The sequence below is a fragment of the Citrus sinensis genome, chromosome 1, assembly GCF_022201045.2.
Source record: "Citrus sinensis cultivar Valencia sweet orange chromosome 1, DVS_A1.0, whole genome shotgun sequence".
Lineage (NCBI taxonomy): Eukaryota > Viridiplantae > Streptophyta > Magnoliopsida > Sapindales > Rutaceae > Citrus > Citrus sinensis.
In genome coordinates this window covers 15347989-15420077 of record NC_068556.1, presented here as the reverse complement: position 1 = coordinate 15420077, position 72089 = coordinate 15347989, and the positions used below count along the sequence as shown (strand labels likewise).

The following is a 72089-nucleotide window of genomic DNA, read 5'->3' as shown; positions in this document are numbered from 1 at the left end:
ATAGTTTTCTAGCTATGGAAAAATTATTACTTTTTTAAGTGGCACGCTTAAAAAGGATGACCGTAAATAGGTTCCTGGTTATAACTAGCATGATTAAAAAGGATTCCTTTCCTTGGAATCTTGCTGTTGAATCAGCCTTTGATGAGCTATCCTAAGCTTCTACTCCAGTTCTAGCCTTACCTAACTTCTCCAAATTATTCCCTATAGAACGTGATGCTTCTGGTCAAGGAATCGAAGCACCTCATGCAAGAGTGACGTCCAATATAATGCAGGACATTATTTTAGGATTTTAGAATTTTTGTTATTTTAGAATTTTTTATTTTAATTAGAGTCAATTATGATGTTTGTCTTACTGTTTTATTTCTATTGTTATTATGATAATTAACTTAAGGAAGTAGATTTACTCTATTATTGATAAAGAAGTCTTATTATTTTTTTCATAACTTCAACTTCAATTATTCAATAGAAAACCTTCTTTTATAATTTCCTTTTGGATTATCTATTAAAATCTCTCTCATTGAGTTGCTTTTTAGGATTCTAGAATTTTTATTATTTTAGGATTTTTCATTTTAATTAGAGTCAATTATGGAATTTGTCTTAGTCTTTTATTTCTATTATAATTATGATTTGTTTTTTTTTTTTAAAGTTAACTGAGGAAAATAGTTTTATTCTATTATAAATAGAGAGAACTTGTTATTGTGTTCATAACTTCAACTTTAGTTATTCAATAAAAACCCCTCTTTTATAATTCATTTTAGGATTATCTATCAAATCTCTCTTGTAGAGTCGTTTGAATTAGAACATCATCTAATTTTAAAGCATTATGAAAATCTATTAAGTCATTTGAATTAGAACAAGATCTAATCATACTTCAATTAGAGCGTAACCTAATTGTATTGACTTAGTCCAGTGCTAGAACAATATTTAGTATTTATTTATTCGATCAATTTCACTTCTGTTACCCATCTTCGTCACAATAGCTTATTGGTAATCTTGCTGACATCGAGCTAGAGTACCAAGCTGACCCAGCTCTATCACTTATCATTGATCACCTTTAATCCTTACAATATGTTCCTAATTATTCCTATGACGGCTCCATTTTATAGTACATATTGTTGTTCGTTCTTCTTATACTTAATGCCAAAAATTTTATAATAGTTTCATACTTTTCCAACTAAGGCCCATTCTAGATTCTTGTAGACAATGATGTTATCAAAGAAAACTATGACAAATTTTTGAAGAAAAGGTAAAAAATTCTCATTCATCAAGTTTTGAAATGTTGCTAGCACATTAGAAAGACCAAAAGGCATTACAAGAAATCTATAATGGCCATCATGAATGCAAAAGGTTGTTTTCGAAATGTTTGATAAATGAACTCGAATCCGGTGATAGCTCGAATGAAGATGTAGTTTACTAAAAATTGATGCACCATGTAATTCATCTAAAATTTGCCCATAATTAGTGGGTTAATGATATTTTATGGTAAACTTGTTGTGAGCATGATATTCAATAACATGCGCCAAGAACCATCTTTGTTTTCAACTAGAAAAATTGAAGATAAGTAAGGATTAACACTATGCTAAATAAGCCCCGCATCTAACAGCTCAAGAACAAGGTAATCAAATTTTTTTTTTCTGGAAATGATAGTAATAATAGGGTCGAACATTGACATAAGACCTTTAAGAGAAACGGGGATTCGATGGTCAATAAAGCATGTAGGTGGAAGATCTGTCACTAGACACTACATGCGACTTTTCACACCTGTCACTTATTTATTAGTTATTATGTTCTGCTTCCTTCATGACATGCAGAGTTACTATTGCAGATTTCTTCTTTTTCCCATTCCACTAGCCTTTGCTCAAATAGTTGATCCTTATCTATCAGATTTGGTGGATGTGCTTCTTATTGAAGCTAGAGATCGTCAATAATCCATTCTTTTCCTTGTCCATTTTTCTACCACTCACTTTCCCATTGTGGTTGTGCTAGAGGCACCCATGGTGGTGTTATTCCTTCTGCTCTTCCCTATTCTCGGAGCCAATCATCATATTGTCCTGTCATTTCTAATTTATAATGGTTATCACCATGGATTTGACCATGTCAGATTTCTTCTCTGTAGAAGAGATCTGAAGTTGCTTGAACACTTGGAAAGAGAAAGCTATAAGTATTGTACATGGGTTCTGTTCTATAGACTTCTATTAGTGCTCTTCGAGCATGTAACCAACTGCCCCACATGACTTACGTGGGTTAGATGAAATCATGAGTGTGATCATGCTCTACTGTTTTGACCAATAGTGGTTTATCTTTTCTTCATATGTTCTTAAGTTGTACTATAACAATAGTATTGTGGGTTAGATGAAATCCATTGATCAGTTTGAGCATTAAGATATCTTCAAATATTGGAGCGACAATCCTGTCAAACCATCTTCCTATAGCGCATCTTTGACTTATGTGGATGAGATGAGGGTTCCAATAGTATGGCTACATGATATAAATTATTAACTACCAAAATGCATAATATGCTAGACAAGAAGCTTCTCATATCAAATAAAGTCCCCATCTGCTATCTTCATCTATGACATGGTAAAATGTGGTGCATACCCTAAATACTATTTCGTTCATATGATATTTTTCAAAGAATGGTTTCAGCAGTCATGGGCTTCCTTTTCCTGTGATGGTTGGCTTGAATTCTAGCTTTCGTGAGAGTAACCATAAGCACCAAGTCATATTGTCAGAACTTTCTAGATATTTATGGTAGTTAACAACCTTCTCAAAAATATGTTCCTTGATGTCTAAAGGAAGTGCTAAGATGAATGTCAAAAGATTGTAGATAAAAGGAAAGCTTTCCATGTACCATCCTATGGGCAAAGTTCTACTTGAAGCCATTGAGAATATTGTGATTGGTTTGGAGAGGAAATCCACAACAGTGTTGGATTCTCCTTTGATGTGCCAGACTTCAAATTTGAATCTTGAAAGAGATTCAACCCACCTTGTTATTTGTAGATCTTGAATTTCTCCTTCCATTCATCTTAGTAGCACTAGGGATATTTTGTAATATGTTTTAATTATAAATAGAGAGAGAAAGAATTGGAGCTGCTTAATACCTTTGATAATTGCAAGGACTTTTTTTCTTAAAAGATGGGTAGTGATGCTGAGCTTCATTAAATTGCCCTGATTTATAGCCACAAATTCTCCTGTTTCCTTCGAATTCTTTAATCAATATGACACCCTAATAATTATCACTGACATTTTTTTGGAGGATGAGTTGTCCTTTGTTAGAAATCTTTAAATGTGGGAGTGATTGACATTTCAGCTTCAATTCCTTTATGGCTTTTGTTGCTCCTACCGACTATTATAAGGATCCTTTTTTTTAAGTGCTTGGAAATTTGATTCGTTGGCCTTGTTAGATTCTGCATATGATCTACTATATAATTAATGATTCCTAAGAATTATTAGATTTGTTTTCTACTAGACAGCTCATCAGGGAACTGAGATATTTTCTCTATAACATATGACTGAGGAATAATATGTCTATATTTAATATGAAGTCCTAAAAAATTAATTTCCTCAAGTGAAATTTTCATCTTAGACTTAGATAATGTTAAGCCATGCTTGTATTTCAACTATTTGAATTTTAACAAATGTTCAACATGTTCTTCTTCATTGTTACTGAATAGGAAGACATCATCAATGTACACTAGACAAAATTCTGATATGAGCTTGTATACCTCATCCATCCTATGCTAAAATTTTGATGGAGCATTTTTTAGTCCAAATGGCATGACATTCCATTCTACTGTCTATGTGACACTACAAATGCTGTCTTATACCCATGTTCACCTTTTATGCCAATATGCCAAAATCCTAACTTCATATTGAACTTGGAATATACTTTTGCAGATGCTATTCATCTTAGGAGATGAGTCCTTCTCGATATAGGATACCTAATGTCTTGAAAACATTCGTTAAACTTTCTATAGTCAATGACCAATCTCTTTTTCCTCGAACTTGCTCTGAATGTTTGTTTACGTAGAATGCTAGGTTGGCCTAATGAGACTCAGATGGTCTAATGAGCTTGAGGTCCAAAAGTGATTGAATTTCATATTTGCACAATTTCTCATCATGAGGCATTCCTGAATAAGAGGTTGTCTAATGTGGCATAACCTATCCTTCCTTGTATGGAAGAGAAACAAAATAATTTTCTCTAGATTAGAATTTATTTAGTACATCTGCACAACATTGTAGAAGTTCTTTATTTTGGAATTTCAATTTCTGGACCATAGTAGATGGGATTTTATCTTTATCACCCCTCTAAAAAATAAACTGTTGTTCAACCTATGAGATCATAAAACGATAAGGGCTTTGATCAATTGGGTTGATAACTGACTAACCAAATTCTTCAGGATAGAAAGTAAATGGGGCAATGAGGTTAAGAAAATCTATTCCCAATAGTAAGTCTTCTCCTACTTAGTAGTAAGTAAAAAAACTATATCGTTTAACGAAAGATAAAACTTCAATTGGTTTGGTGTACTTACAACTGTAGAATTGATCTCTACTTACAGTTGCGAAGCTAACTTCTGTAGAGACATGGTAGTGCCTTGGCAGGCATTTTCCATGAAATATGGATGAATCTGCTCCAGTATCAATTAATACAATTAAGGCAATCTACTTATTATTTGCAATCTGAAGGATAACCTTTACATAAGGTCTGAATGCTAGTCCAGACTTCTCGTAAAATCAACATGTTGCTCTTTAATGAGAGTAAATACTGGCTCTTCTTCATCTAAATCACTTGATTCTATAGTTTCATCATCTTCCACAGGTTGAAATCTACTGCCAATAATGAGTTCTCAAGTTTGTCAGACTACGTATATAATCTTCATCATAAAAATCTTCATCATCAATCATCTGCAGAAAGCTTTGTAGGAATCTTCATTTTTTATTTGCGTTATTTTGCAAAATGTCCATTTCTTGCCACAAATAAAAAACCTTTCTAATTTATTTAGAAATCTTCGTTTTGTGATGAATCGATGCCTTTGGCGGCCTTTTTATGGTCTTCATAGTTTCTTCTTCTTATGGGTTTTCTTCTTACAAGAATATGATGTACCAAAATCATGACAACTAAATTTTTTAGGCATTTTATTGCAGTGTCTGGACAGTAATGGTTTTTTTTTATTTGCTTTATGTGCTTTTTAAGTTCCTGGTTTCTGCAATGGTTTTGGATTAATTCTCTTTTTATCTGGTATAATTATGTCAGACTGTAGTTTGATAATTTTGTGATTCGTTCAACTTTAACATTTGCTTCTAGCATTTTTGCTATTGGGCCAAGAATGTTGAAAATAAACGTCCTCTTGATTGTAAAGGTGTTCATGCACCATATAGCATTTCTGCTTGACATCACAACATTTGTTCTATAAATATTTTTTTTTCTATAATCACTCTTTTGTTGTCCTATGCCCATGAACTATATGACTAGCAATTTGGCTATGGTAAGACAAGAATCATTTTGACTCAATAAGTATTCCTTTTGTTCAGTAGTATATGCATCTGACCACTATCTTCTAAGTGACCCAAGAAATCCAGTGACAAGTCTAAGAGTAACTGCTCGTTTTCTTAAGTGAGGAGATCTTTGACATTCTCCTTAACATTAAGCCATAATTTGTTCAAAGCATGCAGCTTTGTCTTTTGGCTTGATGTCGTCAATATTCCAAAATGTTTTCGTGGTTGGAGCATGTAGAATCTGTACTGGTGTTTCCCATTCTTTAGTTTGACTAGCTTATTGATCTTGTTGGGCTCCAGTTGATGTATAAATTGTCTGAATCTCGCTGTAGTGTCTACATATGTTGGGGTAGATAGAATATATGGTTGGCCTTCCATCATGATTTGATTTGGTAAAGAAGATTAAGCTTTTATTGTTTTAATTAATCCAAAAGTGCTATTCAAATATTCTATTTCCCATCCAATAGCTTTTACAGTCCATGATTGTATAGTCAATACTTTATAACTTCTCCAAAATGCTTTAGAATTGTAACATGAAGAACTTTCTTCCTAGTGCTGGTTTGAAAGGTTTATCCTTTTTCCATGATTTTGTTGTTTGATGAACATAATTTATATACATATTTTACCCTTAATTATATAATTGCTAGTTATTTTTATTTGTTATTTTTAATTAATTGAATTGTTTTATTGAATAGGGAATTAATTGGAGATCAAGAATGAAAAGTGCATAAAGAATAACAAGTTTGGGAAAGCATCAATCAAAGCCGTGATACAATTAAGAGTTTATAGCATGTGAATCCAAGAGTAATTTGCACTCAAAAAGAATTTCAATTTTTCAAGTGACCTGGACGTGCATGGCATTGTAATGCATGGAAAACAACTTAAAGGGACCTACACTTGGCTTTCATAAGTGGAAAAAGGAATCCTAGTGCAAGCTTAATTGGTGAGTACGTGAGTGAGAGTAAAGAAAATTAAAAGGCCAAGCCTTTTGGCTTAAGAAATAACAAGGTCGGTGGGGCCCATTTTAAAGAGTAATATAAAAGCAAGCTTTTGGCTTTTGGAGAAGGTCAGCCGTCGGATAAAGAAAAGAAAAGTGCAAAAGGCGATTCGGCGGAGAGGAAAATGAAGAGCTACAACAGTTTACTTTTCCCATGGCTGATTTTATTTTTTGTGTTGCTCTCTATTCAAGTATGTCTAGTTAATTTTATTATACTGAGGTTAAAGATGAAACCCTATTTAATAAAATAATTATATTTTTATTTAATTAATTCCCTATATATATTCTTTGATGATTATGGTTTTTATTTCACATGATTAGTTGAATGTTATTAAAATCTTTTCATCAATTCTGTCATGCATTGTTGATTATTAGGATTAATATTCGATTAAATCTATGCTTGGATCTATAAAGTTTATACATGATTATTTTTGATTCTATGTCTTTCATTAAATTGTTTACATAGAGTGCTTAAGGAAACTTTGACTCTTTGTTATTCAAGATGTTTACATGGGATACTTAGATATCATACTATTAAGTAGAAAAAGAACCTACATTAGATTAATTTTAATTAGACTTAATTGTTATATTCATGAGATGACATAGATTGATTTCGAGTTGTCACTCTAAATTTGGGAATTAATTAATAATTAGATAATTACTAGTTGAATAGTGGTGAATTCTAAAATCTTGATAATTTTTGTCTTATTGAATTCTCCTTTATTTTAATTACTTTCTTAGTTTAATTAATTTAGTTTCTCTTAAAACTCAATTTGCACAACTAGGTTAGAATTAATTTTAATTTTAGATTTAAATTAAATTTTTTAATTAATAACAATTCTTGTGGGAATGACCTCGTTATCACTATTCTATTTCTAGATTCATGCGCTTGCGAGTATATTAAATTTGTTGTTGTATAGTACTCTTGGTGCCTTATGAGATATTCTTACTAGTCTCCTAATGTTCTCATTCTCATTTCATTAATGTCAACTCCAGTTCTTTTATGCATAATAATCCTTCTAGGGAGTTCATGCAAATCTGAAAATTGTTTTATTGTGAGCCCCTGAGATTTCTAAACTTTGTTGACATGCCTTTATAATTCCTGTTTTTTTCCTGCAATTTGGTGTTGTTGGGCTATAATTTCTTCTAATGCTTTGTTTTGCGCCAAAGCATTTATATTATTCAAATTAATATCCTTTTCGATTGGTCCAAAATCTATAAGATTTATTTTGTGAACTTTCCATTTGACAACAATAAAATCATCAGATACTCTTTTTAAAAATTCTTCATCAGTTGCTAGAGTATTGATCATCCTGATTGGTCCTATGAATCTTGTTGAATAAGATCTGCAGGGCATTTAAGGACTAGAATTTGGGTGTCGTCCTTCAAGTTGACAGCTTTTATATGGATATAAAGGCATTGTTTATCTAAGAAAGGAAACTGACACTCTTCCTTCTATTAATCTGTCCACTTGTAGAGGCTCATGGATTTGTAAAGGCTTATTATTATGCTCATATTCATTGATCCATCCTGGGGGGAAAATCAACTGGATTTGTTTTAAAGTTTTCGATTGAATGATTCTTCCTTCACCAATAGTAAATCTGGTCATAAGAAGATTTGTATGGCTCATGAAAAACATATGGGTTTAGACTTTATAGGTCATAGTATGGTGAACTACAAGGGCTGATTCATCTAGTTTCATGGTTAATCCACTTAACTGGAACAAGACTTTTGGTTTTTGGCATAGTTGGTTTATACAAATCTAAGGTGAAAATTGGCTCTACTTGGATAACTATATGCGTTTGGTTGAGTTCCACCTTTATTGTTGCAATCAAATCCTTTTCAAAAGTCTACCATGTTATATCAATCATTGCCAAGCAAAATGTGACAGTTTTGCCTCCAAAAAACAAAGGTTGTAGCTCAATTATAATGTCACCAAGATGTATTCCCTTACAACCTTCATTCCTATATCTTTTAATGTCTTATTGGGAAAGAAGAGGAAGATATATTTCTTTAGAACTAGCAGAAAAAAAACTGTACAAGAACCTTAGAGGATTTGTACACATGTTTGAGTTTAGGTTATTTGAAAGGAAAAACAGACTTTATAGAGCAGATAAGTGTATTTACACATGTTTGAGTTTAGGTTATTTGAAAGGAAAAATAGACTTTATAGAGCAGATAAGTGTATTTACATCACATAATTTGTACGAATTTAATGGATCTAATCAAGATGTTGGATGGCTTTTTGACTATTTTCTTCTTGGGTTTCAAAATGAAAGTTTATTATGGAAAAATGGTTATTTAAGAAAGAAGAAAGAGCTTCCGTACCAGAAGTATGCTTCAGACTAAGTTTTATCTTAGTTATCCATGGTCCTAAATCGCTCTAATCATGAATCTTAATATCCAGGAGGATTTACAACACAATTCTTTCCTGTCAGTAATAAGCTCAAAACATACAGCTCTCCTCGGCTTAATAACTAGGCGCCACACCTGTCAAAAGAATTTTTATTGGATATCTCTCAACCAAATAACCTGATCTAAAAAGACACTTCTTCTAATTTTCTATAATAAGTTGTATATGTCACAATATATGAGTTATATGATGTAACTAAAGTGGGGTTTAACTGTAATAACCAAGATATAACTCAGTTTAAAGTACATACTTCTAGCATGGAAACTCGTTTTTCTTCTTTAAATAGCCATTCTTCCATAATAAAATTTCAGTTTGAAACCCATGAAGAAAATAGTCAAAAAGCCATCTGACCTCTTAGATTAGATCTATTAAATCCCTACAAATTCTATGATGTAAATACATTTATCTCCTTCATACAGTCTGTTGTTCCTTTCAGACAACCTAAACTCAAATCTATGTATAAATCCTCTGAGGCTCGTGTATAGTCTATTTCTTCCCATTCAAAGAAGTTTATCTTCCTATTCTCTCCCCCACAAGACATTAAAAGATACAGGAATGAAGGTTATGAGGGGCTACATCTTGGTCCCATTGTAATTGGGCTACAAACTTATAATTTCGTCACTAAAAATGCATTTACAAATGAACTTATAATTTCATCGCTAAAAACACATATTTAGCGATAAAATTTAAATTTCTTTACTAAAAGTCTAAAATTTTGACAAAAAAACAACTGTTTAAATCTTTAAATGAAGATTTTAAGTGACAAAATTATAATTTCATTGTTTTTTCTATATTTGCAACGAGAGTTCACTTTCTAACGATGAAATATTTCATCGCTAAAGACATCTTTAGCAACAAGTGTTTTGTAGCTACACAGAAAGTTATTTCGCAAAAAAATTACTTATGGCAACAAAGAAAATCGTCATAATAGAACAATATTACATCGCAAATAGTTAATGTTTTGGCGAAATGAAAATTTGTTGCTGATTTGCATCTTAAGCAACAAAAACGTTGTCGCTAAATACTTGAAATAAACATTTATTTTTTTCTTATATATTTGGCGATGAAATGTTTTTTTGCCGATAAAACATACCTAAGGTGGCAAAAAAAATTGGTTGCTAAAATGTTTGTTGCTGAAGGCCTGAATTCTTATAGTGAAGACTATAAGAATTTGGGTAGGAAATTCTAATTCATATAGAATTCATATAGTTATTTTATCATATCACCATCTGTAAATTAATTAATAAGATTAATTTTAATTAGTGGAGTTAAGTATTGATAATTCATGGAAGATGAGAGATATTATTGCCCCGTGATAAAGAATAAGAAAGTCGGCAGCCACAATTGCTCTATTGCTTCATCTGTTAATAATTAATACAATTTTCTAGTATTCTTATACACTCAATAATTGGGTGAGTTTCTAATCAGGATCCCTTAACCATATTAAAATTCGGAATAAACTAAAAGACAAAAAACATAAATTTTAATAGACTACATGATAAAACACACTACATTAGTGTCTGTCTTTTTTTTTTTTTAATCTTTTAACTTATTTCTTACTTTAATATAGTCAAGAAGCACTGATTGGAACATTTAAACTCAATAATTATTCTAATAATGACACTTAATTACTCATTACACAAAGTCTAAGGATAACACTAAATTTTCCTATCATTAATAATGTTATATGTCATGTATTCTTTGTTATACTGAAACTCATAGAATTTATATATTAGGGCTTAATTGGATCTCAACTTGTAAGATTTGACATGAATATATATGTATATGTATATGTGTGTGTGTGTGTGTGTGTGGATTCCATTTTTTGTGTGTGTATATTTTATAAAATTTTGTGTATACACAATATTGTTAGTTTGTTATGGCTTTTTTGCTATGAGTCTCATTTATCCAATGGCTTCTATTATCACAAACAATATCTTTTAGTGTTGCATGTCTTCTTTAGGTACAAAAGATTGTTTAGTCCCTAAAATTTGAATCAATTAACTAGTTTTTGAATTTTTAAAAATTACCCAAAACTTATATGTTGGTACATAATTTTATTCATTGCATCTTTACATAGATTTAAATGGAACAAGATACAATACCTTAACAAGATTGATCAAATTTAGAATAAACCCATAATCAAAGACACAGAAGAATTAAGTGCTTCAGCACCTAATTATGGTGCCTATATTCATTGAGGAATCAAGCCTTGAACTTTCATTGTATCAAACATAAGAGTGATAGACAACTTAAACAGAATACAAAGAATCAACAATTAACTTCATCTCTGTTTGTAGCTTTAATTTTCACGATTGCTAGCCACTAGCTAGTTCATGCTAAAAGTAACAACCGTAGTCGTCATGAACACGTTATTTATAGGTGTATGTTTAAGTGACTTCAAAATAGCAGCAAAAAGACATCGTTGCAAAGTGTTTTATTTCTCTACAATATGTTTTCTACACTTGACCCACTTAATGGTTTTGAATGACATTTATGATGATGTCGGTTTGGCTTTAAGGCTTAGCATATGATTTGTTGCACGAACGTATAACCTTATAATGACACGGTTGTCTTTAGAGTTTGAGTTTATATTCAACAATCTCCATCTAGAACTCAAAACTCTAATTACTCTTTTAAGCTTCCTTCCTCAACATCTATAGCTTCTTAAAATCAACAAATTCCTGCTATGTTCATACGGAGACTGAACTTAGCAAATGGACAACCTTGGTCAATATATCACCTGGATTTTCCTTTGTATGAATCTTTAGCAACTTCACAGCACCTTTAATGCATCATAAAATACAACTTCAAATCAATATGTTTTGTCCTTTTGTGATGAGTCTAAATTTTGCTAAGATGTATTGTTTGATTGTTATAATACACTACAACAGACCCTTGTTTTGCTTCTAACTCAAACAATATCCTTCAACCAAATGGTTTCCTTGAAAGTTTATGCAACATTATATATTTAGCCTTTGTTGTGGATAAAGCAGCCGCAATCTATAATGCTACTTTCTAATTGACAGTATAGCTACCCAAGGTAAATTAATAACCTATTTGAGACCTTCTTTTGTCGAGATCCCCTACAAAATCAGAATCAATGTAGCCAATCAAGGTATATCCCTTTTCATTTAATCGACCATTTACTAAACTAAATTGCAAAGTGTCCCTCAGATACCTCATTATCCACTGAACTGCTTTCCGATAATCAATGCTAGGATTAGTCAAATTCTACTTACCATACTCACAACATGTGAGATACCTGGTCTGGTAAGTACCATAGCATACATAAAGCTCTCAATAATATTTGAGTAAGGAATTCAGGCATTTTCTATTGTTTTACATTACTTTGAGGACACTGTGTAGTAGACAACTTAAAATGGCTTGTCAATGGTTTTGAACAAGTTTGATATCATACATACCAAATATTAGTAAAACCTTCTTGATATAGTTTTGTTGAGTAAAAAACATGATCTTTTTTCTTCCTATCTTTGACCATACACTCTTTAAAATTGGTTAATTCTTTAAGGTCGTATGGAGGTTTTGGACAAGTTTAAGAATCTGGAAAAAAAAAAAAAGATAACCATCAATCTTGAAACGACAAATCAATTTTATAAGTATAACATATAGCTTTGATTCTGGAATATAATGGTGAATTGTTTACTAGAAACCGGTAAATTGATAAATTTTAGATAGCAAATGCTTTGTAACCGGTGAACTATTTATTAGCAAATGGTTAGTGGACATATTCTAGAGAGTAATTTAATTGAAAATGGTGAACTGTTTAGCACAAACAGGTAGCCGATAATTTCATACAGGTATTTGGAATTAAATGGCAAACCAACAACTCTAAATAGTAAGCTGACTATTCAAAATCTGCATAATGATAACTTGGAAAAAGTCAAAACGGTGATTTGATAGCATTTAACGGTGATCTGATTATGCCTAGAAAGTGAACAACGACTAGTTTTTTTCTCCGAGTATAAAAAGGCTCAATCAAATTCAAATGAGAACGAATTCTACAATCATCATTGAACTTGTTATTATACATTCAATCCTTGTGCTTAAAACTTGTTAGATCACACTTAGAGCTTTTATTCATAAACACTTACATTGTGTAAAGGAAGATTTATGTAATTTTTATTTTAACACCAAATTGAGAGTTTGAGAGTGCGGGAAACACTTGGATTAAGAGGTTTGAGATAACTTCTTATTGTAAGGTTGATTGATACCTATGAAGTCAATTGTAAAGATTTTTAAGCCTTAGGGTATAAGGCTTAGTTAGTGGAATCCTTAAGCCCGGTGAGCTTGGAGGCATGAACATAGGCGAGTTTATCGAGCCACGTAAAAATTTTATGTTTGGTTCTCTTTCCATTCTCTTTACATTTTGATTGTTATTATTTATTTGTTATTTGCTTAATTTTATCAAATATTTGCATTTGATTTTGATTTAATTACTTCATAATTTTTTAGAAACCTAATTCACCTCCCTCTTCGATTGCTTAGCTAGTATTTCATTTGGTATTAGAGTAAGGTTCTCTTGCTACGACTTAACCATCTAGAGCAAAAAATCCATGGTAACCCAAAACGATTCCACATTTAACGAAGTTCAATCCACTACTAGACCACCATTCTTTGATGGGAATTATTATTCATATTGAAAAATTAGAATAAAACTTTACTTACAACCTTTAGACTATGAAATACGGGAAATAGTTATTAATGGTCTATTCATGCCAACTACTAAAAATGAAAAAGAGATAGAAGTTCTAAAACCTTCATGTGAATGGAGTGAGGTGGAAAAGAAGAAGGCCTCTGTAAATTCTAAAGCCATGAATGTCCTATTTTGTGTTTTAGATAAAAAAGAATTTTATAGAGTTTCAGGATATTCTAATGCATATGAGATTTGAAAAAAAAACTTGAGGTGGTGTATGAAGGTACTAATCAAGTTAAAAAGTCTAAAATTAATAGATTATACTAGGCAATACGAATTCTTCCAAATGTAACAAAATAAGAGTGTGCATTCTATGTATACTATATTTACGAATATTGTAAACACTCTAGGAACTCTAGGAAAAAACTTTTCAAATAGCGAAAATGTGAAGAAAATCATTAGTTCTTTATCAAAAGAATGGAGACTTAAGATAACTACCATTGAGGAAGCCAAGGATTTAAATACTTTAACTATTGATGATTTAATTGGTTCACTTATTTCATATGAAGAAGATTTGGCAACTGAAGGAGGTGATGAAAATAAAAAGAAGAAGAGCATTGCCCTGAAAGTTTCAAGATCGGAAAGCAACGATGAAAGCGAATTCAAAAATGAAGATATGGCTATGATAGCCACAAAATGCAAGAAGTTTTTCAAGAAATCTAGTGAGAGATGAAAGTTCAAGAACTTCAAAAACCAAAAGGAAAATAAGAAAGCAATTATATGCTTTGAATGCAAGAAGTCTGGGCACTTAAAATCATAATGTCCTTTCTTTAACAAGGTGAAAAAGAAAGTTATGGTGGCTACATAGGATGATAGCGACGAGGAGACCTCAGATGAGGAGGAATCATATGAAGTGTCAAATCTGATGAATTGCCTGAAGCATTCACTAAATTGCATAATGATTTAAAGAAGATTGGAATAAAAAAATTATCTCTTAGAAAGAAAAACGTAGATCAAATGAAAACAAATCTTTAAATACAAAGGTTAAATGTCTAGAATTAGAGAATAAAAGATTGCATGACAAGATTATGTCTCATAAAGAAAGCATTACATTTGAGCATGAAAGATTACACATTGATGATTTAAAAAAAAAGAAAATGAAATGCCTAGGAAAAAGAGTAATGAGCTTAATGATATTGTCTTAAAATTTACAAATCGGCCAAACATTTTAAATAACTTCCTCGGCTCTCAAAAATATGTATTTAACAAAAGAGGTATTAGCTATAAGCCAAATTTGAAACAAAAATATTACAAGAGTTACTTTGTGAAGGCTATCTCCATTAATGATCAAATTGTATGCCATTATTGTAATAGAAATGATCATATAAATTATAGATGTCCAATTAAGAGAAATGCATATTATGGAATCAAATGTATTTGGTTCAAAGACTTGAGATTTATTCTATATGGTTCAAAGAAGAAGAAGAACAAATGGCACTTGAATAGCGGATGTTCGAGACATATGACAGACAATTACTCTTTGCTTTGAATGATGGTTTATGTAATGATGATTTGATCTTTAGATGATAGTTATGTTTACATGGTTGCCTTGTATGATAAATTTATACTTAATTCTTGTTCTTGTGGTAATTTTGCATTTTGTTTTTTATAATTTAAGAACTTGGGTGTAAACTTGCTAACAATTGTTTTTGAAAAGATGCTTGTTGATAGGGGAAAGTTCTACCGAAATTTCTACTTTGACAGCATGGTAACAATCTTTTTTATTTTTCCTTCTTTACTCCTATGTTTTCTTTTGTATGATGAAGGGGGGAGAAGAATACTTGATTTTTGAATTGGTAATTATTTAAACTTGAAACTTGATGTATAAAGGGGGAGCTTACATATATGGGGAGCAAATCTTGTAATTAATCTCTAATACATGTAAGGTTTTGTAATCATCAAAAGGGGAGAGAATGTTAACATAAATATTTTGATAATATTGATTTTGATGATAACAAATTAGATTAAGAATGTTAGAGTCTTTAAAATTGGTTAATTCTTTAAGGCCGTATGAAGCTTTTTGACAAGTTTAAGAATATGGACAAAAATGGATAATCGTTGATTTTGAAACAACAAACCGATTTTATAAGGATAACGTATGGTTTTAATTCTAGAAGACAACGGTGGACCATTTACTAGAAAATGATAAATCGATAATTTCCAAGGAGTAAATACTTTAGAACCGATGAACCGTTTATTAATAAACAATTAGTTGACAAATTCCAGAGAGCAATTTAATTAAAAATGGTGAACCGTTTAGCACAAACAGGTAGCCGATAATTTCTTGTAGGTCTCTATAATTAAAAGGCAAATCGACAACTCCAAACAGTGAACCGACTATTCAAAATCTGCATAACGGTAATTTGGACAAATTCAAAACGGTGATCTGACAGCAGTTAACGGTGATCCATTATGCCCAAAAAGTCAACAATGATTAGTTTTCTTCTCTAGCTATAAAAAGGATCAATCAAATTTCAAATGAGAACAGACTCTATGATTATCATTGAGCTTGTTATTGTGCATTCAATCCTTGGGTTTAAAACTTGATAGATCACACTTTAAGCTTTTATTTGTAAACACTTACATTGTGTGAAGGAAGATTTATGTAATTTTTATTTTAACACAAAATTGAGAGTTTAAGAGTGTTGGAAACACTTAGGTTAAGAGGTTTGAGATGACCTCTTGTTGTAGAGGTTGATCGACATCTTGGAAGTCAATTGTAAAGATTTTGGAGCCTTAGAGTGTAAGGCGTTGCTGTCGTCGAACACCAGCTACCCTACCTCGCCTTGCTCAGTGCATTTCGCTGTCATCGAACGCCGGCAACCCGCTGCATCAATGGCTGGCGAAGCACACCACACACGGCTGCCTTGTATATTCTTTCTGTCTTTGGCTGCAGTTTCCAGAAGGGAATACTCATCCAATCTCAGAGAAGGTTGGTTCGTGGCACCAAATCTCAACATCGAAGGACAAAGTAGACCGACCAATACAAAAGGTGGGCACTCGAATTTCCAGCAAATCAATTTCAGATTTTCAGTGAGCAAGGCGAGGCATTTTTGGTGTCGTTTTGTGCTTCCATGGATTGCGTTTACATAACCATTTAATCAAATCATTTGGTCTTATTATCTATCATCATCTTCTATTATTATTATTATTATTTTAGCTTTTAAATTAATTGTTGTCACTATGCATAAATGTAGTTTGTCGTCTTCCTTAACTTTATGAATTACTTTAATTTCAGATTTGCTTCAATTATTTTGATTTGGTTTTTGGTTTAATTACTTAAATTAAATGCATTAATTTTATTTGTGAATTTTAATGGTGGTGTAATTGAATTTATGTTATTTTTTTATATTTGATTTATGTTGTGATATTTTTTTTTGTAGATTTATGATGTTGTTATGTTATTCATGTTAAATTGCTAATTGTTGGATTATAATTGAATTTTATTTAATATTATTATTTAAATTTTTAATTTTAATTTTTGCGGATTCGGATATAAAAATTCAAATGCGGATCCAGATCCGAATTTTACCATCCATATCCTCAACATTACACACTTAAGATTGTTTCATACTCTTTTCCATCAAGCAAATTGAACAACTATAAATCGGGGCAATTTAAAGCTGATGGAGTTCGATTCATATTATTGGATTCTTTGTCTCAATTTTTTTCTTCATCGTAACGCTCACAATTATCTAACTACAAATCAATTGATTTGTAAATCTCATTCTTAATTAGAAAATTGTCCTTATACCCCCTAGTGGAGACAGAAAAAGAGATGGAGAGGGCTGTATCTCACTTTATTTATCATAAGTAGAAACATATAACATCGCTCTAAAATTCGAGACTAATGTCATCTTCAAATTCTTCTTGTACGATTAGATTCGAGAAAATTACCTTATAGTCCAAAGTAAAAACACACACACACACACATATATATATATAATCCGTCCCTTCATATTCAAGACTTTATAATGTTGCAAAAGACTTTTATGGCATTATAAACCCAGAATCTGCTATATTATTATTATTATTATTATTATTATTATGTATAACTTATGGGCGCTTACAGCGGAGACACAGACACAAACACAAACATACATATCATCTTTTGCCCTATGCATTAATTAAGTCCATCTAATGAAATGCATTGATTTAGTGTTGCATTATTTGTGTTTTCTTTAGATACTGAAGGAAATGTGAGATGTTTTCATAAGACAAAGACTGAGCATCCATTTTCCTAATTAACCCCACTAGCTACTTTGAACAATCCATCCAATGGATTTTTGGTCAATGACTCCTGTAAGTTTGGTGTTGAGGTTCTCGTTTTAGGAAATAGAACCAAAGGAGAGTATCTAACTTTGCTCAAGCCACCCGATGATGATTGGCAATGTACTTGTACCATCTCTAATTTTTCAACTCTAGGGAAGAATAGTTATCACTTGGACGAGTTTTACGGTGGAGGCCGGAAATGGTACGTATGCACAATTTGAACCTAATGCTGAATTGAGGTGTGCTAAGTTTTTTTTATCTAATATTCCACTACATAATAACTATTGATCACAAACAATATTATAAAAAGTTACCACAAAGTTCGTTTCAACACTGAATTTGAATCTTGTATCCATTAATTGAAGCTGAAATTATCAAATTGCTACACTCAAAGCTTACAATCTACGGTAAATGACCTTTATTTTGCTTCTTTTTTTTTTTTTTAAGAAGCTGGAGATTCATCCTAGAGGGTACCTAACATACATGGAAAATTACCTATCTTTCCTCATTGGTTTTGCTGATTACGTGATTGATAAACGAAACAATTCAAATTCATTTTTTTTTTCAGAATTTATGCAATGGGTCGGGATGCTCAAGAGTCAAGGAATACATGTCGCAGTGCTTACGAAGAAAATTGAAAGTAGACGTGAAATATATGTAGAAACAAAGTTCCGAGTAGTGGACCAATTACACGACAATGACATCGACAAAAGAAGGTAAATTACACGAGACTTGCTTGCCACCAGAAATCTTTGATAAAAAATGATAAACGGACGACATGGTGATAAGATGGCGATGAAATAAAGTATAACCCTAATAAAATTTATTTTGGTATAAATTTGGCTGAATACTTATTTTTTCGTCATTTCCTCAAAATGTTATCGCTCATCCGTATTTTATTAATTGGCTAATTATTTAAAAAATAATAATTGTATTATTTTTTATTTAACATTACTTATTATTTTCATTTTTTTAATTCACGAATGGTTCAACGAGTCTACATATCGATGGGGCTTTATGCTTTTTATGTCGTTGAGTGTCACTGCACGATCCATCTAAGGACTACTTGCTGGACGAAACTTTGATTGTTCAAGTAAATATTAATGTAATCTATGTAGTAAAGGAGTTTTCTTAAGACAAAAATAAAATATTTATTTATTTAATTAATTTTTTTAGATAATTAGACTTCGTTTGGTATAACTTTTCTAATAAAACTTATTTAAGTAGAACTTTTGTTAATATAGCTTTTATCTAAAATATTTTAATTGTTTGGTTGTCAATGAGAACTTTTATAAAAAATTATAAAGTTACATTAATTTTTTTAAAATTATATTATAAAAAGAATGAAAAAATTCGTCAAATAAGTAAAAGACATTTTAGATATTTTAACATTTAAAAAAAAATTCAATCTCTACTCCAAAAAACACAAAATTTAAGGCCCCGTTTGGTACCGTTTTGCAAGCCATGTTTTCGTTTTCATTTTTATAATACACACATAAAACATGTTTGGTGGTTTTGTTTCACAAAACAAATTACAAAACACAAAATCCAGATTTATTATTATAACTATACAACTGAAAATAAGTTAAACATGTTCTCTAAATTTTACAAACTAAACCTAAAAATGAATTAAAAAACAACAAAAAAATCGTGACCCTCTGCAGCCCTCCTCAAAATCCACTTCACTGCAGCTCCCTCTTTCTCCTCAATTTTCTCAATCCAGTTGCAGCAAATCTCTCTCTTGGTCGCTCTTGGTGTGCTAGCCACTGCCGCTGCTCTTTCTCCGCCGTAACCGTTGCTGCTCCGACTCCGTCCAGCTGCTGCTACTTCGTCTTTGCTCTCTCGGATCTGCACTTGCTCTCTCGGATCTTTGCTCTCTCGCTACTTCGTTGTTGCTCACTCGGATCTGCACTTGCCCAACCATTTCGAGACAGTTTTGACGCATATAAAGATGATGCAGGACACGAATTGGGTGGTCCGATAAGTCCATCTCTGCTTCAGTTGAAAGATTTGAAATACTTAGACTTAAGCATGAATAATTTTAAAGGCTTCAAAGTTCCAGAATTCATTGGATCACTAAAGGAATTGAGATACCTCAATCTGTCAGGCTCATTTTTCAGTGGGACTATTCCACAAAGTCTTGGAAACCTCACGAATTTGCTTTATCTTGATCTCAATAATTTTCTTGATCAATCCAATCAAATAGGCCTTGGATGGCTTTCTGGTCTTCCTTCCTTGAAATATCTTAACTTGGGAGGGGCAGATCTTAGCAAGGATGGAGCATATTGGCTTGAAAGTATTCGTATGCTTCGTTCTCTTGTTGAGTTGCGCTTGCCCAATTGTAATTGAGCGATGCTTTGGTGTTTTAAAAGCGCGATTTTTAATTTTGAGGGACATGCATAATTATAGTTTACGTAAGCAACGTCTAATTTCAATTATATATTACGCTTTGTATAATTTTATTCGACGAGAAAATGCAAGTGATAGGTTATTTGGGGACTTTGATGTGCAAGATTTGGTTACCAACGATGAATGAGACACTAGTAGGCCACTTACTAATATTGATTTATCTCCAGCAAGTGTCGCAAAGATGAATGCTACAAGAGATGGAATTGCAGCTTTTATGTGGCATGATTACATACGTAACGCATAATGTGTATCATGTAATTTTTTTATAATTATTTTGTTTAAATCATGTGTTGTAATATATATCTTAATTATATGGTGTAAAAACAATGACAATGTCAAATTTTTTTAATTAATGTTAATTCTTAAACTTTATTATCATGTAATTTTTTTTATATTAAATTTGGTTAAATTATTTTGTTGTATTTGTGTGTATTAGCTAAATAATTATTTTTTGACTATAAATATAATGTAAATGATTAGTAAAAACTGTTTTTGAAAAAAATATTACCAAATGCATATTCTCTGTTTTTATCATTTTCAACTGTGTTTACCAAACGCATATTACTGTTTTTAATTTTAAAATATAGAATACAGAAAATGATACCAGATGCATATTTAAATTCAAAATACAACAACTGCAAAACACCATTTTTATTTTTGTTTTTATTCTCTGAAAATACAGATTCAAAAACAATACCAAACAGGCCCTAAACTTTTGCTGGTGGAGATAAAAATCGATAAAATAACTTATATAATCTCTGAAAACTCTACTAAATAATAACAAAATTTTTGATAAAAAGATTATGAAATTAAATAAGCACTTAAAGCTCTCTTTACATACACCTGTAGTCTAAAGACAAAGTAATGCACTCAGTCTCATCGTTGAAGGATTTAGAGGAGGATCTAGGGCGTTGGCCTGAAGCCCATAAAGAGATAAAGTCAAACGCCGAGCCATTTAGTCAAATAAAGTTATTTGAAAGCCACTACTAAATTAACAAAGCTATTATATTAACACATACCGAATTTTTATAAGTTGAATCACCAATAATCTCTACAAGCACAAATTCCAGTCTCAAAAGAGAATGTCAGAATGGAACCAACATGAATGTCTCACGATTATTTTTCTGTTAAACATTTTTGATAAAATTTGGTTGTATAAACCCAAATTTATTTTGTTCTCTCTAATGTAATATTAAAAAAAAAAAACGATTACATATACTTTTAATTGAGATATCTTACCGACCATTATCTTGTTGATGGCATAAAGTTAAGAAATTAACCCATTATTCATATATCTAATTATCACAAAATTGATCCGGTTTAATAAAACACGCTTGTAATAACTAAAAACTTTATATCTTCCATATATCTACATGTATTAATGGCTCATTTGTTTGAAATTGATTCAGTTGTTTGAACAACTTACTATGCTTTTCTCTGGTGTTTAAAAAAGATAGATAAGATTTTTTTTTAAATTCAATTCATAAATCAAAATAATAGAAAGAAATTAAGGGCCAGTTTGGTAATGCTGTAACTATTAAAATAATTGTTGTTACATGTGCTATAGAAATAATCAGATTAGCTAATAGTTGTGAAAAGAATCAGTTAAATGTTTCGTAAAATTTATTTTTAAAAAATGTTTTGAGTTTTAAAAGTAATTATACGTATTTGGTAAATCTTATTGTTAAACTATTGTAAGAATGTAAATGACTGAATTAGATATAGTGTTGAATAAATTTATTTACCATTTATAAACATGAATCAAAAATATTTTTTATTGTTTATATATGATAATTGATAATTAAAATAAATACTTTATATTAGTAATTTTATATTTTTATTTTGTTATCTCAATCTAATTGGTAATAATAATAGTCACTTTAAAGTTTAATGATCTTATTTCCCAATTAATAGAGATAATTTTGAATTTTTATAATATATATTTGGATATACATAGAATTATATTAAATATAAAATTGATTCTCAAGATTAGATTTTAAAAAACTTCTCCTTCCATGCTTTTCAAATTTTACTATATGATAGGATAATTTTGTTAAAAATAATTTCTTAAAAAATTTACTAAATACTAAAACTAACTTTTAACTTTTTAAAATCATTTTTCTCCTCACAAAAACAATAGCAAACGGGCACTAACACTGTTTGAAAAATATTGAAAGGGTCTAGATGCTCATTCTCCAAAATTATGAGGTCTTGTTGTCATTTGACCAAATTAAAGAGGGTTGTATTGTCAAATATTAAGGAATACAAAGTACTGTACACGTATATAAAAGTTAAAACTGGGGTTAATTATTTAGCCTTTGTAAGTGTTTCAACCAGCACCAGGCAACAGCTTCAGCTTCTCTCAGCGTCTGCAGGTGGTGTTGGGCTGTTGGCAAAAGCTTGGCCGCTAAAACCTCCCAAAACCCCTCTACCACTCAGACTCACTCCAATCACTCCAATTGCGTCAGCTTAACCCTCACTGACACAAAAAAACAAACACCTGGCATACAATATACAAAGCTCAATGCCCTTCTCGTTCATTTTCATTCGAAGTGGCACAACCATGACCATGGCTCTTAGACCTACTTCTCTTAACTTCTACAGGGCCCCCAAAGCTCTACTAAAACCCTCGCCATTATCGCTTCTCGTTGTTAAAAATCAAGCTGTAGCTTTTAGGTTGCTGCATCATTATCATTATCATTTGCCTTTTCACTTGAGTAGGCGAAGGCACGCGGTGGTCACGTGCTCGGGGGCTGTTACTAGGACTCGTCGGCTTGATTGGAAGGCCGTTTCGTACCCTCTTTTGGAGCAGCAGACGTCTAATTACGGCCGGTATGCTTACCAGGACGAGTCCAGCGATGACTCTGACCGTGAATTTGGGTCAACACAGCAGCAAATGGTTAGTTTTGATGGATACCCTTTTTGTTGAATTAGATTATTTCATTTGATATTTTGAGTTTGACATTGTTTCATTATTGATTTGAGGTGTTTTTATTACTTTTGGAACTGACAGTTGTGTTGTTTTAAGGTGACAAATAAAATGAACTGTAGAAACGTTAAATTTGCACGTGTTAATTTGTGAGAGCTCACTGAATTTTAGTGAAAGTTTTCATCTTTTCTGAGTTTTAAATTTTAATTCCTAAACAGCTCAAATTATTTCCCTGTTCCTCTTTTTGTTTTTCCTAGCTCTATTTGGCAGTTAAGCAGGTGATTTATTTCTTTATTTTTTGGCCTTAAAATTGATTCTGTACGATACAATGAACTTTTAGCGTCAACGTGACCACTCTCTTAGTTCATGCTTTGTTGCTTGTTGCTCAATAAAAAGAACCTTCGCAGAAAAATAATTTTTTTGGGATGGGCTACCCTTAGTAAACTGGGGTTTTAACAATGGAAACAAGAGCTTTAGAGAAAATTACGAATTATGATGAATAACAGCTCATGAGAGTAATTAGAAATTGTCATGAATAAATGTATTGGCTTCTAATGTCCATGCAATTGTGTTAAGGATCCCAAAAATATAGTTCGTCATGATTGAAGGAATGAAGTTTGGGTTGAGCTAAACTAGGAATATGGAACCAGGTTTAGCAATTCTTACAAGCAAGCTAGAATTTCCACCAGAGAGAGCAAGAAGAATTATTTTACAAAGAGATTGGTTATCTTGATTTTAGCTTTGAGCTGTTGAGGTGATAAACATATACTGGAAGCTAATAATTAACTCTAATAAATGCATAATATGGGAACATGATAACCTCATATTGCTTTTCTATAGTTTCTAATAAACGCTTTACAATCACTTCATATGAGAGATGATCATGATTGGGAGTTTTTTTTTTTTTAAAGATGATGCATGTCTTCTAAGTTACATGTAAAATCTTGGCATGTTCTCCACAATGTAAAAGCTTGATGTAGCGGAAGTTTAATGTTCTAATATTTTGCTGATTCTTGAGAATACTAAAATAAAGGAACAATCTAATTTCATGTCGCTTCGAAAGAATATCATGAACATAGAGGGTTAAGACTCGTTGATTCTACAGAATATTGAAAATTAACTATATTCAAAAACACACGCAGAGCTTTGAAAACTAAAAATGTTGTTGAATTCAAATATGCCTTCAAAGGCTACAAGAGAGTGTTTTTTATACTATTAGTAATTATCCTAAACCATGAAGAAAAAGGAAAACAAACTCCTAAACTATTTAAGAAAAAGAAACATAAACTTTAGATAATAAAGGGACTAATTTAAATAGGATAAAGATTCTTAATTTGCATCAAAGCTCCTTCGAATCAGCTCATTTGGAAACTGAAAATGTCAGTGCAATGCTCTTGAGAATATTTGGAAGATTAAAGAACATGAGATAACATTTAAGTAGCAAGAGTAGATAGCTCACGCTAATGAACTCTATGTCTCGAGAGGTTTTGGAGCTTAGGATTTGTAGGCCAAGGATGGAAGTTGCTCTTGAAGTCCATGAGTGATTATTCATAACTTTCTTTTTGTAACTCACTTGTGTATCATCAACTGATTGATCTTTAACATCAATGACCTTTATACTTTTTCTTCCATGGACCATAGTTCAGTTGTAAATATATAACTTCAATCTTTATCAATTTAAACATCTGTACTACCCACTAGTTTCCAAGCAACAGTTATGATAATTGGTTAATAATAATTGCCAATGGTTCTGAAATATTCCCTCTCTTTGTCATGTTACATCTTCATGCCTTTCCCATCATGTGTGTTAATCTTATTTTCTGTACACTTCCTCAAAGACACGTCTTTCAGAATTATTTAAAATTGTCCAACAAATTTATCAGTCTCTAGTTTACTCTCAAAGTGTCTGATCTGATTTGCAGTTTGTCAGATTTAACTGCTTGAAGTCCTGATTTCCAGTTAGTCATTAGTCAGATCATTATCTGGGCTTTCAGTCTATTGCTTGGAGCATTGTTGGTTTGTTCTTTTGTAATTTCTGGAGGCATAAGTGCTGTTTTTTTATAAGAAAGATTTGATTCCGGCACATATAACTCTGTTGCATTCTTGTTGTTTGATGATTATCAGTGTGGTTCAACCCTTGATAATATTGATGAGTGGAGATGGAAGTTAACCATGCTGCTTCGCAACAAGGATGAGCAAGAAGTGGTGTCAAGGGCGAAAAAGGACCGACGTGACTTCGAACAACTTTCAGCATTGGCAACCAGAATGGGTTTACATAGGTATGCGAAGTGCATAAAGTCATTTTTTTCCCTTATTTGTTATATCTTTTGAATGTTTTCTAATATCTGAGAATTTGTTTGCAGTCGTCAATATGCAAAAGTAGTCGTTTTTAGTAAAGCCCCTCTACCGAATTACAGATCTGATCTAGACGAAAAGCGTCCGCAAAGAGAGGTTTATTCTGCCTTCTTCACTCTGTATGTCCTTTTATATGGTGTAGTTAGTTTATTTATGAAAAATTGAATGCCTGAATGATAAGTAAGAAAAATACACATCCCCTGCTACTTTGTGCAAGGTTTTCAGTTACTTTTCAATACAAAATTAAAAATTGTGGACAATCCTCAAGGGCATAAAATTGTTATGTTTCTTTGTGCGTCCGACATAATTTGCTGAGGTGCTTGAACTTTTGTAGGTGATCTTACCATTTGGATTATTAAGAGAAGTAGATGCTCATCTCAAAGCTTATCTTTCGCAAAAGTATATCAATGCCTCCATGTCGAGTTTAAGCAATGTTGGCAGTACTACTAATGATGAAGGACTCTATGAGCAGCAGGAACAGCTGGTGCAGAATAGTGTTGTGAGGGAAAGAATTCTCCGGCAGAGAAGTTTGCAGATGCATGAAAAGCAGCAAGCTTGGCAGGTTCATGTCTCCCTGATAAGATTTATGAAGTAATTTGATTTTGTTGTAGTTCACACTGCTGGCAGTTCGGTCTTTCGTTCTTTATTTTGATTTCGCTCTCTATTAGCATGATTTTGGTCATTTTATTATTTTGGCGAAGAAGAATAAATATGCTAGCAACCAAGAAACGGAACAAATGAGGAAAACTGCAAGTATACTTCAAGATCACGTTCTAAAATTTAGATTCAATAAATTCCTAAAATGTTTTATTTAAAAGAAAAATGATTTGACCCAGTGCCTGTGAGTAAAATATCACTTGAAGTTCCATCTCTTACCCAGTGAATGCCTTATCACTAAGCTGTGACCTAAGTATTCGGCATCAAACGAGATGGATCCGTATCCCAGCAATTTTGGTGCTTCTTCTGACACTAGATCTCCCTCTCTTTTCCCCCCTTTCCCAACAATCATGTTGAAGAAAAAAAGCTTTTATTTCTTACTTATATTTTTTACACTGTTTATATGTATATGTATAGAGATCATTCTAACTACTAACAGTGAACTATTAATTACCAAATGTTAATTACTCTAGCCATTATCTACTAATACTCAACTACTAACAGTGTAAAATATTACTCTAACGATTATCTAAACATTTCTTACTTATTATCTTTACACTGTTTATATGTGCATGTGTATATATATAGATCAATCTAACTACTAACAGCCAACTGTTAATTACCAACTATTAATTACTCTAAATGTTATCTACTAATACTTTACTACTAGTTACATCTAATTAACAGCTGATCTTCTACAATTTCCATCACGTGGTTGCAGAGTTGAGCAAGATATGATCCAATCCATCCCAGAAACAAATGGAAATAATGATAAAAATCTTTTTAGCCGCTAAATCTTTCATATAAAATACCTACTAATATTTTTCTTTTTATGTATATTGTTATTTGTAGTCAACTGTTACTCTTGCTGTCGTATATTTGATAGTAAAACAACAAATAATGGGGGCAATGACTCTCTGATTTCTACAATATAATTGGTGCCTTTTCATTCAAGTTTTCCCATTTTTAATCTTATGGTTGCTATGACTGATTCCCTTTTCCCTTATTATGAATGTCTGAAAATGTATTGAAAAACCTGGACTTTTGTAGGAATCTCCTGAAGGGCAGAAGATGCTTGAATTTCGAAGAAGTCTACCTTCATACAAAGAGAGGGATGCATTATTAAAAGCCATTTCAGAGAATCAGGTTAATTATATTTGTTAGTTATTATGATTGTTTGTCATGGCTTAATTCCTAGTTCGCATCTCTCTATATACCATGTCGATTTGATGTCTAGTAAGAAAAACTTTGTGGCTGAGCCTCATTGGGGATTTTGAGTTAATGTCTGCTGCCATCCATGTAATTTTGAATTATTATTATCTTTCTTCTGCAGAGTGAGTTGTTACCTTAAACAATTAGGCATTTCTTTATTTGTTTAGAACAGAGGGCTGTTACCCATTTTTGGTCTTGGCACAGTAGGGTACTTGAAGTGGTTTTTATCCTAATGCTGTATTTATTTTTCATGAGGTTTAATTTGTGCACTTTTTTTTTTTTTTTGAGAATTTAATTTGTGCACTTGAAGTTGAAAAAGTGAGACTTTGACCCAATCAGGTGATACCGGCCTTTCTTTTATGTTACTTTAATAGGGAAAATCCCTCCTTTATTCTTGGGGTGGGAGAGCAATACTGTGAGAGTTAAAGTGTTCACGTCTAAATGGCATAATGCATTAGCTGATTCTGTCTGGTGCTGTTCTATGCAAGAATCTAGTACTGCTCTGTAACAAGACTGAGTGGCTTGTTCTGTCTTAATGATGTATCATAGGCTTTGTGTCAACCATTTATGTGATTGATGTATGATTTCTACTTTGTTAGTGATGACTAAAAGGGGCATTCTAACTGTATTGATTTTTGTAGGTGGTGGTTGTCTCGGGTGAAACTGGTTGCGGTAAAACCACACAGCTTCCACAGTATATATTAGAATCGGAGACTGAAGCTGCTCGTGGAGCAGCTTGCAGTATCATATGTACACAGCCTAGAAGAATTTCTGCTATGGCTGTTTCTGAAAGAGTTGCTGCAGAACGAGGGGAGAAACTGGGAGAATCTGTTAGTTTCTGTTTTTTATTTCTTTGTCTCTGCTCAATCATTTAGATTATTGTCATCATGCAGATTAAGATTTTGTCCTCTTTATTTAGTCGTTTTTCCTGCTCTTAAAGGTTGGTTATAAAGTTCGGCTAGAGGGAATGAAAGGAAGGGACACACGTCTTATGTTTTGCACCACTGGCATATTATTGAGGAGATTACTTGTTGACAGAAGTTTGAGAGGTGTAACTCATGTTATTGTTGATGAGATTCATGAACGTGGGATGAATGAAGGTAACTTTGCAATCCATTAAGGTCTATGTTGATGTTTCAGATGTGATTTTAACCGTAGTTTGTCTATATTTCAGATTTTCTTCTTATTGTCCTGAAAGAGCTCCTTCCACGCCGACCGGAATTGAGGTTGATTCTCATGAGTGCAACCTTAAATGCAGAACTATTCTCTTCATATTTTGGTGGTGCTCCGATGCTCCATATTCCGGTAATTTAATGGATGCAAAGTACTATAGTGTACCTAGTTATAGGAATCAATCCCACATTCTTCTCGATATATATGTATCCTCTTGTTATTATTTCATATGGATTTCTCTTGTTTTCTGGATGTAGTTTTCATGATCTTACTATATCATTAACTCTTTATGTGATATTGCTAGTGACTGATATCATAACTCTTATCCCAGTTCAAAAATTTCTCTAAACATTGGGAAACTGTTGGTAACATCATTCATTAGTTGCCTATGATAATTTCTATAATTGGCAGTTGAACTCAGGACCTTTTTTGTACTTCAAAATTTCTATGAATCAGTTTTGGAAAATGAAATGAAGAGTTATCATGGAAAAGATATTGCATGAAAGAATTGCCCATGTGCCTGTGTTTTATGATCAATCACCTCATTCTGAATTTTTAGTTATATTGCAACTTTTTTCTTCTTAATCTTTTTAAATTGACAATAATAGTCTACTTGTCTGTATCATTTTTGTTCCTTCTCGCTGACAAACTTTAAGAGTTAACATGATGTGATCTCTAACAAATTTTGATATTAAAAAGGGCTTTGTTTGACTGCTTGGTGCCGTGGACTCACCTGCCATTTACTTCGTTTTTAGTCTTTTCTATCTTTTTCTTTTTCCTGCCTGGGAGGTTGGCACAATCATTGTTGTACATCTTATTTCAGGGTTTTACATACCCTGTTCGAGCATATTTTCTGGAAAATATTCTGGAGATGACTAGATATCGTTTGAACACATATAATCAAATTGATGATTATGGTCAAGAGAAGTCATGGAAAATGCAAAAACAAGCTCTGGCTCTGAGAAAGAGAAAGAGCTCCATTGCTTCTGCTGTTGAGGTATGTGAATCTTGGGAAGCTAGATAAGTAGATGTGCAGGGAGTCGGATTAGCATCCTTTGTTGCTTTTGTATATCTATTAATACGTTTTCCCCCTGAAACTTTTGATCAGGATGCACTTGAAGCTGCTGATTTTAGGGAATATAGTGTACAGACTCAGCAGTCTTTATCCTGTTGGAATCCGGACTCAATTGGATTTAACCTCATTGAGCACGTGCTTTGCCACATAGTGAAGAAAGAGCGACCTGGTGCTGTTTTGGTTTTTATGACCGGTTGGGATGACATAAACTCTTTGAAAGATCAGCTCCAAGCTCATCCTCTCTTGGGTGATCCAAGCAGAGTGTTGTTACTTGCATGCCATGGTTCTATGGCAAGCTCCGAACAGGTGCATTCATCATTCACTCTTGTGACCCATTCTCTCTGCAAGTAGTATTACTGTGGCATGTTCTTGTAAACGGGAAAGAACTCCTTTACAATATTTTGTTTTAATCTGATGAGTAATTTCATGCAAATACATGTGCTAACCAGGATTTGGAAGGTTGTTGAGGTTCATAAGGCATGGCTGATGCTTGAGACTTTAAATCTTGAGACTTTACCTGCATAGAACCAAATTTTAAAGCTCTCCTGAAAGGCTAATGTGGCATACATTTCTATATTTTCTCATAGAGTTTTTATTACAGCATGGGAAGTCCAAAAGTATCATTTTTTTTTTTTAAGAGTTTTCTTCTCTGATGATATGTATAATAGGCATATACGTATACATATATGGGGAGTTTCTTCATCTCCTATTATATAAAATGTTCTGCAACATATGACGGCATGGGGTGGCTGGGGTGGATCACTGTTCCGAGTCGGTGTGGGAGTCTGGGTTAATTCCCCCCACACCCTCACCCCAAAAAAACAAAAATATATTGAGGAATTTATGCTACTGCTAGATGAATTAGGCTAATTTCAAGTTAATTTGATTCCATTTTTTGACTTCTATGTTCTGTTACCTGATTTTGCTCATCATTTAAAGAAATTCAATACCTCGTAATGCAAATGCTTTAAATTGGACCTTACTTCTGGGCGCAAGGTGTTTGAAAATCATTTTAAGCTGTAAAGTCCCCTTGTTTTCCTGACTTTTTCAGTGGGGACTCTGACATTATTTTCTACTGTAATGGACAGAAATCCTGCACTTTTCTTTTGTCCATCTTGCCCCCACATTCTTTCTTGTGATTCATTATGTAATTCCTTTTGGGATGCACTAGTTTCTCGAGCCAGAAGTAAAGTTTTTGAGAACTGAGCAGAAAATGATTCAGATAGCTTTAGAGATTGACCGGAAACCATTTGTTGTCTCTGTAATATTTGTGCCAAACTAAACATTCTACCTTAGCGAACCATGAGCAATGTTTTGATGTTTTTTTGTAAATTTTTCCCACATTTTTGCCAGGAAACTTCAATTCTGGTTTTCATTTTTTTTTTTAATTAGCCATGTTTTACATTCACCTTAGCTCTCTTACCCAGTTGTAGATTTAAAGTGATACTATTTTATCTATTGCTTGTTAACTTTACAGTTTATGTTGTCATTTCTTGATTTGCTCCGTTTTTTATTATTTTGGATGCAGAGGTTGATATTTGATAAGCCAGAAGATGGAGTGAGGAAAATTGTTCTAGCTACTAACATGGCTGAGACTAGTATAACCATCAATGATGTGGTTTTTGTTATTGATTGTGGGAAGGCAAAAGAGACATCTTATGATGCTCTAAATAACACTCCTTGTTTGCTTCCTTCCTGGATCTCAAAGGCCGCCGCCCGACAAGTAAGAATATGATCAACATACGAACATTCTACCTCATTTACTGAATCATGGCTGATGTAGACTCACTATTTAATTACTTTTGAGTTCATATTTTCTCCGAAGTGAAATGATATCTGATTGCAGATTTTGTGGGTAATTGTGAATTGTATGGCTATCAACTGGCACTTTGCTCAACTAAGCCTAAATCTGAAACTAGTTGATATCAACTTCTTAAAATCCTTTTGCTCCATAGTTCTGGTCCAGGTTCATATGAGGAAATTTATAATGCACCTTTTACCCTTATCAGATCTGCTATTACTATCAACACTAGTTCTCAACTCAATGGGTCCCAAACGTGTTAAAGGTCTCACTCTTTAAATTAAACACTAGGACAAGGGGTTCTATTTATTTGAACTTTCTCCATTGATCCTGGGAATTAATTGAAGGAGAGAGTCAAGACTTGACTTTCCCGACATTGCAAATTCGCAAGTGGAATAGGTGGCTAGTGGCTGTATGTTTTTGCTGCAAAAAAATGTTACTGCATTGGAATATTAGCAAATTGCCAAAAGAAGCTTCTTTGCTACAACTTACAAGCACCTAACTTATTTTAGGAAAGAATAAAAGCAAAATATTATGTTTGAGTTTGGTTGGTATTTTCCAGTTTCCAGTACTAGGGTTTATCAAGTCTAGAACGACAGTTCTTTTGAAGTTATATTGTAACTCTGTAGTTGTGACATGGTAATCATGTAATTGAAATCTTCACTTCAATCTCTCTTAAACTTGCGCTGAACAAATGTCAAATAACATTACATGGCTAGAAATTTTATTGCATTATCAGACTGAATCCTATCCACCTTCTGACTAATTTAGCGTTGGTGAAAACAGTTTTTATTTTTTAAATCATGTATCACTTCAATGTAATCTTTAATTCTTCCTTTGCTTTATCATAGTTTCGCTGAAATTTTCATGCCCTTGGATTTATTTCAAATAATTTATTTGTAGAGTATTAGATTTTGACATATCTTGTGACATAATGATTAGCTCAAATTTATGTTTGATTATCTGCTGCTTGAATGAATTTCGTGTAATTTAATGTAGTACCCATTCATTATGCAAAACTTTGTTGTTGCAGATCTTTAGTGATAACCTTATTCGAAATCAAGGTTCTTAACATGAATTGGTTTCACTAGTTTTCGATTTGTGTCCTGTAGAGAAGAGGAAGAGCTGGCCGTGTACAGCCTGGCGAGTGTTACCATCTCTATCCCAGATATGTCTATGATGCTTTTGCTGATTATCAGTTGCCAGAACTTTTAAGGACTCCACTGCAGTCTCTATGTTTGCAAATCAAAAGTTTACAACTTGGAAGTATCTCCGAATTCCTATCTAGAGCCCTGCAACCACCTGAGCCATTATCGGTAATTTTCCAACTGAATTATTCCTGGGGCCTACATTGCTGTAAAAGTTGCAGTGATAGGAAATGATAATAATAATAATAAGATTGCATTGGTTTTCTTGCTTACTTGAACTTTCAATTCTTTCAATTATTAATATCTTCATCAGTGGAACTAGGATTTTGGTTCAATGCAGGCCATAATGAAACAACAGCATACTCGAGGAGGCCATAAAATACAAATGTAAACTGAGGGAGCCAAAACGTAAAATTTACATTGAAATACGTTAAACTTCACTTAAGAACCTTAGCTTTCCTGGAAATTTTTGGTGTTTCCAAGCCTCGACATAGTTCCGCCCCTGAATGTCTTCGTTTTAGGAATCTAAATTCTTCAATCCGTATTATCGTTTTGCAATTTTACATCTCAGTTTCTTTTATTCATATTTGTTTTGTAGGTCAAAAATGCTATTGAATATCTGCAGATCATTGGGGCTTTAGATGAGAATGAGAATCTGACAGTGCTAGGTGCAGATTTTTTATTTTTTATTTCATTTATTTTTTTATTTGGTCATATTGAAATATTCTAAAATAAAGAAAATTTACTTGTATTTTGCAGGACGCAATTTGTCAATGCTTCCAGTTGAGCCTAAACTTGGAAAAATGCTCATATTAGGGGCTATTTTCAACTGTCTAGATCCAGTAATGACCGTTGTTGCTGGTCTTAGTGTCAGAGACCCATTCTTGATGCCATTTGACAAGAAGGACGTAAGTTTGTTAACGGTTTCCACCAGCGATAAGTGTTTCACTTCTCTTAGTAGTATCTTCTTTTCCAGCATTCTGCTTCTAGTGAAGAGTAAATTATTTTATTTGTTCTTTCTTTTGACCCATTGTTAGATATTATTCACTAGCTCTTTTGTTTTGAAGTATCAGGAATTTGGATCCATGGTTAAATCATAGAGATAGAGGAGATTTTGCACTTTAATGCTCTATTATTTGCTCTTTGTAGTAGCTTGAACCATCCTAGCTAACTTTTTCCAGTTATGGACCCTGTTGGCATTGGAAATTGTAGAAAATAGTACTGTGGCACTTCAATGCTAACTTATTCTATTCCTGCACACTGTTGACTTTGAAAATCTTAGAAAATTGTACTATATGGCAGTTATCTTTGCCATGTTCTGCTGCTTGAAAAAGGTGTGCAAAAATTCTCATAATCTTTTTTCGTGAACGAAAATGTGATTCTACATGAAATTATTATTTTGTTATATTCAATGGCACCTTTACTAAAAAAAATGGGCTCACAAATTGGAATTAGATAAATGTCTGGTGATTGTTCCTTCATTGCAGCTTCCTAGAATAAATATTAACCATAGAACAGAAATCTACAATTTATATTATCTGCCACTCATTTCAAGAAAAAAATGCAGCGCCACCACAGTAGTGTCAATTTATTAACCAAGAAAACACTATATATATACGTATAGTTTTGTTGTCAATGTTTTAGGATTTGTAAGTTTTCAAGCATGTGTTTTGCTTTACACATAAATGAATTACTCGTCATGTTTCGGAATGTCTCATGGTGTATGTTGTTCGTTAAAGATTATTCTAGAATTGACTTTTTCTTTTCAAAAACAATTATTCTTACTTGTCACTTCTTTAGTGCCCGTACCCGTGACAACTTCTGTTGCAATTACCAAACTTCCAGTCTGCGCATTCTGAGAGATAATTCTTGGTTGTGGTGGTCGAGACTCTTATATACAATGTTGTGACGAATTACCCCTTGCTTTTTGTAGCTTGCAGAGTCAGCGAAAGCTCAATTCTCTGCCCGTGACTACAGCGACCATCTTGCACTTGTACGTGCTTATGATGGTTGGAAAGATGCTGAAAGACATCAATCTGGTTATGAGTATTGTTGGAAAAATTTTCTTTCTGCACAAACTCTGAAAGCCATTGATTCTTTACGAAAACAGTTCCTTTTTTTGCTCAAGGATGCTGGTCTGGTTGATCGCAATACAGAAAACTGCAATAAATGGAGCCATGATGAGCATCTTATCCGAGCAGTCATCTGTGCCGGCTTGTTTCCTGGACTATGCTCTGTTGTGGTGAGTAATGCTGCATTTGTCTTTGGAGGTTTAAGAAAATGCTTTCTTCTTCTGTAGTTTTATTCTTCATGTAACTTGAAATTCTGCCCAGTAGAAATTGCATTTAAAGGAATCTTTGTGAATTTTAATTTACTCGTTTGGAGTAGTTTCCGAGTAGATTTGGTTGGCCAATTTCTTTTCTAAAGTTTAACCATATGCTAGGGAGATGAGTTGCATTTTCTTGGAACATGGTAGATAATTTTTACTGATACAATTGTACTTCGCAGAATAAAGAAAAGTCCATAGCATTGAAAACAATGGAGGATGGTCAGGTGCTTCTATACTCAGTAAGTTTCTCGTCTTCGTGCCATTTCATTGTCCCCTTAGGAAATTGATTTTCTTCACCTTCTCATTTACTATAAAGAACTCAGATGTATCTGAATAGTAATTTTCCACTATCTATGATAGTTATTTACTTATTTTATGTTGGGTTATGGACTGTCTTCAACAGAATTCTGTGAATGCTGGAGTACCTAAAATTCCATACCCATGGCTAGTTTTCAATGAAAAGATCAAAGTGAATTCAGTTTTTCTCCGGGATTCAACTGGTGTATCTGATTCTGTGCTTCTCTTGTTTGGAGGTAACATTTCTAGAGGTGGACTGGTAAGTTGTTTAATTCCTTAGCTGTCTTTTTCATTAGAACTATTTTTGTCTTGATGGAAGACATGGATAATCATCCTTTTTTGTCCCCTACTACGGCATGATTTGTGCTTAAATTTACTGGGTTTTGATAGGATGGACACCTCAAAATGTTGGGAGGATACTTGGAATTTTTCATGAAACCCGAATTAGCTGATACCTATTTAAGCTTAAAGAGAGAGATTGAGGAACTTACTCAGCAAAAAGTAAGTACTAATTGAAATTCCTGAGCTAGTATTTCTCTGTTCTAATTATGATGTTATTTTTTCTTTTTTCTTTTTTTAAATTTAAAAACCTCTCTTATTCAAACCATTGCTGGACCCGGAGTGTAATCTTGTATTCTCTGTGCACAGCTTCTTAATCCTAAGTTGGGTATTGAAGTCCAGAATGAACTCCTACTAGCGGTCAGATTATTGGTGTCAGAGGATCGATGTGAGGGCAGATTTGTCTTTGGCCGCCAGATACCAGCACCCTCAAAGAAGTCGGCAAAAGTGGCACTCCCAGAAATGGTCTCAAAAGGTGGAATGGTCTCAAAAGGTGGGGGTGATAATCCAAAAACTGATCTGCAAACAGTGCTTGCCAGAGCAGGACATGGTGCTCCTGCCTACAAGACAAAGCAACTAAAAAACAACCAGTTTCGTTCCACTGTGATCTTTAATGGATTGAACTTTGTGGGGCAGCCTTGTGGCAATAAAAAACTTGCTGAAAAAGATGCAGCTGCAGAGGCATTGCTGTGGTTGAGGGGCGATCGCCATTCATCTGCCAGAGATCTTGACCATGTGTCAATGCTCTTAAAGAGGAAAAATAGAAGTAAGAAAAGAACTTGAATTCTCTGGTGCAAAGAGGAGTTACAATAACAACAAACACTGTGATACTATTTCATTTAACTATAAGGAAGAACGGTGCTCCTGGTTAAAGTTGGAACTTTTGATGGAGTTGTGGGGTATCATTTTTCCTGCTATGGAATTACAGCTGAGAGAGGAGCTGCAGTTGCTGACCCTTCTGAACCCTGTTTTATGAAAAGGGTTAAGAATAACAATCCTTGTTTGTAAAATTTAAAGAGACAGTAAGGATTGAGTGCTCCCTGACTGGCTTCTGAAGTCTTCTTGACCTAAGTTCGGTGCAGCATCTGGTGGCCACTCTCACATTTGCATCTTATTGTTACCAAGAGACTAGAAAATCACCTTTATAATTCTTTGAAGAGGATGAAGTTGGCATGATAGCAAAAGAAAATTTTGTATCTTTAAATTGAAAAGCATATATTATTAGGCCATTCAAGTGTACTAGCTTATGTTGTCATGGAATAGTAGTAAGATAGATTTATCATCAGTTCGATGCTTGTATATATAATAAAATTCTGGCATTCCTTGTGTGAACTTCGATTTCATTATTGAAATCTTTATCAAGACTGAGTATGTAACCATTCATTACTTGTCTATTTTGTTTTGCCACGTACAGTGTACTGTCTATTGATGCAAAAGCTCAAGTGCTTTTAACAATGTACTTCGAAACCTATTCAAATCAACTTTTACATTTTGTTGGACCATGTAAACAGACCTAAATGCATTCCATCCCTGTTTTCCAATTGAGGAAGGATCCCTTATAACTTGATGGTCAAGAGGGTATTGTTGTATCAAAGTGCTTTCATCAAGTTTTATCTTATACTCCAAATACCTCAACTTCATAGCTTTTGCAGGCTCTTCATAATCCGTTCTCGCCAACCATGCAAATCCTCCAAATGGAACAACTTGGATAAAAACTGCATTTGCCGGAAGGAAAATCATGTTCGTCATTGCAGCTCCATGAACTGCCAGAAACACATCGCAATAATTCACTGTTTCCGCGAATCTGGACAAATTCCCATTTGCCTCGGCAACAACGACGTTGAATCCTAACCTTCTACCCATTTGAGCTATTTCCTCTGCATTGGTGAAAGCTCGTGTTCGCTTCCTTGATACGATCAGAAGTCGAGGCTTTTTCTTTTCACCGTCCCTCAATCTGATCGCGGCAGGTTTCTGCAAAGAGTATGAACTTCTTATGAACTGTCTGAAGTCTTTTATAGAATACGGAGACTCTGAAGAATTGATATTGAGCTCTCTGTCATGACGTTTGAGGCCAATTATCCCTCTTGGGAAGCAGTGAATATCATCTTGATTATCGATGTCAATAATATCATATCTCGACAACTTTTTCAATATATTTTGGTACTTGTTGATCCACCAAGACTGCTTATTGGTGATAACAAACTGTACTTGACCATTGAACTGCCTAGAATTAATGTAAAGCGGAATAATTATATCGCTGAAATCATGAAAAATGTTTCCCGCATACCCTCCATTGGAGAAAAGAATTGCTGGAACGCTGTGATTTTGATTGCATTGCAGGAGGCTTGCCGCTGACTTTACAGACCATTCATTAACGCGTTTCATAGCAACATGGTCATATTTTCGAGCATAAGGTCTGATAATCCATTCTGTTTGATCAGCTAACGATGAAGCAATGAAAACAGTGGCACTACTTCCATCAATCCTTATATCATTGTTGATTTCGCAGAAATCTGATCCCTTTGTTACACTGCATACTGCAGCTGGCTCTATTTTCTTGGTTACTGAAGTATCGCAATTTCAATAAAAATTTATATGAGTACTTAATAATTTCATATTTGAAGATGATCAAGACTTACCCTTCACTGACTGAGACTCTAATAGCGGAGAGCTAATTGTATTGTTAGCAACATGTTGGGGCCTGGAGTTGCTAATTATATGCTCAAATATATGTTGCTGGGCGCCAACATCCACTGACAGATGCAAATTTACTGCAAATAACATATAAAGGGTAACTGACTTATAGGAGAAGTTTTTCAAATTCTTGCTAATTTTGCAAGCAATAGAATTACATTTCAAGATTCAAATTAATGAATAGATGTTCATTAATTAAGCACAATTTGTAAAGCAAACTTACATGCCGCCGGTAGAGGACCCAAATAAGGCTTAAACATAGCGCATAAGCTCAATGCAATTAGAGAGAAACAAAGTAATGCCATCCATTTGAATTTAAGCTGCTTTTGCTCTCTCTTTTTAAAACTTCTAGCAAATATATAATTGTACATCTCTTTTATTTCTCGGCTAATTTATTATTCTTTGGATGCAGATTAAAACCTCTATATCTCTTCAAATAACAGTATATATAGAAACAAAGGCTCTAATCTTCAGAAACTAGATATATAGAGAGTAAGATTGAATTAAGTTTCAATATTGGAGGCAGCTATATTTTTTGTGACAATTTGAGGGTGCAATATCAAACATTTTTGCGCTAGTCTTTGCTAGGCTCCCTTGTATTAAAAAAAAAAATGAACATTTTTGCATGTCAAGTGACATTGCTCCCACGTATTGAAAGGGACTTTTTAGTTGACTGCCGTGGATTGGGAATTCGTTAATTAATTAGTAAAGCATCTCTCTCTTTCAATGATTACATTTGGTGATTTTGATTCAATCTTTGACATCCTCAAAATGAAATGCGGATGCACGTTGATAAAGAATTAAATGTGAACTATGATTATTATTAATTATGATTTTTGTAACTCTAACCAGAATGGGCATCAAGTGTTAGGAAATAAGAATGCTGATGTCGGCCCCACTCAAAAGTAAGATTTTTGGAATTGGGTTTTGAATTTCTCTCTGCCTTTGGGATGATGTAAATTTCCGTTTAATCTTTATATTTTTGACTTGAATATTCATTTAATCTGTATATTTTAAAAAAATCTCAAAACACTCCTATAGTTAAATATATTATATATTTATCCTTTCTTTTTCTATTTTTTTCGATAATACTTTTACAATAATACTCTTTACATTAATTTTACATTAATTAATTTATCTATAAATAATTAATTAATAAATTAACCAATAATTATATATACAAATTAACCAAATAAATATCATTATGAAGAAACTAATTTTTTTTGTACTTGCGCAACAATCTTTCTAATAATTTTTTTGTAAATAAATTAATATCAACCACCTTAAAGCAACATTTAATATCTTTACAACAATTTTACTAATAACTATTTTATAAAAAGTAAAATAACAATATAAAAGTTTGTCTAAATTTTTATGTTACTTTTAAAAATAATTTGATAAATTATAATTTTTCTTTTCATTAATATCCTCAAAAATACTGTTATTGGAGTATTATCATAAAAAGAAAGAAAAAGTTAAGGTAGAAGTATAACATATTTAACAACAAGTGTTTTTTTAACGTATTTTTTAAAATATACAGGTTAAACATTCACCCATCATATTACTCACAATAAACTTTTTGCGCCTATGAAAAATTGAAAATTCATATTTTTGGAATAAGTTTTGAACAATTAAAAATAAAAAAAATTTACTTAATTAATCTTTTAAATTTAAAGCTAATATAGTTAAAAATATTAATAGAAATTATTTATTCATTTATCTTGTCAATAAAAAATACATAGTTCTAAGTAACAGTATATTTGTAACTTGTTAACAATTCATTTTGAGTACAAGACAAAGTTATAAATATATAAATGAGAATAATATTAATTTCAATTACAATTCTTGTAGTTCAAGTGAATAATTTATTCCGATAACAACCCAATTGATTGCAGCCCAATCCGATTCGAAGTCATCCAACCATAAGTAAATGCACCATTGTAAGGGGTGCTTAACTCCCTAGCATAAGTACTTGTCTCATTAACATAAGCACTTGGGTTGGTACTTTTCTGAAAATAGCATCCGAACTGATTAACAATGTAGCACCTAAAATTTTAACTATTTTTTTGAGTTTTCGAAAATACTCTAAAATAATTATGTAAGAGATTATATAGATTATCGGACGTTAAACATATTTTCGGACACCAATTTTTTAATGATTTGAAAAACGATCTTAGGAATGGAACTACTTTAGGGCATGTTTGACCCATCTAATTTTCGTGGTATTAGAATCCTACATTGTATTTAAGTCTGCCAAATGCACCCTTAAAATCCTAAATGAGTAGAAACCCGTGGCGGCACAAACTGGACCAATATTATTTAGCGTGGGTATAAATATACCACAATATATATTGCTAGTATTTTGACCACAATCGAGTTGACTCTAAATTGAGAGTTGAGGTATCCAAATCGCAAGTTTGGTACAAGAGCGAGACATTTCAACATTCTTTAATTAATTTTAATTTTAATTTTGTGGGAGGCATGACAGGTATTGAGTACTCATAATTTTTAAATTAAGTTTTGCCTATTGGTGCGTGCCTTAAGTAACGGATTCTTTGTATCTATTTTATTGCAAGAATCTATTTCTTAACATTTTTTTAATAGAAGTTAGGATATCTGCTGTCATCATCCAACAGAATAATGATTCCTTCAGTCTCCATCTCTTTGTTGAGAAATGAACATACATACATCTTTACTTAATAATTGCCTCATATTATTAGCTATTAATCACCATGTAAATTTTATTTATAAATCCAGATTATGAGAAAATTCCGATCTTAGAAATGAAATCCTCTAAATCAATATATCAAATTATTAAGATATTCATAGCGAATAAGTAATGTATCTCTTGACATCATATTTGTTACACAAATTTTATTTTAGATGGTGGAATCAATAATATAATGTTATTGTTGAACTTGGGTAGATTAAATATGACTTGTGAAGGCAATTTGAACTTGGGTAAGTATTTATGTGAAACAATGTGCCTCTACATCCTAAATCTATATTTGCATAGAACTTATTGAAATACAAGTGTGCAACCCAAGAGGGGGGGTGAATTGGGTTTCTAAAAATTATTTGATTCTAAAACAAATTATCATGCAAATCTAAAATGAATTTAATGGAATAACAATTAAATCAATTTCAATATAAAAGTTAAGGGAAGAGAGATTGAAACACGAAGATTTTTACGTGGTTCGGCCATCCTCGCCTACGTCCACGTCTCCAAGTTTTCCGGGCTTGAGGATTTCACTAAGCCAGTCTCCAAGGCTTTAAATGCTTACACTTGACTTCCAATGTGTCAATGAACCTTTACAACAAGAGATTATCCACAATCTCTTAACCCAAGTGTATCTCAACACTTACAATCACTCAAAGTAAAAGATTAAAAATTATTTTTCTCTCACACAATATTTAAGATTACAAATCAATGCCCAATGTGTGAATAGATGAAGCAAGAATGTGTTTTAAAGCTCTATGAAGATTGTATTCTCGAATATAAGCTCAATGGTCGTGTTGTAATCAATCTTGTTTGAATTTGAATGAGCTTATTTATAGTTATAGCTGAAAACTAGCCGTTATTGACTTTCTGCTCACTGTCAGATTGCCGTTAACTAGATGTTGGATCTCCGTTTGACTGGTCAATATGACCGTTGGGCTGAATTTTCAAATTGTCGGATCGCCGTTATCTATATGTCGGATCGTCGTTAATGTCTAGAGACTAATCTTCAATTCTGTTCGATGTTGGTGAGCCGTTATCAAGATGTTGGATCGCTGTTTTCTATGGTAACTGCTACAGTGAACTATTTTTGTAAAATTATAGTTTGATCCTGAAACTTTATAAAATTATATTATGGCCCAAAATTTTATAAAACTTGTCAATTAGGTCCTATTTTCAGGATTTTAAGCAATACTTGTTATTATCAAAAATCTCAAAGCTTTTTCAATTGAAACCTTTAACATGAGAATAACCAAAAACATTTTCATAGAATATAAAGCCTTTATAAAGTGAGTATATGAAAACTATTTTGAACTTTTAAAAGATTAATCAAGTTTGTTATCATCAAAATCAATAATAAATAAATATTTATGTTAACACTGATTAGAGGAAACTACTATTTTAAAACATGACCCCTCATTTATCTATCCTTAAACCAGTCCCTTTGCTAGAGAGAGCTCCATGAATAAGTGCAAAGATCTCTCTATAGAACTAGATCGAAGGAAGAAGTATAAGCAAGTTGTTTTAATATTGTTTATTACTCATATTGTAAAGAATAATATCTCGTAATATTTTATTTTACATAGTGAATGGATTGGCGATATAAATTTAATGTTGAACCAAGTAAATCTTGTATATCATTTAGATTTATTTCTACCATGACAAGATTGTGATTATCTCTATGAGACCCCCCTTAGTTAGCTTCCTATGAGCTTCTTTTTAGCTTCATGAACTCTCTACTAAGAGTTGTCGATTAACTTCTTTCCACTTTATGTAGGCTTCCAAAAGCGTTAAGAGCTCCTTTCGGCTCCATCAGCTATTTTCAACTCCCCTGGGCTCTCTAAATTATTCTCTCTTAAACTTGAGCTCTCTAAATGTAACACGCCAAAACTAATACGTGTGGAGCACGCGACGAAGGAGATTACTAACAAATCATAATCCTTACCCATAAATTTAAAACTAAAATGCCTCAAACTTTTATTCAAATAAATCCATAAATCCATACATTTAATACTAAATAATCTCTCCCGAAGACATAAAAATAACAAAAAGTCTCAAAACTCCAAATTACAAGTTCATAACAGAAATAAACTTAAAAGAAACATGAGTTTATTCCTCCTGTTATTCAACTAGTAAAGGAAACAAATCTCTAACTCCAATGATAAGCACACTCTCAATAAGGAACTTAATATACAAAAAGTAATGACGAGGGGTGAGCCGTCAACTCGGTAAGTAAAACAATTCCCAACACACTAGGCCTATTGATACAAAAATATTGCAAGCCTTTTTTTTGGTAAAACATATATCATAATTCATAAATTTCATAAAACAACATATCACGATAAAATAACATAAATTCATAGTAATTTAGAATATCAATAGCATGGTTACTTATGAAAGCAAATCATATAACACATACACAGGAAATAAAAATGTTAGCTCATGTCATATAGTTTCACCTATAGTCCTGGTGACCCGACCAGAAACAGAATCAGAATCAGAATATCGTGTACATACTCAGAACAGAAATCCAGTACTAGTCCAAAACATATATGTATCGTATTATATGATCAGAATCAAAATCAGAATAGCTATGGACAATGAGCCAAAACATTCAAATTAGTTTTTCATATGTAATGACTTGTATGTGGTACTTTGCACTATATATGGCACTTTGCGGTTCTCTGGCCCTCAAGAGGTGCCTCCTATATAGGCCCCCATACAATCATAAATAATTTAAACTGTACATGGGCACAAAACATTTGTATCTGATTCATAAACATCCATAACAATAATTTAGGCTTGCAATATATTTTATAGACAAAATCATAAAATGCAACCATAATATTTTACAAAACTAATTTTGTTATGAAAAAACAATTGATTTTCAAAAAATTATAAAAACACATGTACTTATAGTAGTATCAAAATAATCATACTTATCTAGTACATTAAGAATGAAGTTACTTACCTCAATAAAAGAATTGATTTAACACACCTCAAAGTCTCTAAGAGCCTCCAACACCTCCAAAACCTTAAACAAATACAAGATTTAATTATTAAGAACTTATTCTAAGAATATGATTTTCTAATTCATACCCGTATAAGCTTGATTTTCATAATTTTAACTCTTAATCTAAAAATGACATAATATTCTACAAAACTATTCTGGACATCCATGGGTATCTCATATAAAATTTTCAAGAGGATCCAATGCCAAAAACATTTTCAAAACTATTTATTTCTTTACAAATTCGAAACTGTTTTACAGTACCTTAACTGAACAGAACAAGTTCTGAGATTTTTATAAAATCAGATATTAATCATAAAATTATGAATTAAAACTGGAAATACTAGACACATATATTAAGTGCTAACTAAAATTTCAGAGGTGACGGTGATGCCCACAAGGCAATCTATTGTGAGCATTATATTTGGTTTCTTGTTATCAAAGACTGCATGAAATAGTGCAAAACTTGAATCTAAAGAATATAAATAGGAAGCAACTGAACCCATAAGAGGCCAAGCTCTAGTTGTGATGTTAATGGTACGATGAGTCGCTTAGTTAATTTCTTTCCTTTTTTTAAATAAAAATTTTGTCATCTCTCTAATTGATTGATAATTTTACAAGAAATAAGGAATTGAGATTAATATAACAGCAAGTGCAAAACTTGAAGTAAACTTTACCGTTGGTTAATCACTTGGACGCGAGTGTGATTTATGTGTAGTACGAGAAAGATATAACTAATAATAAGGTAAATAGGAGACTAAAAATTCATAATGGGATAACTAAGAAGTGGGGGCCGATGAGATAAATTGAGAAGTTCAAATATCACCACCTCTGAAACTTATCGTGCAAAGGCCTGATAGATTATTGTGTTTTTCGACTCAGATCCACAATAAACTTAGAAATATATTTGGGTAGCGTTTACTTCTCTAATTGAATGAAAATCTTGAGAAGTGTGAATTCTAAGATTGAGGGTGTGGAATGAGAGTAGAAGTAATTTGTTTACTTACATTTAAATTGAATGTCAAATAAGAATCAAAATTCCATTTATATGTTTACTTTGTCCTAGATTGAGACTGAATTGTTTCAAATTACAGTTTTACACTTATTTAAAGAATAATAGTTTTTAATTACAAAACAAATAAAAATATATATTTTTAAAATAAACTATTTTTATTATTAATTTTTATTGTATAAATTAATAATAATAATTATTATTCTTAATTATGTAAATCATAATTTTTTAATTTTAATTTTATTTTGTAAATTAAAACTTATTGATAAGAACAACACAAATGAAACATTATTATTAATAATATAATACAAAATTATTATTTTCTTAGAATAAATTATTTATTATTATTAATTATTAATATTAAATAAATATAATACTATTAAAATTAAATAAATATAATAATATTATATTTTCAAACAAAGTTAGTATAGTAATATTATTAATTCTTTACGAATATAATAATATATTTTTAAATAATTTTAATATTATTATCCTTAATAAATATAATATTATTAAATAATATGGTACAATTATTTTTAATAATATGATAATATTATTTAAATAAATATGATATTATTTTTAAATAAATGTAAAATTATTTTATTTTAATAAAAATAATTATAATATATTTAATAACAGAATAGTAAAAAAGTAAGAGGTGGGAGTAGGTTCTTATGAGAGTAGAAATTCCACTCCTTACTTTAAAAATGAGTGAGACCTATAGATGGGATTCCCACTCCCTTAAACGAAAGAGTAAACGTTATAGTAAAGATTCACACTCCCCACTCTGATTCCAATAAATAAGCAAAACATTGGTGTAAACTTAGACCCCTAAACTAAATTAAGATACTCAAAAGTCTTGTAAATGAATTAAATTCTGTTGGGTAGCAAGAAAACAAAAATAATAATATTAAATTGGTTTCCTATAAAAAAAATTACACATATAACAATATTTACTGATGCAAAAGCTCAAGGGCTTTCAACAAAGTGCCTCCGAACCTGTTCAAATCAAGCTGCACGTTTTGTTTATCCAAGTACAAAGACTTGAAAGCACTCCATCCCATTTTTAAAATTGAAGAAGGATCTCTTACAACTTGATGATCAATTGGGTATTGTTGTATCAAAGTGCTTTCTTCTGCCTTTATCTTATACTCCAAGTACCTCAACTTCATAGCCTTTGAAGGCTCTTCGAAATAATCTCTCGCCAACCATTCAACCGCAATAGGAACGACTTGAATAAACACAGCATTTTCAGGAAGGAACACAATGTTGGCCAAGCCAGCTCCGTGAACTCCCAACAACACATCACAAGAATTCACAATTCTCGCGAATCTTGATAATCTCATATCCGCCTCTGCCACCACCACTTTGAAGCCTAATCTTCTAGCCATTCGAGCTATCTTACTGGCATTGGTAAAAGTTCTTGTTCTCTTCCGCGAGATTATCAGAAGCCGCGGCATTTTCTTTTTGCTTTCCTTCTTGTTGATTGTGATGGCAGTGGACTTTTGTAACGAATAACAACTTCTTAAGAATTGCTTAAAGTCTGTCATTGTATAAGATGACTTCGAAGGATCAATGATCAGCTCTTTCTGATCATGAGCTTTAAGCCCAATGATCCCTCCTGGGAAGCAATGAACCTTGCCAATATCATTTTCTTGATCAACGTCGATGATGTCATGATTTGATAACTTTTGCAGTAACTCTCGGAACTTGTCTATCCAATCGTGCTTTTTATTGGTGACAAGAAATTGAACTTCTCCATTGAACTGTCTAGAAGTTAAATACAGCGGCACAATAATGTCTGTGAAGTCATGAAAGTGGTTTCCTGCGTATCCTCCATTGGAAAAAAGAATGGCTGGAACACCGTGATTTTGAGTGCATTTTGGGAGTTCTTGGCGATTCGTTACTGATTTTACAGCCCATTTCCTGACCCAATTCATTGCTGTTGAGTCTGCTTTACGAGCATAAGGTCTTATAATCCATGAGCGATTATTGATGCCGGCCGCTTCAGATGAAGAAATAAACACCGTGCCTGAACTTGCTTCAATCCTTATATCATCTTTGATGTCGCAAAATTCTGATCTTTGAGTTGTGCTGCAGTAGCTTGGTTCAATTTTCTTGTTGGGTAAAGAATCTGGAACTTCAGGAATTCATCAACACCTGGTTCAAAATCTCGGGCTAATTTTGAGTATGAGTTACGCACGTGGGCTTTATAGAAACTTACCTTTTACCATTTGTTCAGAATTGTTCATCGTAGCATTGGTTATTAGCAGCTGGGAGCTGCTGGTATTCTTGAATGTAAGCTGGAAACTGACTGTATCTTTGACCATTAGCTTCTTCAGACCAATGTCCATCGGCACCCGCAAATTTACTGCAAATCAAGAGCAGTGTTAGAGCTTCATAAGAAATGTCAAGTAGTAATATGTATAATAAGTAGTACTTACGAGCTGCTGGTAGAGGAGCCAAATAAGGCTTCAGCACAGTGCAGAAACTCAATGCAATAACAAATAAACCAATTAATGCCCCATATTTGAATTTTTTCTGCTCGTGCTTGCTAAAGCTTCGAGCAAGTATTGAATCATACAACATTTTCCTTCTCTTTTTCTCACTCAAAACGCAAAACTAACTCAATGCGTTTTCTAAAATGCCATTTTGCATTAAAAAAAAGAAAAAAATAATTGAAGCTCTCTATATTTCGTCTAATAAAGAAAGCCAAGATTATTTATTTAAACTTTTAATTATCGTGAATCACTATTGGGCAGCCAAGGAAGATAATTTGGATACCATTTTTTTTGAAAAAAAAAAAAAAGTGTTGGAGAAGGTAGAGGGGAGCTTTTCATGAATTTTGTGAATCATTGCTTAGCCACGTATACATGATTTTATTAAGCTGTATTGGATTTGATTTCTAACTTTCTTAAACCATCGGAAAAGGACATATGTTGGTGACTGCTGTTTGAGAAAAACAAACATATCTTTCGATGATTGCATTTGGTGATTTCTTGCATGTTCTCAGAACGAATTGCCGGCCGCGGATTCCAGCAGCTTCGCAAGCTATCAAGCAGCTATCAGCCCAAACAATAATGCTATACTTTAGTAAAGTTAATACTAGAGGAATTATCATAATCCATAGGGTGCGACTACGTTACAATTATCACAATCCATAGGGTGTGACTATGCTATAGCATTTGTGCGTAACATCCATCATATTTTACATTATTGGTAACAAATTTTATGAAATTGGCGGACATTACTTATGTACAATTTATGTATTTGCGCAATGTGTGCTACAAAGCATTTGATATATTTAACGGCAATGCTGTTATTAATAACGAAAAAAATTGTAACTAATGACGAAAAATTGTAATGGTTGTTATTTACCGATGTTGCACTCTGGTTGTGTTCGAAAATAAAATATATCAAAACTGCAAACCTAAGGAATGCCGACAGTGGGTTAACTCAGTTGCCCGAGTTTGTTTCGAAGTTGAGGTATCCAAATAAAAATTGCTTGATGGAATGAGACATTGTAACAATCTCTGTCTTCTTAGTTTGGGTAGGATGCATGATGAGGCCAAATTAGGAGTGCTTGGTATTTTTTTTAGGTATTTGTCCTTTTCCAAGGAATACGAGCGTGCATTAGAATAATTAGATTCTTTAAAACTTATTTATTGTTGTTAATGGATTAAATAATAATGGAGAAGTTGATGCATTGTTATCACAAAAATACTGCAATTAAATTAATCATGTATTCATGGATATCTATCTCACTGGGTGAAAGATAGAACATATCTTTCTATAATTGGATTTGGATTTGAGTTTTGTCCGGCACTTTTACACATACGCAAAATATCCATATCTAACCAAATTCTTTGACATATTTGAGAAGCATTATCGCTATAAGTCAATGTTTGGTAGAAAATGTATTCATTTGATTTAATTCAGTCCAATGATAAATGGATGAAAATATAATTACTACTTTTTAACTTTAAATACTTATACCATTAGATTGAGTGGATTCAATATATGAAAAATTTTAAGTTATCATTTTAAGTTAAAGGGAATTCTACCTTCTTTTATAATACAGTAATCTTTTTAAAAAGTAGAGGGATGGCAAAACCCGAATCAATTTTTAAATTCCTACCCCTCTTATGATTCAAAATTTCAAATTCTAAGTATGCAATAAAATAAATAAAGTGGCTTCAAAACCAATAAACCATCCTTCAGACAAATTATAGATTCCTAATTTAAACCAAGATAAACCATAAATTCCCCAATTCATCAAAATACACAGGTAAAATTACCTTGTGTGAAGTCCATAATTGGTGAATACTGAACAATATACTTACATAAGGCCAAGAATATACAACTTGCATACAAAAGCCTTACAAAATGAAATCACGCACGACACACTAATTTAGTGACTAAAATTTATGCATACGAAAGACAGCCAAAGACCTTAATATAACTCATTAATAATTTTTATGAATACATTATCAACATATAAATTATTTGAACAATTTAACGGCAAAAATAGACTTAGGTTCGATTAGTTATAGTTTTTGAAAAAGCCTATTCAAGAAGAGTTTTTGTAAGTACAGATTTTATAAATAGAACTTTTATTAAAAAAAGTTTGAATTTTTTGGTTGTTAAGACATGAGTTTTTACTAAAATTATAGAACTACTTTAATAGATAAGTTTTTGAAAATTATGTTATAAAAAAATGAAATAAGATTGTGAAATAAAATAAAATACATTAAATAATTTAACTCAAGTAAGTGGTAACCCTAACTTATCTTGATCGAAGCCATGCCCAAAGACTCCGATCCCTTTTTTCTCTTCCAACTTCATTAACTTTGCAGTAAACAACGGCCTTCTAATAGCCAGCAAGTCTTAAAAGCTCTACAATCTCTACTCTCAAAATTTGAATTTTTATCAGTAGAGACAAAGTAGCTTATGTAATCACCAAAAGCTTGCTCAAAATGTAAACAAACAATTAGGGGTGGCAAAAAAGCCCGGGCCGGCCCAGGCCCGGCCAAGCCCAGCCCAGGCCCGCGGGCCTAAAGCCCGGCCCGCAGGGGGTGGGCCTGGATATGGGCCTAAAAATTATAAAGCCCGCATATGTTGGGCCTGGACAAGGGCTTAGCAAAAAAGCCTGGACTTGGCCCAGGCTTTCTAAATTTATGAATAAAAAATAAATTTAATTTAAATAAAAAAGAAAAAAATCAAAATATTAAATTAGTTTAATTTTTTATATTAGTATTTGTTATTTTATTAGGTTGTATTGCTAATATTTAATGTATTTGACTATTATTATATTTATATATTATATTATTATCTTTAATTTAAATATTTTTCTTAATTTAAAAAATATTTTATAATTAATTTTAAAAGCCCGAGCCCGGCCCAGGCCCGCCTAGGCCCGGCCCGAGTTGGACGGGCTTTTGAAGGGCCTGGACATCGTTTAACTAATGTGGGCTTGGGCCGGGACTTTGAAAAGCCCGGCCCAAGCCCGCAATTTGCCATCCCTACAAACAATACTAAAAATTTTGTAAAATGCTTATTAAATTAAACATATGCTTATTTCTACTAGATAAATTATATAAAAAATACACTCACAGCAACAAACATAACATGTAAACATGTCATAATAACATTGAATAATTGTTTAAAAAAAAAAACATTGAATAATTGTTTCATGGTTTCTGAAGCGATCGAAAGCCCATTTAGGACCGGCATTTAGACAATGGACTTGGCCTAATGTTGTTACAATGAGGCCCGGTAGAAGTACATGAACTCTAGACACTAGACCCAGGAATCCATTTATTTTCCGTAATCTTGAAAATATGATGCGGTATCTGATATTAACACATAAGTATTCTATCTTAGAGTTATGTACTGTATAACTACTAAAAAATTATTAGGATGATTTTTTTATGTAATCAACGCCCATTTAGACAGATTTTCCAAAGTTACAGTTTATTTTATTTGAGTTCACAATTCTCAAGAAAATTTTGAAAAATTCATTATTATAATAATATGAATCATTCATGTTTCAAACTTTTTTTATTAATTAATCATCAATCGCAATCTTAATATATATGTAATAGATTTAGGAAAATTTGCATTCTAAATAGATTTAGGTGTGAAAAAGGATAAGCAGATTAAGCATTGTAAATTTTATAAAGATAATTAATGGGTATATAATTTTAGGATTAAATCGGTACACCAAGTAATATAATTTTAAAAAATTTATAGTGTAAGTTACACACACACACACACACACACACACACACACATGGGTAGGGATAGGTAAAGCCATTAAAATTTTAGTTCTTATCCCTTTGAGGATCTAAGATGGAGTGACTAGTTAAAAAAGTTGCTTAAAATCCACTCAATCAAATCCTTCGGGACAAAACTAAAATTGATATTGTTAATAGAAGCTTAATTAGTTGTAAGGGCAAAATTAAGAATATATAGTATTTGATTTCAAGTTATACTAAACTAATTCTAGATAATAAATTAGGGCAATAAGATTAAATATATTTTAACAATATTGGTAATATAGAATAGGTATACAGCTCCTAAAATTTTTTTTTTCAGTAAATGTAGTTTGTTAATTTCAAGTCATATTAAAATATTTAGATCCATCACATAATATTTATATGATAGCTGTTTAATTGTTCGATAAATTTCAATTTACCCCCACATAAAATGATAATTTTAAATTTATCTTTCAAGATTTTGAAACATGAATTTATTCTTATTTACCATTAAGAAGAAAAAAAAAATCACACACTCCCATTTGCCTTAATACTTCAAATCGTACATGACTAATAACGTATATAATTGCAAGATTCATAAAGGCAAGATAAGTAGGGAATCCATTTTCTGAAAAAAAAATGTTGAATAAAAATGAAAGAGAGGAAACAGAAAAAGTAATAAAACTTACCATTAACGTTCCATGTCATTGAATATCTATTAAATATTAACCACTCATTCATCTTTGATATAAAGGCTTAAAATCAATTTTAAAATTTTGTGCAAATTAAAGAAGTCATCGATCCTTCCGAGTTCCCATATCATTTAATAATAAATAATTTATAATTTATTGGCGAGCATTGTATGAGTGGAGCAATAAATTCCGTTTGGGAGGGGAAAAGATTACCGCAATAATAATAATATATCAACACTACACAACTTTTTTTTCCTTTTTTTTAAGCTTTTAAGAAATACAAAATATATAATAAAAATAAAGAAATCTCGAGTACTGCAAGAGGTCTTGTTATCATTTGTACTATTACTCCCACAACTAACTACAGTATTACTTATCTTTTTATTTATTTAAACATGACATATACTAGAAATACTATGCTTGTAAAATTTATATTCCATACCTACATACAAAGTGATATAAAATGACATTTAGTGGTGCCTTCATATCACTTTGTATATATGCATTTGAAATGCAAACTTTTGAAATTATGACACTTAACCATTTTTATTAAAGTTTCTCCTATATTGAGAGACTACAAGAAGATCAAGATCATCCAAATTTATTGTCTTATCAAAAATATTATTATGCTTTGTCTTTATTTTCTCGTGTCATGATATCACTGACCATTGGTTCTTACCTGAAAATATTAGATTAGAAAACTTATTCATGAATGACATTTATCAATATATGAATTAGAAATGGTATATTCAACTAAATTTGTACTAAAGTACCTGTAGAAGATTCCATATTCTTCAATTGAGAAAAGAGCATGTAGTCGAGCGAGTTATTGCTTATGGTTTTAGATGGTATATATAAACATTCTTTGGGTACTGTTGAATTTCCTTATTCGGATTTCACTTTCAAAACGATTGAGTTTTTGATTCGGGTATGGACATGTTTCTATTAATTACTAATAAAAAAGCACAAAATAATTTTATGTGAACTAATACTTTATTTGATAGTTATTTGGTAGTTCTTTCTCAGTATCAAATATTAGCTAAACTAATACTCCTTTTAATCTGACATCAGACATATTAATAATAAAAATAAACTTCTTTATTTTGTTTTCTAGGACACCTGTAATTGCATTACATTATGAAGATTGGAGTCATCGATATTGACACACGTCATTGGTTTTGTCATATTCTAATTGAATTGTAATAAAAATTCATACTGAAAGAAAAATATTTAAGGATTCTAGAAATACTTTTCTTTTCAAATTAAGTAGCGGAGTAACTAAGTGTTGGATCATATTAATGGTCGGAAAAAAATCACGAGCGGAAATCTCCCTCTAATAACAATATAAATGCCCTCATTTTTGATGAGTTGCTCAAAGTCCTTATTCTTTCTTCTCACCTTTTCTCTCTCTACTCATCACGTTCTTAATTTTTAAGGCAATTTTTTTATATATCTTGGAAACTAACATGGGAAGTGTATTTTAAATCAACTTCCTTCAAATCCTCATAATCGCATATGGTAACTGCTTACCATGTGCAGATCGGGTCGGGTTGGCCCATCATGGGCAACCCACCCTTCTAACATCTCCCACTCGCACATGATGAGACGATGTCAAAACAGTAGAGCAATGAACAAAGGAACAATGAACAACCAAATATCTTCAATCATACAGGCAAATACACCATGTGACCATGAACATATCCAAAAACCCATTCAGTGAGCCAAAAACATATCTCAATTGCTAACTCAAGCAAGAGATGTCTCAATTGCAATCATATGCAAGAGAGTTTCAAAATATGTTCATTGTATCTCAGATTTAATTTATTTTAATACTTAACCACTCTAAATCCCTTCGATATGCTAAAATTGCGCAATTTCTTTATGTATTCACAATTGTAATATCCTAAAGATATTATACAATTGGTCGACCGATGAATCACGTAAAAGAAAATTTAAATTTTCCCAACGCACTCATGTCCATCAATTTAGAATAATCGCTTTCCTTGTTATGTTTCATAGACTGAATTATGTCAAGATTATAGATAACATGCTAAAGTAGCAGACACCAGTCTGAGATATCAGAAACATAGTTGATGGTCGTAAGAATACCAAGATTGACTTGTAGAAAGTCATATGGCACTTACACAATGAGGAAGAAGGAAGATTCTCTCATTTTTCATTTCGATCACCAAGCACGCGTGGTATGATACATGCATTACAATGAATCTTCCATTTCATGGCGTATGTCTCATTAAATCAATTCACTGTACGGATCTTAGTCCGGTAGCTCTTTTACAACGCCTGAACTGAGTTCTTAAAATGAATACTTTCCTCTAGTGTTAAAATAAAATCTCAAATCTAGCTTGAATCAGGTCTCTATGATGGTGGGATACATTATAGTTGTTCTACGATAAAAATAGTGTAAGACCTCATCTTGATTCTAATCAAAGCGACAAAACTTATAGAATAACTACTTTTATTTGGCTTTTAAACAAACACATTGTTTTATTATTCTATTTGTCTCATCTCAGCTTACTCCTAGAGCAACTGAGCAACTAAGGCGACCACTCATATAAGAAAGCCGATCTTGACTTGACAACATACTTTTATAAGTGTGTAAATATGTCTTTTATAGAATAAATTAAAACAAGAGACATCATTTCATTTCAAAATAACTCATGCATTAAAGATGTTTACAACAAATAAGTACATTTTAACAATATCAATTTACAATCTATGCAGCCCTAATGATTTAGTATGCAAGGCGAATACATCCCTCATTAAGAGCTTTGGTAAGTGGATCAACTATCATGCTATGTATAGACATTTATTGTATGACCACTTACTTCTTCACTAAAATTTCTATGATGAAATTGTATTTAATCTCAATGTGTTTCGTCTTGCTATGGTATTTGACATCTTTTGAGAAAGAGATAGCAGCTTGACTGTCACAATTGATAGTCACTAGATTATCACTGTTAATATTAATCTCTAAGTCCTCTATAAATCTCTTAAGCTACACAACTTCTTGCATTGCTACAAAACATGCAATATATTTGGCTTCCATCGTTGATAAAGTCGTGCATGTATGTTTCTTACTACTTCATGTAATTGCTCATATATTTAGTAAGAATACATATCCTGAGGTTGATTTACGCTCATCTAGATCACTACCCCAGTCAGCATATGAATATAAGTCGCAAACCACCTCCTTAATAGCATAAACAATAATTTGTAGTGACTTTAAGATATACTAAAATCCTTTTAACAGCACTCCAATGCTTCTGACTAGGATTAAATTGGTATCTACTCACCAGTCCTACAACATAACTGATATCAGGATTTGTACACATCGTGGCATACATGAGACTTCCAATGGCATTTGTATAAGGAACTCTAGCCATTCTCTCCTTTTCTTGAGTCTTGGGACACATATCCAAACTAAGAGATTATCCTTTGGCTATAGAGGTATTCTTTGGCTTACAATCAGTCATGTTGAACCTTTCAAGGATCTTCTTAGTGTAAGACTCTTGTGACAGAGGTAGAAGTTTCCTTGAACGATCCTTGAGAATTTTGACTCTTAAGACATAAGTTGCTTCGCCTATATATTTCTTGTCAAAATTTGAATATAGTCAATCTTTAACAGTATTGACAAACTCTTTACTGTTTGCTGCCAACAATATATCGTCCATATATAAAGACAATATCGTAAAAATATTTTTAGGCCTCTTAATGTACACACAATGGTCTTCCTTAACTATCCTAAAGCCATAAGAAATTATAATTTGATGGAACTTAAGGTTCCATTGTCTAGAGGATTGTTTAAGGCCATTAATAGATATCTTAAGCATTCATACTTTGTGCTCTTGGCCTTTAGCAACAAAACCTTGTTGTTATTGCATATAAATTTCTTCTTCTAGTTCTCCATTGAGAAATACAGTTTTTACATCCATTTGATACAATTCAAGGTTTAGATGTGCAACGATAGCCAAGATTAATCATATAGAAGCAAACCTTACCACAGGAGAAAAGGCCTCTTCGTAGTTTATTCCCTCTTTTTGGGTATAGCCTTTAATGACTAATCTTGTTTTGTATATCTTGATTGTTCCATCCATTTTACGTTTTATTCGGAGAACCCATTTATTTCCGATAGCTTTACGATTAGGTAGAAATTCAATCAAGTCCCAAGCCTGATTGATTTTCATAGACTCCATCTCTTCTTCCATTACTTTTATCTACAAATTCCTAGCAGACGATGTGAAAGGCTCATCAAAAGTATTTGGCTCCTCATTATCCTGTAAAGTAATCATAAAAGCTTATCCCTCAATTTCAAAATGACGACGAGGAATTGGCTTACGACTACTCTTCCGAATCGATTTCTCAATTGGAATCGAAGTGTCCGATGTTTGACTCTCACTCAGAGTAGCAATCCTCGAAGGATTCATACTACTGCTAACACCAACATTATAAGTGATAATTTCATTTGCATCTTCTAATTCATTAAATTGAAAATCCTTATCAATTTTTTTAATGCTAGGAAATTCATTTTCTAAAAAATTAACATCCTGTGATTCCAGTTCGGTCACAACTCCACTTTCATGCTCACCAATGAACACATATCTTTTGAAGTGGTCTGAGTATTTAATAAAGATACACTTTTTACCCCTAGCTCCCAATTTTCCAAACTTATGGATAGAGTTATGAATATAATCTGCAAACCCCTAAGGTCGCAGATGAGATAGGTCGGGTTTCCTACTTGTCCATAACTCATATGGAGTGGAACTGATTGATTTTGAAGGAACTCAGTTAAGTATATAGGCAGCAATTAACAATGCATCTCCCCATTATGATATTAGAAGATTTGATTGCGCCATTATTGACCTAACCATTTCCAAAAAAAGTTTTATTTCTTCTTTCCGCCACACTATTTTGTTATGGAGTTCCAAGAATAGTCAGCTGTCTATTTATTCCTTTCTCATTACATAATTCCTTGAACTATTTCGAAAGGTATTCACGTCCCCAGTTAGTTTTTAGAACTTTAACATTACTGTCCAGTTGATTATCTACCATATTTAGACATAATCTAAAGCAATCCAAAGCTTCTTATTTGTGAGAAATCAAGTAGACATAACCGAAACATGAATAATTATCAATGAATGTTATAAAATATGAAGCTCCATGTTCAACCCTTACATTCATTGGACCACAGATGTCAGAATGGATTAATTGCAATAGTTTTCCAGCTCTAATTCATTTACTGAATGGTTTTCTAGTTATTTTTCTGACTAGATAATTTTCACATATGGGCAATTCAACCTTAGTGAATGGACCCAACATGTCATTTCTCCAAGTCTATGCATTCTTTCTTGCCTTATGTGACCTAATCTAATACAATGAAACCACTAACCAAATGCCTAATTGCAATAAGGACTGAATTTAGAAAAATCTCCAAACAAACACCATGAAAGTTTAAATTATATCCTAATTCAAGAAGAATAGGAACAAAAACTAAGTTTCGTTGAATCTTCGGTGCATAAAGGACATCGGATAACAAAAGAATACGACCACCACGCAAAGTCAATTTGCAGGAGCCTATTCCTTTTGCTTCAAATCTAGAGTTACTGCTAATGTATATTCATATATTCCCTTGGCTAATTCGACGATACTCTACAAATGCATCACGATCACGAACTAGACAATTTGTTGCTCCTGAGTCTACAGTTCACATAGGACGAGAATCAGCTATGTGTACAGAACTCGTAACTAACACATAATTTAATAAAGTGGAGTTGGGCCTCACTTTTTTTAGCTCAATGCACTCAAAAGCAAAGTGACCCAGCTTGCTATAATTATAGCATTTCATCTTGGATTTTTCCTTTTTCTTATCAGCACATCTACCCCTTGGGCGCTTCTTAATATCTGACTTCTTATTATGATCTGATCTCTCACCCTTTTGGTTACCCTTATGACCCCTTTTGCGCTTGAAGTCTAAAGCTTTGCGTGAACTTGACTCGACCATATAAACACGATCAAAAAGCTTAGCTACCTCAAGGCATTTTGCTTCTAGCTCTAGGTGATGTTCTATATCATTGAAAGTTCTGATACTTTTATTGTGAGTCATATTCACCTTCATATATTCCCAGGAATCAGGCAGAGATCTTATTGCTGCCTAAACTTGTTATTCATGAGTCAGAATATGCCCAACAGCCTTAAGCTCACATATCATGTTTGACATCTCCCTTAGATGTTGCCTCATAATATAATTCTGGCACTTTCGATAAGAATCAAACTTGATCGTAAGCCTTCTCAGCTTAGTGGTCAAAGTGCCACTAAACTTATCTTTCAGAGCAAGCCACATCTCTTAAGCAGTCTCATATTTCTCAAACTCACACATGAGGTCATCTTGCATGTTGCTCAACATTGTTATGCAAGCACTGCTATTGTTCTTTTTCTAGGCTTGGTAAGCCTCAAGATCCCTCCCGTGTTGAGCAGTATTGCCATGCTCAGGCTCAGTTAAGGTGTTGTTGAGAGCTTCTAGAGTCTCTTGCTCTTCAAGGATGCACTGAATCTTATGGTGCCAAATATCATAATTGCCACTATTTAGCTTATCACCCTTGTTCAACTCGGCCACAATGTTTTTAGATGTAGAAGTCATCTTAATTTTCTTATAACACATAGACAATTCAAAATACTATCAATAAAGACATCTAACAATTACACACAAACAATTAGTTTTGTCGCAAATGTAAACTAAAAAATATGACAAATTAATATCGAGAATAGAATCAAAAGGTCATCAAAAGTTCCAATCATCATCCAATTCCCCTTATTATATTCATCATTAATTCGATTTTAATACGCAAAATTATTGTTCTAATCATGAATTCATCAAATTCAATTTGATCAGAACTCCCATTCAATAGAATAATTCATGAGATATCGTAAAAACATATATGGAGTTGAGCAACAACTAATGTAGAAATTTAATTAAATAAATAGCAACTAGGCTTGATAATTTAGCCCGACCTTAATTTTAGCCCGATTGACCCGACCCTAGTTTTTAGGGTTTTAGCCCGAATTTTTGAGTTTCGGGTCGAGTTCGAGCCAAAATTTTAAGGTTCGAACAAATTTAGGATAAAAAAAAAGCTAACACATGCACACATCACAGCATCACACAACACACGCACACAACTATCAACACGCACACTTCATAGTTCACAGTCTTTACTCTCTAAACCGTAAATCACACACACACACAAAATACCCTTACCTAAATTCTCAAAAACCCTAAGCTAGCCACCCAACCCGCTGCCGAATCAGCCAGCATCGTGACCGTCTGCTGCATGCCAGCCAATCAGCCGCGTCTCGTCGTCGTGTGTCTTGCTGTCGCGTGTCTCACTATCGCGTGTCTCGCCAATCAGCCATTGTGACCGTTCGCGACGCCGCGACGTGAGTGAACTAGCCAGCTGCCCTTTGCCGCGTCCACCTGCCAGCCAACGGCCAACGCACATGTTCTGCCGCCGGCATCACCACATATCTTTCTGAAGCATTGGTAATTTTAATTTCATAAACGGTAATTAATGTTTTTCAATTATGTAGTTACTGGCTTACTGTAGATTAAGTTTAACTATATTTTAATTTTATAATTTCATAAATATTAATTTATTTTTTCATTTAAACTTATAAATTTATTTATAATTTTAGCTAATTATATTCATAATGATTATGTAGTTACCATAAATATTATATTTTAGCTAAATATAAGTTTAATCATATTATGAGTTTATGAATTAACTTAAAATGATTATAAATGATTATGTAGTTACTGTAAATTAAGTTGAATCATATTTTGAGTTTCTAAATTAACTTAAAATTTATAAGTTCAATCATATTTTAAGTCTATAAATTAATTGCAACTTGCTACACATTTAATTTAGGTCATTATGTCAAATTCATGTGAGGATTCTCATGTTGGCGAAGAGAATACAAATGATGCCATTCCTCTTGAAGGGGTCCAAGAAGTTGAAGGAGTTGAAGAGGCATCCCGTGGTGATGATGGGGTAGAACAAAGTAGTAATAAAAAAAAGCGAGGTATGCGATAACCTTCGTATGTTTGGGGACACTTCACCAAGGTAACCATTAATGGTGAATTGAAGGCGAAATGTAATCATTGTCAAGCTAAGTTGGTAGCATCTAGTCATAATGGAACCTTACATTTGGATAGACATTTGAAAAAATCATGTAAGGCAAAGGGTGTTCCCTCAGTTCTTGATAGCTTACAAAAAACTCTTAGTGTGACGAGGAAAGATGATGAAACAAGTTGTATTGAGACGAGAGAATTTGATCCAATTGTTGCTCGGCAAAAGATAGCAACCTTGGTTGTAAAGCATGAGCTACCACTTAATTTTTTGGAATATGAGGCATTTAGGGATTTGATGTCTTATGCCAACCATTTGCAGAAGACTTTGAGTAGAAACACTTTAAAGAGTGAGATTCTTAAATTGTATCAAGCTGAAAAGGCAAAAGCAATGGCTTTGTTGGAGAATAATGATAGTAGGGTGGCAATTACTACAGACATGTGGACTGCGAATAATCAAAAAAAGGGTTACATGGTTGTTACGAGACATTTTCTGGATAAGTCTTGGCCGTTACAAAGTCGAATTTTAAGGTATTTTTCTTATTACTTGATATTTATTTTAATTTAGTTTAATTAATTCTAAAATTTAAATTTTTGGTGATGAATAGGTTCATATATTTGCAAAGTCGATATTATGTTTACTTATTTCTAATTCAATTTAATTAATTCTAAAATTTAGTTTTTTGGTAATGAATAGGTTTATATATTTGCCGGCTCCACATACCGCTGAATTTCTTTCTGAAGCATTTTTTAAATGTATGTTGGATTGGAATGTGGAAAGAAGGATATTGGTTGTAACTTTAGATAATTGTTCCACCAATGATGCCATGGTTGATAGGTTGATGGGATTGATTCCAGTTGATTCTATGTTAATGGGTGGGAATTTTTTTCATATGAGGTGTGTGGCTCATATTTTAAACCTAATTGTGAAGGAGGGGATGAAAGTGATTGAGGAGTGGATTAAAAAGATTAGGGATAGTGTGGCTTATTGGACGGGCACACCAAAGAGGGTAGAAACTTTTGAGATGGCTGCGCGGCAATTACAAATTAAGTGTGAGAAAAAGTTGGTACTTGATTGTGTAACTAGATGGAATTCTTCATATGTTATGCTTGATGTTGCTGTGAAATATAAAATAGTCTTTTTTAGACTGCAGCAGCGAGACAAACACTACACCTCTTTGCCAACAGATGAGGAATGAGAGATGGCTGAAAAGATGTTGGAATATTTGCTATCGTTTTACTCTATGACAGAGTTATTTTCAGGTACACAATATCCCACATCTAATCTTTTTTTTCCAATGATATGTGAAATGAGGATTAATTTGGATGAATGGGAGCTTTCTAATGTGCCTGTGGTTAGAGAAATTGCTGGTCAAATGATTAAGAAATTTGATAAATATTGGGCCCAAATTCATGGGATTTTGGTGATGGCAGTTATTCTTGATTCGGGGTTTAAGATGCAATTGGTTAATTATTGTTTTCCACAACTTTATAGTGAGGGTGCTGCAAATGAGATTCAAAGGGTGCGCAATTTAAGTAACGATTTGGTTAAGTTTTATGAAGGTAAGAGTGGGAATGTGAGTGATGCGGTTGTTGGTGAATCTTCTTTGGCCGATGTTCGTTTTAATTTTAATTTAGGAACTGGCTGTAAATTTTTTGATATAAGCAAGTTTGAGGCATTTGCAAGCCAAAATAGTGAGACCATTGTATCGAAGTCCGACCTTGAGAGGTATTTAGAAGAGCCTTTAATTAAATTTACTTCGGACTTTGATATTTTGAATTGGTGGAAAGTGAACCAAGGCAAATACCCTATTTTGGCTCAAATGGCCAAGGATATCTTAGTCGTTCCCGTGACAATCGTTGCCTCTGAATCGGTATTTAGCACTAGAGGTAGAGTCTTGACTCCACATCGGAGTAGACTTCATCCTACGACATTGGAAGCGCTTATGTGCAGTCAACATTGGCTATGGGCAAACTCCAAAGGTATGAATATAAATAGTGTACAAAATATTTAAATAATTGGTTTAGTAATAAATTTATAAACTTGAATTATTTTCTCTTTTTTTTTATAGGTAAAATTCTCGAAAGTGAAATTTTTAATGGAGAGGAATTTATGGATGAAGATGAAAGTGGCCCGCAAGTGTTGGAGTAGTTCGTTTTTTTTAAAAAAAAAGTTTGGTTGTGGAATTAAATTATGAGTTTTATTTGTATAATTGTATAAGATTTTTTTTTTATGTTGGGTTATGGAACTAAATTGTGTATTTTTATTTATATAAGACATGAGTTTTTTATTTTTTATGTTGGGTTGTTGAATTGAGTTGTATATATCTAGAATGGTTGTGGAATTACATTGTGTGTTTTTAATTTAATTGTATTATGTATTTTTCATGTTGGATTTTGGAATTGATTTGTGTGTGAAATGGTTTTGGAAATGATTGAAATGGTTGTGGAATTGATTGAAATGGTTGTGAAATTGGTTGTGGAATTGATTGAAATGGTTGTGAAATTGGTTGTGGAATTGATTGAAATGGTTGTGGAAAGTAGAATTGAATTGTGTTTGAAATGGTTGAGGAATTGCCGAATTAGTTGAAATGGTAGTGGGTGGGACATGAGATTTGAATTGTAGGTGGGAAATGGTTTTGGTAGGGTCGGGCCCGACCCAATGTTGGCCCGATTCGGGTCGGGCCCGACTCGACCCTAACTATAAAGAGATAGGGCTTTTTTAGGGTCGGGCTTTAATTCTTTGTTGATCGGGTCGGGTCGGGTTTGGCCAAGCCCGAGCCCGACCCGACGTTTTGCCATCCCTAATAGCAACATATTGTTCAACCAACAAAATAAAATAAAAATCACAAATGAAAGAAATGACCAAACATAATTAAACTAATATATAGACTCTTCTACATGCTCTTAAAATATTCTTTTTTACTCGTAACTCTTTCATCCAACTTATACTTGAGTCTATGTTCATATAAAAATAATTGTTCTTTCTTGATGATTCTATTTATAGTTTTCTCATACCATAATTTCTACCCTCTACCAAGGTGACTGGCTTGTCTAACATTCTGATGGTTCGTGTGAATGCTAAGTACTGAGGTTCACCTCATCTTTGAAGTAAGATGGCGCTCCTCCATTAGCTCAATTTTACACCTCAACATATAATATGCGTTCGAGAGGTTCTTGATCTCCTCTAACATGCGAGCCTTGACAAGCGTATTATCATCATCAGGTAAGGAATTGATGAGGATTCGTTGATAATTATCTCAGTATGTATACTTAGTGTTTGCTTTTCCACACATTTAAGTGCATAAAGATGTTATATATGTCTTTTATATTCATACACATAGTATGATCAAGATCCATACTATAATTTTCCATTTTCTTCACAAGTTCTTCATAAGATAAGTCATCATTAGTTTCAATTAGATCAATGGGTGCAAACCAAGCTCAATACGTCATTAATCCCTCTTCCTCAATCCACAATTTTCTAACGAGAGGCATCTAAGACAAATACAATAAAATTCATATTAGTGATTGTTAACAACGATTAAAACACGAGATATAATCAAATTTCAGTCATTTTCCATGAAAGAAATATTTTCGAGCTCCCACTAGAGTGAAATATTTATTAATGTATAATGTGCATCCAAGAAATAATATATATTTGATCCAAAATTTATTTCAAAATTAATAATTAAAAAACTTTGATTTCAAGTTAAAAATAAATAGAAAATTAAATTTTGGATCAAACAGCACAAACGGAGCCCAAATCAAAGTTCCGAATAGTTAGATACATTGAAAATATTAATCTGGACACATTATACTACACGCACAGTTAGGCGCGCGCATTCCACACGTGATACAGTGCTTGCTACAGTACTGATACAATATCATGCACTCCCTATGTGCATAATTGGAGAGTGGGATCCACGCGTCGCATCTTTCAGCTCTGACTACCTTTAGACTTGATTTTTTGTCCTGATTCCAATAGTGGCTTTATATTTTCAATCGGAGCTCAGAATACGCCGAAATCATTCAAAAATCGAATCTGAAACTATTCATCATCTTCTCCAAAATTAGGGTTTCTAAAATTTTGTAACCTTAATGTGACCGGATTCATATTTTGGCCATAACTTTCTCGTTTTAAGTTTGTTTTTAAGAAATCACATATTGTTGGAAAGCACTTAAAAAATATCATATTGTTGGAAAGCACTTAAAAAATATCATATTGTTGGAAAGCACTTAAAAAATATCTTTCTAATGATATGTAACACACAATGTCAGATTGCCTAGATCAAAAGATATGATCAAATAAAATTTCAGGTTTTATGTTTTAATTAGGTTTCATACAAATTAAAACCTAAGTCGCATTTATGTAATTCAATTTCATAATTTTACTGCGATTCTAGCATTCCACAACATAAATTGAATAGCTACCAAATTATATATTTCATGAAAAATAATTAACACATGAAATTCATACATTTTTCATGAAATAAACTCAACCATTCATATGAATCCAACACAAAAACAAGCTCTGATACCAACGAAGAAAAAATAATTAAGGATTCTAGAAATACCTTTCTTCTCGAATTAAGCAGTGGAGTAACCAAGTGTTGGATCACGTTAATGATCATAAAGAAATCACAAACTGAAATATCCCTCTAATCACAATATAAATTCCCTCATTTTTTATGAGTTGCTCAAAGTTCTTATTCTTTCTTCTCACCTTTTTCTTTCTCTGCTCTTCATGTTCTTAATTTTTAAGGGAGTTTTCTATATATCTTGGAAACTAACATGGGAAGTTGATTTTAAATCAAATTCTTTCAACTTCCATAACCGCATATAGTAACTGCTAACCATGTCTGGATCAGGTCGGGTTGGCCCATTATGGGCGACCTACCCATCTAACACATGTCTAATCTACCATAATGAGCTAATTTATCATATATTCTTTTATCTAAATATAATAATGTTTTAAAATTACAGAAATATGCATAAATTCTAAATCAATTTTAAACGCATATTTTTCTTAAAATTCAACTTCAAATGAGAAGCTAAGACTACTTAAAAACTCATCTCCTTCAAATAATTTACCTTGTATCATTTATAATCCTTTACTACTTTTTCTTAAATCGCCTTTTTTTAATTTCCTTTATAATTAACATCATCACAATTTTCTTTCTTTTGCGAAAAAAAATGATGAAAACACCCTCCATTGATTTAGTAAATTGATTATTTAATATCCATACGTTATTATCAAATGTCGTTTACAATCAATAATAAATAAAAACACTTATCGATTTAAGAAGAAGATGGTTGTATATGAAAGGATTTAGTTTACGGACAGTCTAAAAATTGAGGGTGCGTTTGGTACTAGATGAGATGGTAGTTTGACACCATGGAAGACTCTCCTCAACATAAAGAAATATATTTTTAAGGCCAGTTCTGAAATAATTGTGTTGTTACTGGACTTGAAATGATTTCTTAAGAACGGGGTGTTATCAGGACTTTTGAGGGGTGTCAAAAACCTGACTCATAAACATATAGAAAGATAAAAATAAATTTTACATATTTTCAAAGATAAAAATATAGAAAAGTAAATTTTACATTCTCTCGACCTACGTTGTTAACTAAAAACTACTATAGATTTTCTAGTTTACCCCTATTGGCGGCCTTATTTTATGGAAAATATTTGAGGGAAATATGGGTGAAAATATGGACCAATAACTTAGTGACATGTGGCAAAAGTGGTCAACCAAGCAAAGCAATTTTGTTTGATGGAACATTAAGGTACCTCACAGGAAATTGGGAGATAAGCTCCTCGAAGGAAAGGGGACAATTTTGGTAAAATCCACAATACCAAAGAGCATTATGGAAGGTTAAACTTTGGTGGTTGGAGCTTGCACATCAATAGTTCACGTTGTCATTTAAGAAATCGAACTATCGATCTTTTTGGGCTAGGAGTGAGGAACCAATTGAATTGAAGATTCATTGTTAGAGTAATGGAAGAACGCTTTGTTACTTTTGATTTGTATTTAAAGCAACATGGAAGATGACCGATCCTCTAATGAAAATCTTGCTATCATAGAGCAAGATTATGACTATGAGAATGAGCTCACTACTAAACCTATGAAAAAGATGACAAAATTGGATAAGAGCAAGTCCATAGAAACCTCAACTGATATTCATCGCAGTGATGAGTTCATAACTAAGAGGTACTTTATGGGTTCGCCGACAAGATTTGTAGTGCCATTCCTTGCAAATTCAATACTCATATGGTTATCTCAGCAAACAAACCACCACACAAGCCTTGGGTGAACACTTGTTGTCCAGTCAACAGGAGGCCCCTAAAGCAAGCAAACAACTCTACCTCGCCACAACCAGATTAAAAGCACAACTTGCTTGCTCTAAGGATGATCTACTACAAATAGTTGGTCTAGTAGTAGTAAGGGCTAAAAGTGTGGCAAACAACACGTCAAAGATTTACGGGATAAGCTCAATGCCAAGAAATCTTCTCATAAATTGGAGGGTGTTTGGTAATAAAAAATTCCTTAAGAAATCCTCAATAAGAAGTCTTATGTAAAAGGACAAGTGCAAAAACTCTCCAAGAAGCATAGCTCCATCACCAAGAATCAAGCACCAATCATTTATTAGTTTCCATTCACCATAGATATCCCAAATAACTTCAGTATGCCGCAGATTCCACAATATAGGGTATCTCTAATGCCAAACATGTTGAGTTGTACCCAGATGAAATACTCATAAAAGTAGTCGAGAAAAGGCCATGTGTCTTATGTTTACACACACTCTCACGGGCCTAGCCAAGTCTTGGTTTCAGTCAATAATACCAAGGAGAATAGCTAGCATTGATAAGCTACTCTCTGAGTTCATTCAGGAGTTTCACTAGGCTTTTCAGTAGGAGAAATCCTTCTCCAAGATAGCTTTCATCAACTGAAGCCAAACAGAATCACTAGCCACTTTTGTCAATAATTTTCGCCAGAAAGTCCTTTACTCTAGATCCTTTCCCCCAAAAGTTATAGCAGATAGAGTGATCTACACCTTATTTGATACGAAAAGCGTAGTGGATATCATTTTTAAGGATGCCCAAGATCAACTTACTTTCAAGTCCATCAAGGTATCTTCTATTGACACTTCTATAGTTGGTTTTGTTGGTGAAATTATCATACCAAAAGGGATAGTCATCTTACCATCTCATTGGGTAAAGCTCCCCACAAAGTGGTCCATATGCACTTTTTTTAGCGGTGGATACTTTAAGAGGTCTTATTATCATTTGTACTAGTACTAGCACAACTGACTAGACTAGTACATGTCTTTTTATTTATTTAAACATGACGCATAAGAGTAACACTATGTTTATAAAGTTTGTATTCCATATCTACATACAAAGTGATATAAAATGACATTAAGAGGTGCCACATCATCACTTTATATATATACATTTAAAATACATCCTTCTACAACCACGACAATTAACCACTCATATCACGGTTTCTCTTATACTGAAGGATTACAAGAAGATCAAGATCATCAGCATTCATTGTGTCATGAGAAATACTATCGTGCTCCGGCTTGTATTTTTTTTTGTAATAGGTATGTCTGACCACTGATTTTTACCTAAAAATATTATATTAGAGAACTAATTGATAAATGAAATTTATCAATATATAAATTAGAAATGATATATTGTCATGTGGTTGTTGAGGAGTCCTATTCGTCAGGGTAGTTGTTGTTATAGTCAAAATAAATCTTTAGTTATTACTTACTTGTAGAAGTGGTCAACTAAATCAACATTTGTTGTAATCATTCAGCTGTGTTTCGTTATTTTCTGTTAAGGTCTTTGTATAAATTCAAAGTCCAAAGATGAATAAAGGCAATATATTAATTTTCTTCAAAGTTCAACCAGTATTAGAGGCCTTGGTCTTCCTCGAAATAGACCAAGTTCAGTTGTTCATTTTTATTTAGCTGATTTCTACAATAGGGAAACAAAAGAAAACAATCCTGGAAGGCATCGATTCCTTACACAGACCAATTACAATGTCAGTTATGTTGGCACGTAACAAAACGGTATCAGAGCCAGGTATGGAGGAATCATGATTGAAAAGCTTAGAAACTGAAGTAGGCTCCCTTGCAGCTGGTCAAGAACAGATACTTAAGAAAATGCAAGAGATGTTCTCAATAATAAATGCCCGATTTGATTAGATGTTAGCAACCCAGCTCGTGAGCAAAGTGAATGCTCTTATGGCGCAGTGCATAATAGTGGTGGAAAAAGAAACACTAGTGGAGGATGCAGCCAAGAATCTCTCTTCAATAATTATCTCCATAGAACAGTCAAGTTGGACTTCCCTCGCTTTAACGGAACAGAAGATCCTATAAGTTGGGTTTGCAGGGCTGAGCAATTTTTTTAGCTACATCAAACTCCGGATGATAAGAAGGTGATCTTAGCTTCATTTAATATGGAAGGTGATGCACAACTGTGGTTCCAGCTGATGAAAGAAGAAACTCCTTTTATTACATGGGAGGCATTTAAGCGAGGATTACATAACAAATATGGTCCGAATCAATTTCAAGATTTCTTTGGAGATCTAACAAAATTACAACAGATAGGTTATGTAAGAGATTACCAAACCCAGTTTGAAATGTTATTGATAAGGGCAGGAAGATTGTCTCCAATGCAACAAGTCGGTTTTTTCGTAAGTGGTTTGAAAGACAACATCAAGACGAGGGGTGTTCAGAATCCAATCTGATCCGCTCAATCTGTCGGATCCGTAGAAATTCGATCTGTAAAAATCTGATCCATGGATTGGTGGATTGAATTGGATTGAAAATTTTATAATCCGCAATCGATGGATTGAATATAGATTTATTTCTGTAAATCCACAAAAATTCGCAAATCCGCAAAAGAAATAAAAAGTATTTATTTAATTAAAAAATTGTAAATATGACATTATTACTTACTAGTAAATAAATAAGTTAAAATATAGTTACATTAACACTATATTCTATCTTATTCAATGATAATATAAAACAAAGAATAATTAAATAAACAAATATAGTTTCCTAAATAGTTAATTTCCATGTACTGATCTAAACAAATGAGATTTTTTTTCATTTTGGTGTGTTATATTTTAAAACTTTAAATGTATTTTCTAGCTTTATTTAAACAGTTAATTTATTTAAATCTTATTTAATTTTAAATTTGATTGATAGTAAAATTATTTTTATATTAAATTTTTTATTTAGTTAGTTCGTGGATTGAACAAAATTAAAAATTTTCAGTCCGCAAATCAATCCGTAAAATGGTAGATTGGATATGGATTGGGTCAAATTCTCATCCAATCCGCAGATGTAGGGGTGGGCAAAATACCCGACCCGACCCGATCCGACCCGAAAAATTTCGGGTTCGGGTCGGATCGGGTTGTTAATATAACCCGATCGGATGAAATATTGCAAACCCGATCGGGTTGTGATCGGATCGGATAAAACCCGATCCGATCTGAAAACCCGATCGGGTTGCTAAAAAAAAAAAAAAATTCTATGGCCAAACACACACACACACGGCACACAGCACACCACACATAATCACACAAATCAGTGAAATCACACAAATCAGTTACACTTTACAGTTTACACAAACACAAAACACACACAAACAAAAAAATCACAACACCCAACCCGTGAACCCACCCTCAAGAAGCAAGAAAACATTCTCTCCTTCCCGCAATCTGCTGCTGCCGTGTTGCGAGTCCGGCCATCTGCTGCTGCGTCAGAGATCTGCTGTTGCCGTGCTGTTGTCATGTTGCTGCCGTCTTGCGTCCAGCCATCTACTGCTGCGTCCACGATCTGCTGCCGCCGTGTTGCGTCCACCATCTGCTGCCGCCGTGCTGCGTCCAGCCATCGCGAGGAAACTGCTGCGCGTCCAGCCGTGCGCAAGCTACTGCTGCACGCCCACCGATCTGCTGCCGAAAACCCAGCCGCCGATCTGCTGCTCCAAGGCTCAAGCTCCAACCCGACCCGAGTTTCTCCCATAGTCCCTTATGTGTTTTGAATTTTGAAGCTTTCATGGTGTATTGGTATATATGTTTTGAATTGACCCGTTTTCATCAACCCGAATTGGTTTAATTTGACCCGAATTTAATATGATCCATTTTTAATTCGAACCGATTCAATCCGAGTTCATCCCGATTTTTGACCCGATCCGAATATATATCGGATCGGATCGGGTCGGGTTGTAAGTTCGGGTTGTATTCGGATCAATGTTTGCACAACCCGAATAACCCGAAACCCGATCGGGTTGACCCGAACCCGACCCGAACCCGATTTTGCCCACCCCTACGCAGATGTATGGATTGGATTTGGATTGAATTTTATCAATCCGCGGATTGGATTGGATTAAAAATTTATAATCCGCAAAATCGTGGATTGGATATAAATTGATGTCCAATCCGTAAAATTCGATCCACAAACACCCCTAATCAGTACTGATGTACAAGCATGTTATCCTTCGACACTTTCTACTGCAATTAGATTGGCAAGATTATATGAGTCCTTCAACCTGAATAATAGGCCAGCAAGCAACAATGAAATTAGACGGCCCACATTCAACACAGTCACTGTGCCTAGCCAAAACTATAGCCCAATGACAGTGAAAAGGGTGAAAGCAACTGAACTGAAGGAAAGAAAAGGTAAAGGGCTCTATTTCAATTGCGATGAAAAATTTAGCCCTAGTTACAGGTGAAAAAAGTTATTTTTTATTGAAGGACATTGGCCGGATGAGGAAAATGATGCTGCTGTAGACGAGTCCCCAATTTTTATGGATTCCTTCTTTGTTACTGGGGTCGACCGCAAAGCCATAATGGCTCAAAACGAGGAGGCCATAGAGATCGGTCTGGGAAGATTGTCTTTTCTATCCACTTGGATAGGGCCAAATCCTGACTTTAGCTTTGATAGCCAAAAGAAGGTCTTTGAGCCCGCTGCCCTTCACCGTTCGAAAAGTACTTGCTTTGATTGGCTCATCAGTTGGATTTGTCAAGGGAGGCAACTGTCGTTGGAGCATTACCAAAAGTCTCTCTTCACGCTATTTATGGATTTAGGGCCCCTCAAACCATGAAGGTCCAAGAGAAGGTAGGAGATCATGAATTTACTTTTCTTGTAGACTCAGAAAGCGCACATAATGTTTTAACCAATAAAGCTGCAGAAATGATGGGGATCAATTCTACTAGAGAAGAGTAATTTGAAGTGGTTGTTGCAAATGGAGAAAAAATTTCCAGTGCTGAGCTCTGTAAAGGTGTACATATGATTATTTAAGGAATCTCAATCCTTGCATATCTTTATATGCTTCCTGTAGAGGGGTGTGACATTGTCCTAGGAGCTCAATGGTTAAGGACATTGGGGCCTATAATTTGGGACTTTTCCAAATTATTCATGCAGTTCAAAATTATGGGAAAGAAGTAAAGCTCAAAGATTTGGCACCTCCAGTAGACAAAATTGTAAATGAGCAAGAGATATTTTTCAAGAAAAATATATTAGCCCCCCAAGGTAATTTTGCTTCCAATCTTTTTTTGTCTTCTTCTAACTTGGAAATTGAGCATGTGCTGCAGAATTTTAAAGATATTTTTCAAGAACCCCGTGAGCTACCACCACTTAGATCCTATAACCACATGATTCCATTACAAAATAGAAGTGGTCTGGTGTGTGTAAGGCCATTTAGATACCCTCACTTTCAGAAGAATGAAATTGAGAGGCTAGTGGCTAACATGCTGAAGTCAGGGTTGATTTGTTCCAGCCAAAGTTCATATTCATCTCCAGTGTTGCTAGTAAAAAAGCATGATGGGTCTTGGCGTCTCTGCATTGATTACAGAGCCCTGAACCAAATAACAATCAAGGATAAATTTCCGATACTAGTCATTGATGAATTACTTGATGAACTTC

General features: G+C 33.0%; 4 protein-coding genes across 5 annotated transcripts; 2 read left to right on the top strand and 2 right to left on the bottom strand.

Annotated features, from left to right (window-relative positions):
• Positions 1–22611: 22611 nt before the first annotated feature.
• Positions 22612–37011, top strand: LOC102628100 (DExH-box ATP-dependent RNA helicase DExH3). 2 transcript variants are annotated; one of them, XM_006490648.4, is made up of 19 exons: positions 22612–23203; positions 25358–25512; positions 25597–25684; positions 25923–26150; positions 27296–27391; positions 28099–28287; positions 28398–28557; positions 28632–28762; positions 29454–29627; positions 29739–30011; positions 31234–31428; positions 32619–32822; positions 33253–33322; positions 33414–33562; positions 34588–34896; positions 35163–35222; positions 35387–35539; positions 35671–35781; positions 35929–37011. In XM_006490648.4, exons 1-19 carry the CDS (start codon positions 22829–22831, stop codon positions 36400–36402), a joined length of 3594 nt encoding a protein of 1197 aa, XP_006490711.1. In that variant the 5' UTR covers positions 22612–22828; the 3' UTR covers positions 36403–37011. The 2 variants fall into 2 exon arrangements, with proteins under 2 accessions (XP_006490711.1, XP_006490712.1); XM_006490649.4 differs by lacking the exon at positions 22612–23203 and having other exon boundaries at positions 25498–25512; positions 25597–25707.
• Positions 37012–37016: 5 nt separating this feature from the next.
• Positions 37017–38573, bottom strand: LOC102614403 (alpha-1,3-arabinosyltransferase XAT3-like). The gene is made up of 3 exons (XM_052443896.1): positions 38537–38573; positions 38259–38390; positions 37017–38183 (listed from the first exon to the last, which is right to left on the bottom strand). Exons 1-3 carry the CDS (start codon positions 38571–38573, stop codon positions 37042–37044), a joined length of 1311 nt encoding a protein of 436 aa, XP_052299856.1. The 3' UTR covers positions 37017–37041.
• Positions 38574–46007: 7434 nt separating this feature from the next.
• On the bottom strand, positions 46008–55407 carry LOC102614690 (beta-1,2-xylosyltransferase XYXT1-like). The gene is made up of 5 exons (XM_025092424.1): positions 55318–55407; positions 55140–55214; positions 47499–47676; positions 47279–47425; positions 46008–47188 (listed from the first exon to the last, which is right to left on the bottom strand). Exons 1-5 carry the CDS (start codon positions 55405–55407, stop codon positions 46008–46010), a joined length of 1671 nt encoding a protein of 556 aa, XP_024948192.1.
• Positions 55408–61450: 6043 nt separating this feature from the next.
• LOC112495743 (zinc finger BED domain-containing protein RICESLEEPER 2-like) lies at positions 61451–62292 on the top strand. Its single transcript, XM_025092425.1, has 2 exons — positions 61451–62123; positions 62213–62292. The coding sequence occupies exons 1-2, from the start codon at positions 61451–61453 to the stop codon at positions 62290–62292; spliced, it is 753 nt and encodes a 250-aa protein (XP_024948193.1).
• The last annotated feature ends 9797 nt before the right edge of the window (positions 62293–72089 follow it).

Bases quoted from the DNA above. Each gene is read 5' to 3' on its own strand.
- LOC102614403 (XM_052443896.1), bottom strand. From the start codon at position 38,573: ATGTTTAAGCCTTATTTGGGTCCTCTACCGGCGGCAT. The intron at 38,391-38,536 runs GTAAGTTTGCTT...TGTTATTTGCAG, and splicing joins GGGTCCTCTACCGGCGGCAT to TAAATTTGCATCTGTCAGTG. The intron at 38,184-38,258 runs GTAAGTCTTGAT...GCGATACTTCAG, and splicing joins AGAGTCTCAGTCAGTGAAGG to TAACCAAGAAAATAGAGCCA.
- LOC102614690 (XM_025092424.1), bottom strand. From the start codon at position 55,407: ATGGCTAGAGTTCCTTATACAAATGCCATTGGAAGTCTCATGTATGCC. The intron at 47,426-47,498 runs GTAAGTACTACT...CTTGATTTGCAG, and splicing joins GGCTCCTCTACCAGCAGCTC to TAAATTTGCGGGTGCCGATG. The intron at 47,189-47,278 runs GTAAGTTTCTAT...CTGAAGTTCCAG, and splicing joins TTCTGAACAAATGGTAAAAG to ATTCTTTACCCAACAAGAAA.
- LOC112495743 (XM_025092425.1), top strand. From the start codon at position 61,451: ATGAGGATTAATTTGGATGAATGGGAGCTTTCTAATGTGCCTGTGGTT. The intron at 62,124-62,212 runs GTATGAATATAA...TTTTTTTTATAG, and splicing joins GCTATGGGCAAACTCCAAAG to GTAAAATTCTCGAAAGTGAA.
- LOC102628100 (XM_006490648.4), top strand. From the start codon at position 22,829: ATGCCCTTCTCGTTCATTTTCATTCGAAGTGGCACAACCATGACCATG. The intron at 28,288-28,397 runs GTTAGTTTCTGT...CTGCTCTTAAAG, and splicing joins GGGAGAAACTGGGAGAATCT to GTTGGTTATAAAGTTCGGCT. The intron at 33,323-33,413 runs GTGCAGATTTTT...TGTATTTTGCAG, and splicing joins TGAGAATCTGACAGTGCTAG to GACGCAATTTGTCAATGCTT.